Source organism: Hakea prostrata, chromosome 10 (genome assembly GCF_041222555.1).
Source record: "Hakea prostrata isolate BN-2017 chromosome 10, UWA_Hpros_2, whole genome shotgun sequence".
Taxonomy (NCBI): domain Eukaryota; kingdom Viridiplantae; phylum Streptophyta; class Magnoliopsida; order Proteales; family Proteaceae; genus Hakea; species Hakea prostrata.
Genome location: NC_142609.1, coordinates 5,883,258 through 5,954,860, shown reverse-complemented (window position 1 = coordinate 5,954,860; position 71,603 = coordinate 5,883,258). Strand labels below are relative to the sequence as shown.

The window sequence follows — 71,603 nt, the reverse complement described above, 5'->3', positions numbered from 1 at the left end:
TTAGGGCCTGGGGCAATACTATACATGAAGGCTTCACTATCAGTTGAGACTTAACGGTTATTGAATTACAAGTTCTTTTCTTCCATTTCTCAAGTCCCCTCTGTGCCATGCCTGCCATGACATCTTATTTTCTCTTCCAACACAAGAGGGGTTATCCAAAGCTAGTAGGGGTGTCAATGGGCCAGATTGGGCCGGGCTAGCCTTTAAATCCTATCTTAGATATTGAAATTGAAACCCAAACCCTACTAAATTCTGTCAGGATTTAAAAATCTCCAACCTTAACTCGACCTTGATAGGGCCCAACCCAACCCAACCTGCCCTAAATAACCCCGATAAGATTGTGTTGACACTGATTTACCCTAACCCTAGTTCATTTTTTAGTATTTACTAGTGATTCCTCTTATGAGAAAGTTGCTTCACTGGAAAAAGATAAATATGAAAAAAAGTATAGTGTGAGATTTGTGAAATGTAAGATTTGTTTTAGATATTTAGGGAAAGCATGTATGATTATTGATTTGGGAATGTGAGATTTGTAGAAATATATTTAACTAATTAGGATTAGTGGGATACTGACATTGTTACTTGCAAAAAAAAAAAAAAAAATTGATACTTGTTTTGTTTAAAGGCATTTTAAAATTTAAATATAATTTTAATTAAATTAAATTAACACAGGATCGGCTTAGTTCTGAGAGCAAAATGCAAACCTGACTGGCTGACTCTACTCTATCAGGACAGATTGATAATCCAGGCCCGTCTTTTGGGTTGAAAAAACCAGGCAGGGATCGATCGATCCAGGCTCAGGGCAAGTTTAGACATATTTGAGTCAATGGGGTTTTATTAATTTATTAACCCCTGTAAAAGTTGGGCATCGCTGACATCACCAGCCTAGCAAAATCCATGGAATTGTTTTTTTTTTGGTAAATAAATCCATGGAACCCAATGTTTTTAAACTGCGTGGGAGCTCCTTCGTTGAAATCTTGGTGCTGCCCACAGCCCTTCCTCTTCATGAGAGGACCTACACTTTTCTTCCATTTGTGGAGTCGCCTCCATGCCATGTCTCCCTTGACAAGAGTTAGAGTTCTATTTCTCTTCCAACTTAAAAGTGTCGTGAGTCATGACGTTAATTCCGTTGACAATCTACTAATGCCGGTGCCTATTTATACCATTCATTTCTTCCTTCAATTATCATTTCCGTTGTTCCTTATCAGAAACCAAAGAGAGTGTGAAAAGCCAAAAGGAAACCAAGGAATCAGAGACAATGAGTGGAGCTGGGAAGACAGTTTGTGTTACAGGTGCTTCTGGGTACATCGCCTCATGGCTGGTGAAGTTTCTGCTTGCCAAAGGATACACTGTTAAAGCTTCAGTTCGTGATCTAAGTTAGTGTTCATCTTCTTGAATCTGGGTTTCACTTTTACTGTCTTGTAGATGCTTTATTGACTTCCTCTTCTCTATTTTGAAATTTGATTCTGGGTTTCTTGCTACGGTCTTCAATCAGTTCTTTTTCGAATCTGTCTCAGGGTTTTTGTCCTTATAAACCCTTGTATTTGAGTAATGATGGGTGCCCTGCGGATGGGCATTATCTCAACTGGGTTGTCTACAAACTTAAAGGACCCTAAAGACCTTATTTCGCTCGCAATTCTCTCATTGTTGTCTTCTCATGAACCATCTTATAAATCTGATCTATAGTCTGGGTTGTATGGGAAAAATGTAATTTGTTTCTAAGGTGCATGAACGCCGACTAATCATTTCTGATTTCTGTCTTTTGGGAACTACATATGTTGAATTTTATCAACTGCTGTAAAAGCTGTATTTTTTATTTATTCACTAAATTCTGTTCATTTGTTATCACAGATGATCCAAAGAAGACTGAACATTTACTTGCTCTTGATGGAGCCAAGGAAAGACTTCATTTATTCAAGGCAAACTTATTGGAAGAAGGATCATTTGATTCTGCAATCGAAGGATGTGTAGGTGTTTTCCATACAGCATCTCCATTTTATCATGCAGTCACAGACCCGCAGGTTCGTTCCTATTACATCCCTTGAGATAGTTTCATCTGCTATTATTGATTTCATAATTTTGCTTTAGTGTAACATGTATGCATGCCTTTTGATCTCCACATGTGTGAGAATCCATGAATACGTTTACCTAGGCCTTTCACCATTCTCTGATCAAAATAAGACTGAAAAAGAAGGAAAAGCAAGAGGCACATGGAATTGTGTGAACAAGTAAACATTATTTCCTCACTTCTTGTAATAAATAAAGCAGTATAATCTGATTACTGAACCCAGGAAGCAAAACAAATGATCTGAGGCAATTCAATGATTTTGATTATGTAGTTAAATCACTCCCCTACGTATTAACCTTTTGGTTCCAACTTATATATGTTCTGTGTTTCATTCTCCATTTCAGGCTGAATTACTTGACCCTGCATTGAAGGGGACTCTTAATGTTCTAGAATCCTGTGCAAAAACTCCATCTGTTAAAAGAGTTGTCGTAACATCCTCTATGGCTGCAGTTGCATACAACAGAACACCTCGAACTCCGGATGTGGTAGTTGACGAGAATTGGTATTCAGATGCAGAGTTTTGCAGACAGAATAAGGTGTGTGTGGTTGTGCTGTTTAGTTTAACATCATTGTGCAGGTCCTAGAGGCCTTAGATTTGGTTCCATTGATATCTTTATATCTAATGAGCTACTTGTTCCCTTATAGAGTTGGTATTTACTATCAAAGACTTTGGCTGATGAGTCTTCTTGGAAATTTGCAAAAGAGAAGGGGATTGACATGGTTACGATAAATCCATCTATGGTGATTGGTCCTCTTTTGCAACCAACACTAAATACAAGTTGTGAAGCAATTTTGAACTTAGTAAATGGTAAGTCCACCTATCATCTAAATTGTTTTTTTCTCACCAACCCCAACCCCAGCCCACCCCCTTCCCCACCACCACCAAGAAAATAAAAACTTTGTTCTCTCACACCCCTCAATCTCTCCAATCGCAGCAACTGCATTCCTATTTGCCTAAATTACTTTCTTTGAATGTGTTAGGATATGAATTACTAGTAGTATTGTTTTCAGGTTGGTTAATGTCTGCTGCAGAATGGTTTTCTTCCTTTTGGGGATTGAGCCCTTTAAAGATCCATGGGGTTAGGTAGCATAATTTACCTAACTATGGATCTACAGAAGGGAAAGGTGACTAGATTGTCAGGATATGAATTATGTTGTACCAAGCTACTGTTTCTATGTGGTTAAATTTCTTAGTACAACCTTTTGTAAAATGGAGCAACCTTGTTCTAGTTCAACTTTAAGAATGGAAAAAAAAAACCAATAGGAAGCTAGAACCTTCAGAGATTCCTCCTTCTAAAAGCAGTATAATTTTCTTTTCTTATTATCAGGAAGAAGCTAAACGCTCTTATATACTGTTATTGACATTAATCTCATAACATGGTCAATCCCTGGAGCCATGGTAGAGATGGAAGATGTCAATTTGTTCATATGATAGAGTGAACCACACTCACATCTCTTTGGTCAAATATCAGCATCTCGAATGATGCAAATGTAGTAGAATTCTTGTGATTTATCACATTTAAGATACTTCCCTACTTGAATGGGTTTAAACCTAAAGCATTGATTTCAGACAGATTTTGACACACCATGACTCCTAAACAGGCAGCATATCTACTATTCTATACTGAACATAGTCCATATAGCTAACTGAATGATATAGTCAGTTTCATAGTTGTACTGGTACCAGGGTGAGCTACTTGAGTGGCTAGCTGCCTTGATGCCTAGAAAATGCAAACCCCACATAAAGGGAAATATATAACTTAAAGGAGGTAAAATTATAATCATGGATACAAAGAAAGTGTAGAAATGAGAGACAAAAGTTTATATTATGTGGATGACAAGATCTTCATATTCTTAGTTTAAATCCCTTGGCATTGAAGGAAACTGGTCAACTTAGAACAAAAGGAGATCTTTGTCGCCTTGACATCACCTAAGCAAAACCCTGACAACTATGATCAGATTCAATAATATCCAAGGGGAATATGCTTATTATTTGGCTTTCAGAAAGAAAAGAGGAACATTTACTGTCAACCTTGTGTTTTAGTTTTATTATCATTCTTAATGATAGTAAGTGGATGCAGGAGTACAAACATTTCCTAATGCAACATTTGGATGGGTTAATGTTAAAGATGTTGCAAATGCACATATTCTAGCATTTGAGGTTCCTTCAGCCAATGGAAGATATGTTTTAGTTGAGAGAGTCTATCACCATTCACAAACTGTGAAAGCTTTGAAGGAACTTTATCCAAATATGAACCTTCCAGAAAAGTAAGTTTTTAGGACTTTTCCATTTTGAACTTCAATTTCATTTATTTTAGATGATAAAGATTGATTTTTATTCTTGGCAGGTGTGCTGATGACAAGCCTTATGTGCCAACCTACCAAGTCTCCAAGAAGAAAGCACAGGAATTGGGGGTAAATTTCACCCCTATAGAGGTGAGCTTGAAGGAAACTGTTGAAAGCTTGAAGGAGAAGGGCTTTTTTTAAGTACCTGAAACTCGTTCAGAGGAAGTCATCAAATAAGACATGAGTGTGGACTTGCCAAAATCTGGCTGCTCGAAGCTTCATTTTCTCAGTGTTTACAGGATCTGAGTGGCTATATCATTTGAAAACAATGTACTAAACATATTGAAAGAATAATCTTAAGTTTTGGTAGTTAAATACAAAGTTTCAAATGTATTGATCTGGTACAAATCCTCCTTTTCTTTCTCTTCGCCATTTTTGGGGTTCTAGGGGTAAACTGCCCCTCGACTAGGTGATGTGTGTGGTGGACTTAAAAATATGAATTTTATGTGGGATATTTTTAATGCCACCCCTTGAGTTACCCTCTAGAATTAATGTCACGTCCTGAGTTATCCAATTTATTAATCAAACCCCCTATAGGTTGAAATACATCAAGAAGACAAGGGAATAAGGGTACCATTTCCAAAATTTTGCTTACATGCACAAGATATGCTTTATTTGCAAGATGGAAGACCTATTGATATGGTCTTCAACCCATAAGTAGTCCCTTCATGAATGAATGTATGATAGATATTTAAATGTTCACTCGGGCTAACAGGGGATTTGCTAGATAGATGTTATAGAATATCGCCTTTTGATGAGAGATATGAACAAGAGGTTTTGAGAGAAGAAACTATTAAACAAACAACAACACTTCTTATTGTTAAAAATCACACAGTTTAAGTGCTGACGTAAATAAGTCAAACTTTTTTAAAAGACAACAATAACCTTTAAAAAAAATATATTACACTCAATTCGTTTTTGTCTTCCTCTACCATCTATGACTTCTTCCTCTTCCAATCGTAAATCTTCATAAAGTTGGGAGATACAGCTCATAAATAGTACCTGTAAACTTAGAATATAGAGTAATATTGAAAATGGCTAAATAAATACTAAGACTATGAGTGTTTGTAGTAAAGGGTTTAACTTATAAATTGTGAAGCTCTAGCTATGACATTAATTTTATGGGTAACCTAAGATGTGGGACTGAAAAATTTTCATTGTATATTATATATGTAAAAGAAGGGAAATGAAATATTTCCCTTGGTTCCAAGCATTTGATTACATCAAAACAAAAACTGACATCAAGAGGGAAGGAGTGGAAAGTGACAATCAAGAACAAATAGAAAAGAGAATTCCATAGGATTTATTCTATTCCGAACGTGTAATGTCTACCGGATCTAATGCTTTGGAATTTGATAATAGTGTTGATATCAAGTGCATGTGAAAAACCCATAAGAATATTTAATTTCTATATCCACCAAGTTCATTTTTTTTTTTTTGCTTTCCTTTTTCTGGTAAAACCGCTAGTTCATATCAATATCCATGAAAATCAATATGAGAATGTTTATTTGATGAATTAAAAATGTAATGGACTAACAGAGGTAGGAAAATTATATTATTTCCAATGAAATTTCAAAATTGAATTGAACTTCTTTGGTTCACCGGACTAGAAGAATGAACAGTTTCTAAAGTTAAAAAACTTGTTTGCTAATGTGGTACTCTTTTTCTTCAGCTTTATGCCCAAAAAAAATATCCCATATTTATAAAGATAAAATTGTTATAAATAATATTTATTATGGATGTCCATTACCCCAAATAGATTGTACTTCTAATTGAAGATCTCAATTACCTCAGGATGCAATATTGGTGAAGATCACAACCATCTCATTACACAATATTGGCAGTCAATATTTCCATTCTATGCACCTTCTATCTTGGGCGGCAATCTATGTTTCCATATCAAGAATATCTTATTGTATGCAAGAATCATATATTGTATTTCCATATCAGAGTAGATGCTCCTTCTACTATAAATATGTAATGCACTCAACTGAATGAATTACTTCTGATTGAACTCATCTTGTCTTTCTTCTTTGTATCTAATATATTTTCTCTTTATTTTATAACACGTTATCAGCACGATTCCGCTCGAAGAACGAATCCGCTCGAAGTATTGCGTTTTGAAAAGAAAGACAATGGACTATGTATCATTATGTTTTCTATTCCAAAGTGAAAAGAATGATCGACCTCCTCGCACGTTTTGTAAACAATGGAGTTTACTTTGTCCATCTTGAAATGTAAGTGCATCATGATAAAAAGGTATGTGTTTTATTGAATCTAAGAATCAATCAAATAATAAGATTTATGTTGCTTTAACGATTGTGGTTTTATTTATTGTATATAGTGGTTGCTAGCTTTGCACCACAAATATTGTTAAATGCACCTGAGTTGCAAGATTTGAAACCGTAAATGAATACAGTTCTCGGATGCACATGAAGTTGCAAGATTTGAAGCGTAAATAAGTGCGATTCTGATGCACTTGAAGTTGCAAGATTTGAAACGTAAATAAATACGATTCACGAGATGCACATGAAGTTGCAAGATTTGAAACGTAAATAAATACGATTCGTAGTTTTTGAAATTAATTCTCTTTTGAAATTTTAAGGAGAAAATATTATTCATGAAAATATCCCACAAATTTTCAAGTTTCGATTTGTTGTTACAATAGTAATATTGTAAAAGGAGTTTTAAGAAATACTCGAATGATATCATGCCTATTTGTGGCTGAATAAAATAATGGACTATTAATGAAAAGTCATGAAGCTCGTCTTATTGGTTCTGTTCCATTCCCTGAAGTGAATGCAACAATTCATGATATGTCTGAAAGAAGGAAAAATTAAAATTATGGTCATGATGTGGAAGAGGATGAGACAAAAGACGGAATAATTACCGTCATTATTATGGAAATAAATAAGAGAATAATAAGGATTCTCAATATAACAATTCAAAGAGTGAAGATAATATTTCTTACCGATGTGGTATGAAAGCTATTAGACATGTATCCGTTATACTCCACAATATTTAATTAAGCTTTGTCAAGCCTTAATTAAAGAAATAAAAATAATGTGGAGATAAATTAGATTTTCCAAAATCATGATACTTGAACAATTTTTGCCTATAAAAGGAATGATTTTTATGGCCTCACAGATACTACATATTTAGATGCTGCAAACTTCTTTGAAGATAATAGTTGAAGATTTGATTATGTAATTATTTTCTTCAAATCTCATCTCATATGTTAGTTTATCTTAAATTTAATCTTTTTCTTCTATAATTTTTTTTATTGACTTTCTATATATCTTTTAATATATTTTGTTTCATTTTGATGAAGAATGTGAATATTCTCTTATATGCTGTAACGCATATTATCCTGAGAGAAAAATATACATATTTATCTTATTTGATGATGCAGAAGCCAATGTTCATATAAAATCGGTAGTACAACATTGATTGGAAGCTCCGGAAGAGCTAATCTATTATTATCTAGGAGATATTTTTTTTTTTTTTTTTTTTTTTTTTTTTTTTTTTTTTTTTTTTTTTTTTTTTTTTTTTTTTTTTTTTTTTTTTTTTTTTTTTTTTTTTTTTTATTTTTATTTTTTTTTTTTTTTTTTTTTTTTTTTTTTTTTTTTTTTTTTTTTTTTTTTTTCTTTTTCACATTTTTATACCAAAAAAAACAAAAAAAATTTTTTTTTCTTCCCTTCCTTTCCCAAAACCAAAGAACAACAGCGGAAATTTTTTTATATTTTTCGATTTTTTTTCCCCCCATTCCCCATTTTTCGCCATAATGTTTCGATGGGTTTTTTGGTCCAAATGAGTTGAAATTTGGTGGGTAGCCTAATTTGATGCCAATAAACACAATGGAATGGTTGGTTTTGCTTAAAAACTCACTTAAATTGGTGTTATGGATCGGCATATAATTGATTGTATATACCGGTAAAAGCGTAATTTTACAACCTTATTTTAAACAATTAAACTAACATAAATAAGCACAAAACTATTATATTAGTAAGAAAAATACAAGTATATAATAATACAAATACAACTACTCAATACCAAGTACTATGCCTTGGTGGATCCATGTCTTCCAGCTCTGTCTCCGTTGATAGTTGGGTACAAGGCCCATAGGCTACAACATTAAACTTCCGCTCCATTATTTTCTTGAAGTCATTCCAAGACATGTCATGCTGATGGTTGTTGACATACAAGGAAACCAGGCCTCTGTAGTTTTCATCATCCATGACGGTAAAACTACTCCCCTCAGGGGGGTAACGTGAACGGAGGTCTTCAATTGACATCGTAGCATCGAAAGGATATCGTATGTTGCCTCCAACATAGCGGTTCTCTGTGAGCCAAATGGAGGCATAAGCGGGACACCACGATGCTGATAACCCCAAACATCATTACCCCAACCACCATATGTCTTGCCTTCTGCGATGCCAAGCTCATGGAAGATCCATCATTATATCCATAGTGCGAACTCCTAGACGACATATCATCGTGTCCATAGCGAAGGGACACCATAGCCATAGCGGTGTGGAGCCTACGGACTCCTCCAAGGTCATGGACCCCATCACTCCCGACAACTTGTCCATCGGATCAAAATGGCCGTATGAGCCATATGATCGAGTATCATCACTATAACCATAGCCATACGACCCATACCCATGGTGGCCATGCATATCTGCTGCTCCCCCACAAAACTCCCCCTCCCTGCCGATTGTAACTCGTAGGGCGACCTCGATGAAGCTCACCACCATGATCGTCATCCGGGTGGCATGTGTGTATTGAGTCTCTCCGGTGTATCTCAGGGGGGATCTGTGCCTCGATAATGGAACATGATATCGTTCCTGTGCTCCTCCACCACCACTACCACCACCACCACCACCACCACCACCACCACGTCATCATCATCCCTCCGAGTATGATGGGGCCGGGAGCAAGGGTGTCATCTGGATCATCATCTTGCGTGCCGGGCAGCACCATCCAATCCTCATCCGCTGTGGCGGCAGCCGCTCGATGTACCTGCCCCTCTTGAGAAGCCATGTACTCATTTATATTAACTCCCGCAGCTTGAGCAATGATTGGGTCGGCCTACCTCCGGGCTGGTCTAACACTGGCTCGCCCCTATCCAACAACCAATCCGTGAGTGGATGTTGGTCATCTGCGATGAGCTCGAAGATATCATCGAGTGGATGTCCTTGTCTTGCCCATTGTTAGTATTTAAACGGGTGTTCTCTAATTTTAGCCTCATGTTGTAGTGACAAAACACAAGGTCATTCGGGCGTTGACTTCCCAGCCTATTCCTCCTCTGCGAGTGAATCATCCCAAAAGTACTCCAATTCCTCTCACACCCGAGAGGCGAGCAAGTGCGGGAGAGGATCCGCATTGCCACTCTTCGGAGGTTCTCTGCATCGCCCCCATATAGAATCCACCACTCATTGCATTATCACAAATAATGCAAGTTAATACTTTAATTCTTAACAAAAATCCTACTTGTATCACTTATATGTAAAATGTAATGTAAATGTAATCATGCATCTAACTTGGATCATAATTTTGTCGGTTTTGAATAGCGGAACTGAACCAAAGGTCCCAGTGCATCTCTAAAGTATTTTATCCGCAATAATTTGTATTGATGGTTAGCTAAATTCTTTCACAAATAAAAAGCAAGTACTAAGTTCTAAGTTTTTAAGTTCTTACCTCCATATGGCAATTTGATTGGACCGTTACGTTTGGCTCTAATTTCCCAATAACCTCCATACGGCACCGAGTAGGTCGACCGCAATCCCAAATTTTCGATGTGTCGATATTTTGGATTGAGATAATAGGCTGCATAATTCACAAACTCACGGTCAAAGAATTAATATTTACTACAAGTTACAAATTATAATAATAAGTAGTAACACGGACTAACTACTTACCCGCCCTATGCATCGGATGCATCGGATGAGCGGTCCATCTACTATCAACAATGTTCAAGTATGCGGCAAAACCTCCGGGGTTAGCTCTTTGGATTCTTGTTTTCATTCTCTCCAGGGCTGCATATATGTGCGGCATAGTGGGCCCCCCGAGGGAGGAATCAACCATACGTAAGACCTTTATTATAGGATCTAAGGTCTCCAACACAATTTTCACATTCCTCCAAAAGTCATCGAGGCGAGATTGTCGTCTGTGCGGTGCGCCCACTACTAGTCTTGAATTATCACAAACACATTAAGTTAGTAATAAATAATTAAATACTACATACTAGATATTCATATTTCATAGTATAAATGTATAAGAAGTTAACAACTTGTTAAATCAAATAGTAGAGACTATAGATAAAAAATAAATAAAAATACTTACTTTGATCCAACCCATGAGAACCACTCCTCGGTGAAAACATGGATCTCAAGCCCGACTTCCGTTCTCGAATACTGTTGAGGGCGATGAAATTCGTGGCAAATCTCGTAGGACCGGGTCGCACTAGCTCACCATGGCATGCCCTCATCATATTGAGCAACGGTATGATTGTAGATGAAATTTGTTACACCTTGGCCCTCTCCACTTGTGCTCTGGATAATATTGATCTTGCCGATGTCCTTTAACATGAGGTCGATACAATGAGCTGCGCAAGGTGTCCAATATAGGTTATATCCAGCTGTATTCATCAGTACCTCACCGGCTTTCTTGAAGTTGGCGCCATTGTCGGTGACAATCTGCACCACATTCTCCTTCCCAACTTCATCAATCACATCTGCAAAAGTCCAAGAATATACTGTGGTCTTTTGTGCGCGATAGCATCCACATTTTAGAAAGCAGTCTTTCGATCACAATACACCATAAAGTTGATGATGGATTTTCTTGTCGGACCGGTCCAGCCATCACACATAATGGTGCATCCATATGTCTCCCAAAATATTCTCAAATTACTGATGTACTCTTGCAGCTCCTCCTTCTCCTCGATCGGGAAAGTGGTCAACACCTCCTTAGGGGTAGGACCGGGATGTCCAGGACACTGCCTTAGCAATAGTGTCAACCATATTACTATAGTAAGGACCCTGTGCTGTATGTGCCGGAACCGCATTGTAGTACATCCACTTCGACACTACTTTCTTCACTTTCTTCGCCATCCCTTTCCATGCACCTGTGATCTTGGGCTGCTTAGCCCCCTTATTTCTGAAAATATCAGGATCTTGCTCTAGGATAGGATCCGACCTCTGTGGATAGTCACGTGGACGTGATCCCCGTACATCAGCCGTAGAAGGGACCCTCGACTCGTGATCTGCTGAACATACCACGTATACCACCCCTGTCCCTAGATCCAGATGCTCCAGCCCCTGATCCAGATGCTCCAGCCCCTGATCCAGATGCTCCAGCCCCTACAGGCCTAGAGGTACCAGCTCCTGTAAATCTAGCTCTGGCCCTCTCCTCCTCCTGGTACTGCATCGCCCTACTCTCAGCCATCGCCCGTCTAACATCCCTCTCCTCCCGCTCTCTCAAATCAACGGGATCAACCTCCTGATCAGAATCTGAATCAACTCTATAAGATGATGGTGCCCGCACCGCCTCATCCAATGCTTCATTTACCCTTCTCCTCTCTTGTTTCTTCTTCCCCTTGTCTTTCTCCATCTCCCTAACTGCCTTTCTGATATCCGCATTCACCTCAGTGCAGGTAGCCACATCTTTTGAACTACCAGTAATGTGAGCCTTAAACCTACTTATGCCACCGAAATTCAACTCCTTACCACGAAGTTGCATCTTGTTTTACTTTTATTTCCATCGATTGCAACACGGGATTGCCATGCGGGATCGGCCCTCCCCTTCCCTGCGGACGCCGCTCCACAGTGTGCATCCTTGTCCCCGGCCCACCGTGAACCTGCTCCTCTCCCACTACTAGACATGATAACGGTTGGTCCGTTGCAACAAAAATGATTTCACAAACAATTAAACAATACCAATATAATATTTTAAACAATATATAAATTTTTTCCGACAAAAGAAAATGCTACCATATCAAAACTGACAATGAAACCATACAAGAAGCACTTAAAAATAATTATATAGGTATTCTATAATTTTCTATAATTTTCAAAATCATTTTCCTTATTTATTCCTAATTGTTTCTCTTTTTTCATAATTATTTATATTTTATATTCATATTTTAATAAATTTCAAAAAATCAAAAAATTATTTATTGGGTCGAAAATTATTCCGACTCCGTGAGTTTGTAGATTGACCCATGGGGATCCACATATATTTTTTCAATCACAATGCAACACATATATCATGCAAAAAGCAAGCATTTAAAATGTATAAAAATACAATTTTTGAGCCCGAAAATAAATAAATAAATTACTTAGTGAAAAAAAAATTCGACTCCGTGAGTTTGTAGATCAGCCTATTGTATTCAACATATATTAATTTCATACCCATCCAACAATATTATGGCATGCATTTTCAAAAAAAATAGTTTAGTGAAGAACAGTTTACCTCTCGGATGAAAAACACCCGTTTGTGTGAAATCTCGCTTGATCGTCGCGAATAAGGCTATATCCGTCAAGAATGAAGTGAGTACTGCGATTTTATGTCGAAGATCGGACGAAAATATGGCCAAAACACCTAGAACTAGGAGAGAAAGCTCGGATGGTGTGGGTGAGGAGAGAGAAAATCAAACGAAATTCAAAAGATAAATAATGAAAAAATCCCAGCGAACCCGCATTTATCGCGAATTTCGCGAGAAATCGGCGAAATCTCGGTATTTATCGCCGATATGGCGATATCTCGCACACAAAAAAAAAAAAAAAAAAACAACAAAAAAAAACAAAAAAAATACATCCCCATACCCCCCCCCCCCCAAAAATCAAAAAAAAAAAACAAAAAAAAAAAAACACACAAACACCTCTCCCAAAGTAAAAAAAAAACTTTGAAAAAAAAAAAAAAAAACCACCACAAATATTTTTTTTATTACAAAAACCAGGGGACCCAACCCGAACAAATATGATGCGAAAATTTATTGAAAATTCAATTGTCATCCATTGAAGAACCAGAAGATTCTTCAATTAAGTGAATTTTCTTGTATTGTTTGTTCTCAAGAAATATTTATTATTAAATATTCACCAGCTAAAGTTGAGATTGAACATTCTACGTTTTTGAAACGTATAGAGGGTGAAATGTATGGGCCCATTCACCCATCATGTGGACCATTCATATAATATATGATTTTAATAGATGCATCTATAAAGTGGTCACATGTATGTTCATTATGAACTCGCAATTTGGTGTTTGCGAGATTGTTTGCTCAAATAATGAGATTAAGAGCATAATTTATGAATTATAAGATAAAGACAGTTTGTCTTGATAATGCTGGTGAATTTACATCTCAGGCTTTATAATTATTATATAACAACTGAGATCACAGTTGAATAGCATGTTACTCATGTTTATATCCAAAATGGTTTGGTAAAATTATTTATTAATTGTTTCCAATTAATTGCTAAACCATTGTTTATGAGAACATCATTTGTATGCATCAGGCCAAAAGGTTGTCATAAATTCTCCCTATTACAATTGGCTTATGGTTAGAAGCCAAATATTTCTCATCTTAAAATTTTTGGATGTACGGCTTACGTTCCAATACAAAGATGAGTCCCAAAATAAAGTTGGGAATATATGTTGGATATAAATCTCCTTATATAATTCAATATATTGCTAAGGATAGGAGATTTATATAATGCAATACTTGCTAAGTATTATTTTGATGAATTAGTTTTTCCAACATGAGGGGGAGAGAATAAACAGTTGGAAAAAGAGATTGATTGTATGCATTATCATTATCTCATTAGATCCTCGCACTGAGCACCTGTGAACTTGAAGTTCAAAGGATAATGCAATAAATATTATAAATCAACTGCCCGTTGCTTGACTCGCTAAGAGTTACTAAATCTCATATTCCAATTGTAAATGCTCCAATTAGAATTAATGTCCCAGCAGGACAATCTATCAGTGCAAATGAAATTAAACCACGTTTAAAACGTGGAAGATCAATCGGTTCCAAGGATAAAATCCTAGAAAATGAAAGGAGCAAATGATCAAGATGGTCATAATATGGAGACAATTGATTATGAAGATCCTGAAAACATAACTTTCTATAAAACCCCAGAAGAGGTTCAGGTACCTGAAAATAATGAAGAGATCTCGATTAGTTATGTCATTGCAGGAAAAATATGGAACCGAAAAGATAAAGTTGTCGACAACATTTTTGCATATTATGTTATTGTTGAAATAATACATCAAGACAAGGATCTTGAATATAAATTTGTTGATGAATATAAATCAAGAAATGATTGGCCAAAATGTAGAGACGCAATTCAAGCAGAATTGAATTCGCTTAAAAATTAAAGTTTTTGGACCTGTAGTCCAACATTTGAAGGTATAAAGCCAGTGGGGTACAATTGAGTTTTCTGCGAAAAATGAAATGAGAAAAAATAATAAAATCGTGATATATAAAGCATGAATTATGGCACAAGAATTTTCACAGATGCTTGGCATTGATTACATGGAAACATGTTCTCTTGTGGTGGATGCAATCACCTTCAGATATCTTATTAATCTGGTAGTATATGAAAATTTTGACATGCGTCTAATGGATATTATTACAGCCTATTTATATGGCTCACTCGAGTGTGAAATATATATGAAAATCCCTGAAGGATTCAAAATGACTGAAGCATATAAAAATTCCTAGGAAGTTTGTTCAATAAGGCTTCAAAGATTATCAAGGCATATATGGTAATCTCCTTAGTGGATATTTACTAAATGAAAAGCATAAAATGATCCAATTTATTACTGTGCATTTATTAAAGGATATGGATCTAATTTTAGTAAGTATATATGATGATGATTTAAATATCACCGAAACTCCTGAAGAGTTTCCAAAATCAGTAGATTATTTTAAGAAAGTTGAAATGAAAATCTTGAAAAGACAATGTTTTGTCTTGATTTGTAAATTGAGCATTTGACGAATGAAATATTCGTTCATCAATCAACTTATATAGAGAATATTTTGAAGAGATTTTATCTAAATAAAATACATCCATTGAGTACCCCAATGGTTGTGAGATCGCTCAATATAAAGAAATATTCATTTCGACCCCAAGAAAACAGTGGAGAATTTCTTGGTCCTGAAGTACCATATCTTAGTGCAATTGGGGCATTAATGTATTTTGCTGATAATGCACAATCGGATGTAGCATTTTCTATAAGTGTATTAACAAGATTTATTTATTCTCCAATACGAAGACACTGAAATGTTATAAAACATATATTTCAGTATATTTGAGAAATTATTGACATGATATTATTTTATGAATGTGGATATCAACTTACTAGTTTTGCAGATGCAGGATATTTATCTGATCTACATAAAACTAGATCTCAAACATGCTATTTATTTTCAAGTGAATGTTAGTTATTTTATATTTGGTTAAGATCAATGATACAACACATTCATGAAGCATGCAATCTTCTACTAGAAGAAGGGAACTTCAACAATATTATATGAAGATTATGCTGCATGCAAAGCTCAATTGAAGGGATGATACATCAAAGAAGATAGAACGAAGCATATTTTACCGAAATTCTTCTTCACTCTTGATCTTCAATGAAATGGTGAAATATATGTTCATTGAATTCGTTCAAGTGATAACTTGACGAGTTTATTTATTGAAGCGTTGCCTACTTCGGATGTTGAGAAGTTGGTATATGATAATGGAATGTACGTATTCAAAGATACTCAATGATGTTATCATCGGGGGAGTAAAATACGTCTTTGCACTCTTTTCCCTTAACCAAGGTTTTGTCCCACCTGGTTTTCCCGGTAAGGTTTTTAATGAGGCGGCTACCAATACGTATTATTTAGATATGTATACTCTTTTTCCTTCACTAAGATTTTTTTCCCACAGGGTTTTTCTTAGTAAGGTTTTAACGAGGTACATTATCTATTGATGGACATCCAAGGGGGAGTGTTATAAATAATATTTATTATGGATGTCCATTACCCCAAATAGATTGTACTTCTAATTGAAGATCTCAATTACCTCAGGATGCAATATTGGTGAAGATCACAACCATCTCATTACACAATATTGGCAGTCAATATTTCCATTCTATGCACCTTCTATCTTGGGCGGCAATCTATGTTTCCATATCAAGAATATCTTATTGTATGCAAGAATCATATATTGTATTTTCATATCAGAGTAGATGCTCCTTCTACTATAAATATGTAATGTACTCAACTGAATGAATTACTTCTGATTGAACTCATCTTGTCTTTCTTCTTTGTATCTAATATATTTTCTCTTTATTTTATAACAAAAATATATTTGTAGAGCCCACAATTCTATTTTTCTCTCACTATTCCTTCTTTTTTTTTCTATCGTTGCAATCACTTGACATGGGTTCCACATTTTTATTTGTCCAACATCTTTTCGATCTCTATCTTTAGAGATAGAAATTTACACATCTTATAATTATTCCTTTTTTTCTTCTTTTTGGTATAAATAGGTCTATATCATGGAACGATGCTTCGAAGGTTTCGCTCGCCGCCCGGCGAACCGAGCCGAATGGCGAATAATCGCCGAGATCTCGGCGGCGATAAACTTGTTTTCTTTCCCTTTCTCTCTTTCTTCTTCTTCTTCTCCGGGCAAAAGGGCTGCTACCCACCTCAGACTCAAGGAGCAGATGTCTCTTTCTCTCTCTCTCTCTCTCTCTCTTTCTTCTTCTTCTTCTTCTCCGGCAGAAATAGCAGCGGCTGTTAGCCTGCTACCCATCTCAGACTCAAAGAGCAGTAGAAAAAAAAAAAAGTTTTGAAGTTTGGCCGGAAAATAGACGATTTTCCGGCGAAAAGTTGAAATGTCGGTTTCGCTCCCATTTTTATTTCGCCCTCTGGCGAAATGGGCGAATTTTCCCGAAACTGAGTTCCATGGTCTATATATTAACGCGCGACCCACGCAAGGCATCAAGATTACATAAATTTAAATACCCCGGATCCAAACAAGGCCAAAGAGTCCGGCACGTAACGGACACAGCCTTATCGACAAGGAAGTCAGCTACAGCATTGCATTCCCTTTTAACATGAACAAAAGAAATATTCTAAAGCCGAGATGCAAGAATCACCACATCCTATAATCATTCCCATGGTCTCTATCTTTAGAGTCTCAACCATAGTTATTTATTTCGGATTTGGAAATTATTCAAAATAATTCGATCAATCAATTTTTTTGGTTTGGTCAAAAAAGCACATAAATTAAAGAAATTCAAAATAAGAGTAAAATCATAGAGATAAGAGAGAACCCAATATACTTGGGATATTGTGTGTGGTTAAAAAAACTAAGTTTAAGAGAAATTAATTATAGAAATAATTAAAATACTATTGTTTATTAAACAAACACAGTCAATACTCAATAGTTTATCAAAATCTAAAACTAACATTGACATCCAACAGAGAAGTTAATTATACAAAAGAAAAAAATACTGTAGTGTTAGATTTTATAGGTTCAAAAGGTGGTGAATGGACAGAGAACTCAACCTCTAGGCTTCATCTATGGTTCTTAAGTTAAGAATATCAATCAATTATAAAGGAATGTGCAAAAATTGTTTGTAGAAGGAAGAATCGTAGAGAAGCCCATGAATGTGTAGAAATTGTTTGCTAAAAAAGTAGAAGAAAGATTAACACTAAACGTGTTGACACTGAAAAATCGATGAGTTTTCATCTTTTTCCATGCCGCTATTAATCAGAATTATTCGCATATAATTCAGTTCGACCAAAATTAATTGTGAATTTTAATCATATGGGTAAAAGTCAATAATTTTATTGAATCAATGGGAAAAACATGGATTTAAGAGAATATATCGTATTATTCAGATTCGGAGAATTATTCGCAGAATTAAATAACTATGGTCTAGATCACTTCCTTGTCTAGGGAATAGTATTGCTTTCCTTGCATTTCTTCACCACACAATAAGGGTGAGATTACATTTGTATTATCCCTAGATTTTTACTAAGAGTATTTTTGTCATTTACTCTATATTATAGCTCTAATTATATTATATAGTAATATTCTAAGTTCCATATAATATAATATGATTTAAATTATTATTGTTAATTTCTAAGAAAATTTATGAATTAAATTAAAAAGAAGAAGAATTAAAAAAATTAAATAAAGTAATTTACCATTATACTTACAATTAATTAAATATATTAAATTAATAATTATGAAATCTATTAAGTAATTATAAAATATTAGTATAATTAATTTAAAACCATTAGTAAATTATATTGATTTTCTTAATTGAAACAAAACTTTTTCTAATAAGAGAAAGAGGAAAAGAGAGCAAATAAAAAACAAAATTTAATCCTTTATTATTAAAATAATAAATCATAAGAAGGTTAACTAAATACTTATTATAATATTAACATCATTAGCCTTCTTTAATATATATATTAGTATTACTAAAACTAATACTTATTATAATATTTTTGGTGATAAAGTGGCAGGCTAATTTCTATATTTTAATTACAAATCCATTAAAAAGACAAGTGATAATCCTTCATATTATTTACAGTGTGAAATATTATATTTTATCTTGATTTTGTATTATAAGTGAGAATCTTGGATGTATATCTACGAGTTTGAACTATTGTGTATTTGATTTTTATGTTACAAGTGAGAATCCTTCAAATATATCTACTAATTTGAACTAGGGGTGTCAATTTTCAACCCGAACCGTTAAAACCGGACCGAACATGCCTGTTATAGCCCGAACCAGCCCGAACCGTTTCTTAATGGGCCGTAATTGGGTTGGGCCGGGCCAGCCCGTGTGCGGCCCCGTCAGCCTGTTAGCCTTTAAATAAATTAAATTAAAATATTTAATGTAATTAATGACCCATTGAATTTCAGTCGGTGTTTAAGACTTTGAGACTTAAGTAGTTGAGTGTTTAACACATTTAAGTTTTAACTTTTGAGTTTCAAATTTCATTTAGTTTTATTATTTTAAAAAATATAATCTTAACTCTTAACTGTTAACACCTTAATGGGGTGTTTTAGTTTCATTATTCCACTTTTGTGAAATCAGAGTTTTATTATTTTAAAATTTAAAGTCTTTAACTCTTAACTGTTAATGCCTTAATAGGGTGTTTTAGTTTCATTATTTCACTTTTATGAAATCAGTTTCAAAATTCACTGTTTCACTTTCACTGGGGCTAGCATTTCACTTTCCCTGTTTTTACTTCTCTCCTGTTCATCTTCTCAGCCACGACAACTCCAATAGTAGCAAGTAAGCAATGGAAAATCCACATGAAAATTGTGAGGTTGGTCTACAATTGATAGAAGAATATAAATTCTTTATTTTTTGAGGGTGGATGGTGGTTTAGATCAAGCTAATGCCATCACATCACTGGATCTACTTAGAATCTCCATCTTCTCTCTTTTGTAGTTTTGTGTGTGAGAAATTAGGATTTGGAGTTGAGGAAAAATAAAAATAAATTTCAATATTGATTTTAATTTAGTCCAAACCGTTAGCCAAACCGAATCCAAACCATTAGTCCAAACTGTTAGTCGACCCGAACCCAAACCGCACCAAACCGAAACCGCACCGAAACCATTATCTTTTAAATGGGTTGGTTTGGACTGAGGGTTTTTCAGCCCGAAACTGCTTCAAACCGCACCGTTGATACCCCTAATTTGAACCATTGTATCATTTGATCCATATTGCAAATCCCGCACTATATTTACATGTTTGATTTGTTGTCTTTTATTTTATCTAAATTGCAAGTGATAATCTCACACTATATTTACATGTTTGAGTTGTTGTCTTTAATTTAATCTATATTGTTAGTGAGGACCCTATTACGTCTACAAGTTTAAAACCCTATGTTTTATCTTAATTTGAATTGCAATTGAATATCTTGTTTATAGTTTGAAACATGGTATATCATCTTAACCTTGATTGCCAAATTTGAATAATTGTGTTCTTAGCACAAGTTGAATTTTATCTCTTCTCATATATTATAATTTGCTATGATTATTGAATGTCTATAAATTTCTATGAATATCAAAATTTAACATTGCATTGTATATTGCATTATAAAAAGTAGAAGACATAAACTGTTCCATTTATCATGGTTCGATAAAGAATTGGATGGGTTGATAGGGCTATGTAACACACGCTGGCCACGCAACGGCGTGGATCAACCTTCATCCCTTCATATTGAGAAAACTCATGATAACACTGGAGGGATCAACACACATATTACGGTTGTATAATGTGTGTAGGTCATGTAACGGCATGGGGTATGATGTGTTGAATCCCACAATACGCATGTCAAGATTGTATAATGCGTGCAAGCCATGTAACGGTGTGGGGCATTGTTTTGTTTCCAAACAAAATAAATAATAATTTTGTGCATCAACATTATTGCATCTGATTATATTTCTTGTATTATTCCGATATGTTATTTCAAACATGTTAATATTTTGTTGGTTTTGATCTGCTAAGTTTTTTGGAACTTACCTAATATTTTTCTTCAAATGGTGAATGTGCAGGGCATGACCTTAAGAAATTGGGTCATGAGACAGAGGGAACTCATCTTGTTGATAAACATTACTCATATATTATTTGTTAATGACATAAAATATGTTTTTATTTATCTATAAATAATTATGTATTTGGTGATGAAATGTTTTATTTGATAAATGTAATAGTCAAACTCTTTATTTTAAAATAATTAGAATAATGAAAATATTTCAATTTATTACAATTTAAAAATAGACTTCTACTGATTAAATATTCTGAATTATTTGAACTTTAATGTTATAAAATTACTGGTCTATTCTATCATGACTGGTTCGCTACCTTAGGAAAATTGATTATTGGGCTAATTATCGACCTTATTTTCCATATTAAAAATCGCCTCAGCAACAACATCAACAAGCAAACCAAGTACTCCTTTGCTTAGTGGGGACGAAGACGATGGAAAGCTTCAATGATTACAAACGCTGTTTAGTGAACAAATCCAGTACGAGACAGATGGAGATCTAACCGGACTATGGGGGAATCGTCGGTGAAGGTAGTGGGGAAATATTGCTTGGTTTGGGGTTTAGTTAATGCTTCCCCTTGTTGGAGCTTTCATCATCAACGATTTTCAACCAAGGTTCGAAAAATCGTTCCATGTCGCTGTGTCAGTGGCTGGCAACACCACCGACACGGTGACATGGAACGATATGTTGAACGACATTTGGAGGAGTGTCGATGAAAATCGACCCCGTTTCGAGGGGTATTTGAGATTATTTTTGTCTAAATTTTGTTGTGTAATCTAACTTGAGGCCAATTAACACATTGTGAGCATTATTTTGACCTAAAACATCACTTAAACTAATGTTCCTGATCGACACATGATTGGCTGTATGCGGGCAAACTAGAAGTCTGGAAAACTCACATATTCGTATGAAATCCTGCTTGATCGATACAAACAATATAATAGTCGGTGATGACAAAGCAAGAATGTACTCGTAAATGTCGAAGATCATAATAAAATATGGTTAAAATGCAAGAAACAGGAGAGAGAAGTGACATTGGCAATATTAGCGACATAGTTATATGGTAAATATCATATCGTTTGAGGGAGTCATGTTGCCTGAATGATTTTTCGAGTGTGTCGACGATATAGACAGTTTATTCAGGGCTCTCATCTAGCTCAGCGACTCATTCCTTTACTAATTCCCATATCTATGGAGACATAATCTTTTGTGTTTTTGGACAGCTGACAGGTTACATATTTTTATCCTTTTTTTTTTGATCTATTTTCATATTTTGTGTTTTTTGACAACTGACAGGTTACACATTTCTATCCTTTTTTCTTTTGGGTAAAAGACAAAGACATGCCACGCAGATCTGTTCTAGTGGTTGAAACCAACACTAGTGAAGAGGGCGTGGGTTCGAATCTCGCTGAGGCATATTAACATCCCCATCCCCCCCCCGGCTTAATAAAGCCCTTTTTTGTACCAAAAAACAAAAAAAAAAAAAAAAAGACAAAGACATATTTGATTTAACAAGAATACAAGAGAAGGTGTACCATATATTTTATCTATTTTGACAACGATTGCGAGAATTATATTCCATTTACATCCATTCAACTATATATTTAAGAATGAAATATACCTCTGTTTTTTTGGACCACTACAAGAGATGATAAGTACCTATTATATATATAAAATGAAGGGATGTTAAGGGTAGAGACAATACCTACCCTTTTGGTGTGGAGTCATTCCAATTACTTCTTTTCTAATACGGCCAAACACAAAAACATAAGGAAGACAGAGTGGCACAGGAATATTTGTGTTCGGTTACTCTTAAATCAAGTAGGTCTGAATTAAGTGGCAGCAGCCAGCACTATAAAAGTTCAAAAATAAAAGTTTGAATTTCTCTTATATGTAAACTCTCTCTCTCTAAATTCCTGAGAAAAAGTAGATGCTCCTGAATTCTAAGCATTCAAAGCATGTTCTATTTTTTTTGGTAAATTAAATCCATGCTCCCAAGTCCCAAGTATAGACAAGTATTTTTTTTTTTTGGGTCAACAGGACAAATGTTTTTCAATGACAGGCGATTCCACCCGTTCCAAATGTTCATAAAAATTTACGCATCTGAATCTGAATCTGAATCTGTGAGGGTGAGCCGATTCAATCGGGGGATCCGGAGTGATTCACTTTTCTTTCTCTTTCTAGTATAAGCATGATGGAATGAGTGACGTTAATTTCGCCCACAGGCACGAACGGAGCTGCCTATATATACCATTCACTAGTTGTACCTTCCTTAACCATTTTCTTTTGTTCGAGCAACGATGAGCGGTGCTGGGAAGGTTGTCTGCGTTACAGGCGCTTCTGGGTACATCGCTTCATGGCTGGTGAAGCTTCTTCTCGCAAAAGGATACACGGTTAAAGCATCTGTTCGTGATCCAAGTGAGTATAGTTTTTCTTAATTTCTTATCCAGTTCGCAATGCTTGATATTTTACCATCACTTGATGCTCTGTAATTCTTCAATTAATTTTCTGTCGAGTCTAGTTGGAATAATATAGATCACCTCTTACTGGGTATTTCATTTATCATCCCGTATCTCCTCCTCTCATTTGAATTTTGAGGTTATGTTCCTCGAGATTTGATAATAGTAAGCCTTGCTGATGGAGTGATGGGTGTCCTTGATATGATTGTTGAGATGAATTGTTACGCTTGCAAATGGGTATCATATAGGTTTTGTTAGAAAAGAAACATAAAAGCAGACACACAAGATGAGATTTACCTAATTCACGCCAAGGCTACGCTCACGGGCCAGCAGAGATGGTGTTTTACTATGAGAATTCTCAATAAGAACAGAATACAACCTAGCCATTTTTTCTACCCTTCTCGATCCATTTGAGAAACTATAAGTACAAAACAGGAGAAAACCTAATGCCCCTATATCCAAAAGATGCCCAACAGCATGACAGGACCTTGAAATAGTTTGAGGCCCACAACCAGCATTTCCAAGAACTCGAAATTCTGAACAAGACGCATTGCTTATCACTTCCAAAGATCTAGTGGCCATGTAATCTGGGTTATCAACACATCACATGCTGTGAAGGGAAGAATGCAATTTTCTTCCAGAAGTGCATGATCACTCACTTGTGAATATTTTCTGAATTCTCTTATTCTACCATGGCTGTTGAATTCTATTAATGCTATAATAGCTATAGTTATGCAGAAAGTCTTTCCATGTTGCAAGTGCAGATTGTCAATTGTCAAAGTGTCATGGACAAAACCTCCTTTTTTTTTTCTTTTCTCGGAAAATGAAATTTGATCGACTAGTAACATTTTATGTCCCCTAAGTTCATAAATTATAATGTAGTGAAAGGTTAGCTCGGTTGAAATGGCAAATGCCATCAATTGCGAAGGTTTGCTGATGCCTCTCTTGCTCTCTAACATTTAATGTTGCAACTTGTAACTTTATAGTTGGTTGACAAGTATGCTGCTTTTGTGTTTCGACTCCATATTGGTCTTTTCCCCCTACTTTACTCTGCTTTCAGTCTCTTTACTCATTCCAGAGTTAAGGTAGACTTAAGGGGCTCACCCTGCAAATGATGTTATGTTCAGTCTTACACGCTAAGCATACACATCATACTCAGTCCGTGAAGCTCCAGCTTTTGTAGGGTCTGGGAAGGTCGTAATGTACCGAGGCTTGCAGCTTTTCAGAGAGGGTGCTTCTATACTTGAATGTGTGACCACTAGGTTGCAATGGAAAAGATTCTTTCACCTGTTCTTATTTATTTTATATGCACACAACACATGGTATTCTCAATCTGAGTTCTTCAAAGGCATTATTTCCTGTTAAGTTTGATTCAATGTGATATCAACTTCTGCTATTAGTTTTCTTTTCTTCATTTGGTAGTAGGAAATCATGTTAGCACTCCCAGATAAATGGTTGAACCCCAAATAAAAGGTCACTCAGTTAGTGTCATGCTTTTCCATCATGACTCTTTCGAAAAAACACTTACCTTTGCAGCCAAAGATGCCTGTCTTCTTCTTCTTTTTCATTAAACTCGGTTCATATGATGTCACAGATGATCCAAAGAGGACTGAACATTTACTTGCTCTTGATGGGGCCAAGGAAAGGCTTCAGTTATTCAAAGCAAACTTATTGGAAGAAGGATCATTTGATGCTCCAGTGGATGGATGTGAAGGTGTTTTCCATACGGCATCTCCATTTTATCATGCAGTCACGGACCCGCAGGTTCATTCCTATCACATCCCTTAAGATAGTTTCAACTGCTATTTTTCTTTCCAAAATTTTGCTTAGCTACAAAACTGTTGAGGCATTCTTGCTTGTTTTCTTAATAACTTACCTTACTGTATGTTTCTGTCTCCAGCTCTATAAATATCTTGTCCTACAGAACTGGCCTGAACTTCCTTCTCAATCCCGTCCTCACTTGTCTTTGTTCTGCATGATTATATGCTTTTATATTGCTTAGCTTTGTGCCTGTGTTTCCACTGTCTTGTTCATTTGTGGGTATGTTTGCTTAAGTTTATCACTGTCAACAAGTTACCTTGGATTTATATTTTATTGGGGAAGTTGTGAAAGTTGCAACCTGGGTCTGACTTTTGACTCTACCTTAACTTGGGCCTAACTTTGTCTCTAGGATGATTTGGGAAGTTTTTCTAGACCTCAGTTTTTTGTTTCACTGAAGAAGTCCATCAGACTTTCAGAACTGGGGCCTGACCAGTTGCAGTTGTAATGCTTCTTTTGTCAACATCATGAATTGGTTGGATAAGTATGACCTGCAGATTGATAAGATTTTAGTTCGAGTCTATTAAACTTAACGTAATGTATATGTGGCCTTTAACCTCTATGTGTTTGTGCTTAGCATACCAAAAACATCTATCATGATATTCCATGTCATGTGTTTTTCTCTGATGATATTATTTTGGTCGACTAAACTAAATCAGGGATTAACTCCAAGTTGGAGCTATGGAGATCAAGCTTTCGAATGACTAATTTGATTGTGACTGAATGATCTAAAAGTGCCCAGGACAGGCCTTAATTAACCCTATGAAAGCTGGTTGGACAGCAAAGATCCATGTAGACTACCACATTTAGTTGTGATAAAGCTATATTGTTGTTGAATCAATGAGTATAATGGGTGTGGTTCGACATCATCATCATCATCATTATTATTATTATTATTATTATATCCCAATAGCAGTGTAGTCACTTAAGCATGGCCTTAAAATCATACTGGACTCCCTGAACTTCCACTTTCAAGTTCTACTGATGGTGCAGCTCAAATAGTGACTGGTTGTAGACTATGGTAAAAACCTTTGATGTAAGAACTTCTTTATTTTGCTTCTAGCTCCAAGGGTTGAAACTTATAACTTTGATTCAAATAACATTTAGATACTAAAAAGGTATGGCCAATTGATCTAAACCCCTAACAAAACATATGAGCCCTGAACCCATATTGTGAGTGATAAGAAAGGAAGAACTATTTAGATTGTCCATGAACTTTTGCATGGGCTAATTTGGATGTTTAATGCTGCTTGGAGTCCCTACTTACCTTCCTCTGCTCCATAATGGTTGCTGCTCCAGATATAAATGTTGACTAGCATCTGCTTAGCTGTTGGAATGTTTTTAATTGATCTAATTGGGATCTTAGGTTTTTTATCATCTACACAAAATCATTTTCTTATTTATTAACCTTTTATGTTACAATTGTAAATGTCCGTTTTCATATTCAAACATTTGCAGCTGTTCTGATTTAGGTTCATTCCATTTTGCCTGTCATTTCAGGCTGAATTAATCGATCCTGCAGTAAAGGGGACTCTCAATGTTCTTGGGTCCTGTGCAAAAACTCCATCTGTTAAAAGAGTGGTTGTAACATCCTCTGTAGCTGCAGTTGCATACAATGGAAAACCTCGAACTCCAGATGTGGTAGTTGATGAGACTTGGTTTTCGAAACCAGAGTTTTGCAAAGAGATGAAGGTTTGTGTGGTCATGCAATGTTGGTCATTGGGGTCCTGGACTTGGTTCCAGGAATGAGTTATACCTTGCTACTTTTGAATTATTTTTTCTATGGAATTTCAAGGGATAATGTGTTTTAAGCTAATTGTCCCCCCCCCCCCCCCAAAAAAAAAAAAAAAAATGCTGTACTGTTGATTTACTATTTTACTGGTCTGTTGTATCTAATGGTTTTTTTTCCCTTATAGATGTGGTATGTAGTTTCAAAGACCTTGGCTGAGGAGGCTGCCTGGAAATTTGCAAAAGAGAAGGGACTAGACATTGTTACAATAAACCCGGCCATGGTGATTGGTCCTCTTTTACAGCCTACACTAAATACAAGTGCTGAAGCAGTTCTGAACTTAATAAAAGGTATGCTAACTAATATTTAAGTGCCCCCGACACCACCCATCCCTCAACCAAATCAAAAACAAATCAAAGGTGGGCGGGGCCATTCTTCTCTTGCACACCACCTGATGTAACCAGCCAGGGACAGCCCAAGAAGGGCTGAAAGAGGGCCCAGGCCCACTAGCAGTTTGTGGCAAACCCCCCGGGGGGGGGGGGGAGATCAATACAGGAGTATTTTGGTCATTATCCACCCCTGGTTCGAGTCCTATTTAGCTGGAAGAAGTTCAGCTTGTTTTATGGAGTCCTTTTCTACTTTTCTTTGGTTAGTTAGAGTCCTAGTTTGTGAGTTATTTAAGAGCTTCATTTTGATTGGAAATTGTTTGCTTGAGTGCTAAGTTATCTTAATTAGCATGTGCTTTTAAGTTATCTTAAAGTTTAATTACACGTGTGCTTTAGTATATTCCAAGTCTAGGGTTGTGGTCTTTTAGTAATTAGATTCCATTTTGAGTGTTTTGGTCAAGAGGTAGGATCCTTGTCAATTAAGGATTCACATCCCAAGTTAAAGTCTTTTGTTATAAGCAGTTAAATAGTCTATGTAATTTTCAATTTTTGATGAATTAAATTTTGAGTTGAATAAAGAATTGAGAGAAGTTGTGGGTTTCCCAAAGTAGGGGTGGCCTGTGGAGGGATTGTGCCATTGTTTTCTGCAATTTCAGAACTTCTTCTCCTTCTTCAAGCTTCAGCAGCAACCTAACTCAAGTAACTATAGCAACTCAAGTCTCCCTCCAAGTAAGTACAGCCCCCTTCCTTCCATCTCAACCCATTGCAGCTCCTTCCCCTCTCTTGCCTATGCCTAGAATCCCATCCCAACCTCACTGCCAATACTCCCTTCCCCTTCCCCTTCCCGTTTAATTACAGCCAGCCCCTCCCCCCCCCCCTCCCCCCCCCCTTTCCCCCCTTCCGGTGATAGCAGCAACCACCCATCCCCTGTTAATCCCCTAATTCCCTTCCCCTTCAGTCTCCTTTTCCTCTTCCCTTAGGCCGCCCCATCCTAGTGAAATTATTCTCTAAGTTAGGATCTGTTTCTCAGTTTTTGAAACTTATGCACTTATCTTCTTCACCTGAAGTTCTGCAGAAATTTAAAACCTCTGAAAACCCTAGTTTTGTTCATTCAGATCAATCTTAAACCTTGAAATTACTGAAACCTAGTTCTGGACTGCAGAGCAGCAAACCACTCTCCTTCCCTAACCCTGACCTAAACCTGTCCTAACCCTAATTTGACTCTTAGTTCAAATTTTCAGATCTGGAGTTTAAATTACAGTAAAATTCAGATCTGGTTCACAGTTACAGCTGGGTTATCTGAAGCTCTAGAAGATCCTAAGACCCTTGAAGCACCTATCCCTCTTGCTGGAATTCCTGGGCAGCCCTAAAATCTAGGGAAATTTCCAAAATACCCCTAGCCCTAAATTTGGGTTTGCATCACCACCGGCACAACTGAATGATGTATGCTACATGAATCCTTGCTTTCCCCTGACCCCTATTTGAAGTCAAATATGATAGATATCATATGCTGTGCTTATCTTCTCACGACTTTTTCCCGATGTTTAATTTAGGCCTGCCCCTGACTCTTCTAGTTGCTACAGTCCTAACCAGAGTTTTCCACCATAATGGGGCATCCTTGAGCCTTCCATTGCATCACTTATCCTACATATAGGCTACTATCTTATTTGTTGACGTATACATCAATGCTGTTGTTCCCTATCAATTTGAGCTTTTAACTGAAAATGATGACACATTTGTTATCAAAGCCAGGAGGTCTTAGTATTTGGCTCTTGGAAAGTGCATTGGAAGAATTTTCCCAGCATTTCTTCTCCCTCAGTGCCACTGAGCACCATTTGCGAGTACCTTAGATGGTTGGATGTTTGCCTATATGTGGGGGAGACTGTTTTTGTATATACTAATGCTGCCTTTCATAATAGTTTGAGCTTTTAGGTGAGACTAGTGGGGAAATCATCTATAGTATGAAGAAGGGAAAAAAGAAGAAAGTTATTACATAATCTTGTATTTCATTTTTATATGTTATTCTTATGATAGTAAAGATGGGGGTTTTAACTCATGCAGGAGCACAGACATTTCCCAATGCTACATTTGGATGGGTTAATGTTAAAGATGTTGCAAATGCACATATTCAGGCATTTGAGGTTCCTTCAGCCAGTGGAAGATATGTTTTAGTTGAGAGAGTTGCTCATTATTCACAAGTTGTGAAAGTTTTGCGTGAACTTTATCCAGCTTTGCATCTTCCAGAAAAGTAAGTTTCCCATACCAGATGAGGCAATTATTGAAGTATTTGCTGAAATCAATAAGTTGTCACTAATTTATAATTAGTTACTTCTTATGATATATTGGATCCCTTTTATCAGTTCATTATTTTCTGTGGAATTTTACCCGTTGGATTTTTATACATTAACCCATATGATATTTCAACTTCCTTTAGTCCAAGCTGTATTCATACTTCTTTATACATTGACCTATATGATATTTCAACTTCCTTTAGTCCAAGCTGAATTCAAACTTCAATATGATTTGTACATTGCATTTCTCTTGCATAGAGAAGTTCAGCATCTCTCTTTTTAGAGTTCTATGCTCTAACATGGCTTTACTATTCCTCTTTAATGGGATTAAATGATTCCTTCTAGTACATAACTTCTTTTAGGTGTTTCCTTGAGTTGGCATGTTTTATTAATGTGCCTAAGTGTATTTACACATGTATGCGTTACCCTTTAGTTTGCTTTGAGTTGACTTGCTTCTTGATCTGTATTACATGATATCTCTAAACTAAATCTGGAAGAGCACCAAACGTAGTAAGCCTGACATTCCCAAAAATGAACAACTTCGTTCTTCCCCAGTGAATATGTACTTGAAATTCTTGGACCATGGGTTCTAGTTTCTGGATTTTGGGATGTTTGCTCGCCACACATGTTTAGAACACAACTTTATCCTCGATTGATCATAAATGCCTTAGTTGGCTAGTATTTCAGGAGAAAAATCAGTTCCGGAAATGCAACTCTGTACATGTTGAAACCAGTCCTAGAAATGAATCTCAGTGTGTCCAAATACAAGGTCCTCAATAGACAATATATGATGTATTTGAAGTTGAAGATGCATCTTAGCCTTGGTTTACACAAAAGCATTCTTTTGAACTTATTATCTAGAGATTGGGTAGATCTGCCCCAATTGTCAACTGCTCTTGAACATTTTTTTATTATGTGAATTTTCTTGAATACTTTGTCACTGAAGAAACCAGTTTTCTGATTCAATATCTTCCAAATGTAATGGTCTCTTCAGAAGATAAACATTAATTTTTATTCTCTGCAGGTGTGCTGATGACAATCCTTATGTGCCAACCTATCAAGTTTCCAAGGAGAAGACAAAAAGTCTGGGAATAGATTACATTCCTCTGGAGGTGAGTCTGAAGGAAACTGTAGAAAGCTTGAAGCAGAAAGGTTTTTTTAGTTCCTGAAGCTTGCTCAATAGAAGTCACGCAAATAAGAAAGAAGATGGTGGACAAAATCTGGTTTCTTTGAACTTCATCTTCTTAGTGTCTACGGTATCTTAGTCCTCTTATCATTTCGAATACTATAATAAAAAAATTTAGAGATCATTGTGTGTTCAGTACTGAGTTCAATATTAAGTTTCAGAATGTGTTGGATATGATAATCCATTGTATGTTTTCTTAGAGGGACACTGCCATGCCCGAATGGTTTGTTAGGCTCTGTATTGCAGTGTTGAAATGGGTAAAAGTTGAACTCCATGAAAAGCTTTAAAATTGGATTTCTTGGAGGAACATCTTTATCATGTCTAAGGAACTCATGGTGTTGGAAGTTACTTTTGTTTTATCATGTCTAAGGAACTCATGGTGTTGCAAGTTACTTTTGCTACCACCTGATCTGTATTACAACCTTCAATCCCCTTGACCCTCTGTTCTTGAATGTCTCTATTATCCAACTTTGGGATCCATATTGCCTCCCCTGATGTTATTGCCCAACTGAGTGCTGGGGAAGGACATCGTATCGTATTCGCATCAGTTTGAAGAGGCATTGCCAAATTGCTTTTACTCTTGTGGCAAGAGGTTAAGGGAGATCATCTGAGCTCTGCAATTGCACCCATCAACCGTCAAGTTCGTGCCCACAAACTTCATGTTTTGATGTGGGAAATCCTAAGTTGACTAATATTATGATTTGTATGTACCCGCCAAGGTGTACCTTTGTAACTTTTACTTTGTTCCTCGGGATCTCTTTTTGCCATCGCCTGGGAGATGTTTGTGCACTTTCAAAAGGCAATACGATCTCGAGGCTGTATCACCTCCTTGTCAGGGGAGATGTACGTGTTTCTTTCATGTTTTTCTACTACACAATAAGGGTGTAGTACTCATGTGGGATTCACTGGGTTCTATCTCTAATTCAGTTTGTTAGTATTCAAATGTAGAATTCATCCTTATTATATGGTAGAGAAGCATGAGGGTACATACTTCTAGCTGTTATAATTGAGGATCCAAACTCATGATCTTCTCCACTCTTATAATCAAGTTGAATCTTAATGGATTCACATGTACTAGTGGAGTTACATGCACTGTTTGTTTGTTTGTTTTTTTTTTGGGGCAGAATGCATGGTTCAGTTGATAAGTAAAGATGCAATGAGATTTCAAGATGGAGCAAGGACGTATAATAAAGCTTAAATAAAAATAGCGAAAACCCAAGACAGTTGAGAAAGGGAAAGAATCAGTTTATCCCAAGAGAAGACAGAAATGTGATCACAATGAGAAAGAGTGGATATTGGAGCATTCTCCTTTAAGAGCTTTTATTGCTTGGACCCTTTAAGTGCTTCAATTGCTTGACTCATCCATTTGTTAAACTGAATGTAGATACTTCTTGGAAGGAAAAGGTAAGGGAGGGCCAGTTTCATTGTTAGAAGCTATGATGGGAAGCCACTGCTTGCAGGGTTAGTCCCAACCCAGTCTCTTAGTCTTAGGTGTTGGAAGGTGAGGCATTAGCACTCAAGGAGGGGTTGTTTACACATTGGTAGATTGCTTTGATTTTGTACATGTTGAAACCGATAACCAACTGTTCAAGATCATAGCTTAGCCAACATCGGTGAAGCTCTTAGTCGTAGACATTCTCACTTTGGCTGGAAATTTTATGGATTTTAAAATCTCATAGGTACCTAGGAATGGTAATGCAATAGCCAAGGTCCTAGCTAAGAAGGTCCTTCCGGTTAAGAGCCCAAAAGATTGGTCAATGTTCAATTGAGTGGTTGTCAGAGCTTTGCTCGGCCACATCTTTTGCTTGATTTGAAGGAAATGATGGGTTACCCAAAAAAAATAAAAAGAGAATGAGAAGGGATACCAAATAAGCCTTTAATGTGGTTTGAAGTGGGCGGGGCCAAAGGGGCAACAATAATTTCCTGAACTATAAGGTTCGACATGTAACTTTGCAAACAAGAAGCACCAGTAATTATCGATGGTGTACATTTGAAGTAAAGTGCTTAAACAAGGTTTAGAGTATCGCATGATACAATACAATATTAATTGATACATATTCATATTGAATACAACCGATACGATACATATTGGTATGAAAAACATTGAGCAAGACGACAATATTCAATACAGAATGATACCGGTCTTGATACAATACTTAAAATCACCTCACTGATACGAAACGCGATATCGATACTTAAAAACGGAATTTCACACCACGACTTGGTCTGTGACAGTTCGTTGTCCTCTTCTTCTTCGTTCTACGCATTACCAGGCTCTCTGCCCTGAGCAACTCCGCCTCAACCCACCACCTCCTGTTCTCCTTCTTTTTCTTAGAACCAGGAACCTGCCCACTGTACGTTTTCGTTTCTTTTTCATTCATTTCTCATCAATCAGATATATATTATAGATCAAATTTGTTTCCAATTGTTAGAATTTCTCTCTTTAAATACTGTTCCTTGTGTTTATAGACGTAAAGATGGCTTGGAGGGGACACATATCACGGAATTTGAAGGAGATCCGTTTCCTGTTTTGCCAAACTTCCCCTGCAAGTTCTCAAACGAGGTTTTATTCTTGGATCTCCACAGCGTTATGTTATTATTAGAGTCTTCTCGGTTGAATAACCGATTTCCTTCTTCTTCTTCTTCTTCTTCTTCTTCCCCCCCCCCCCCATCATGTAGGGAATTCGTCCAAAGGAATTACACGGATTTGAAGACTCTGAACCCCAAGTTCCCAATCTTAATCCGTGAATGCAGTGGAGTTCAACCTCAGTTATGGGCTAGATATGGTATATTATATTCATAATTTTTTTTAGCTTTTTCCGCAGCTTCAAGCTACGTTAGTTTTTGTTGATCATGGTAGTTGGTTGTGCTTTGTTTACAAATCATTAGGGTTAGATTGATAGTCATTTTGCATGAAACCGTCTCACTGATTTTTGTCTGTCATTTTGGGATTAGTGTTATATAGGTGAAGGGAGACCATGGTAATCAACTTGGAAAGCAGCTTTTGTGTGATGCCCTAGAATACACAATTTGAATACTTTAAAAATGAGTGTATACCAGGGATGAGCAGTCTGATTCACATTCTTGTAGCAGTAAATCCACCAAGTTGCAATAGGAATCACTTTTTTCAGTTAGCATTACAAGTTGTTGACCAGATTTTTGATACACTTGATTCTAAATCTTGATTACTTGGCGTTCTTTGATTGTAGATAGTCCATCCTCTTATCATTTTTTTGGTGGGTAAATTTTCCTCCATCTTTCATGCCAAAGCCCTTATGCATTCTCCGTTGGTCATCTAACCGTTTGAGATTCAATATGCCTGTTTCACAAAGAAAAAGCAATTATTTGTTTTCTGTTGAAATATAATGGAGGCATGTAAAGGGTCCGTATGTGTCAGTAGGAGGACCCATTGTTGTTGTGATTCTTGGGTGGAGTTACTCATGTTGTAACTCCCAAAAACCTTAAACTATTGGTTTTGCATTTCAGATGGGTTATATATCTAAATAAATCTTGAATGGAATTTTTTTCACCTTGAACTTGAGGTTATGTCCTTCTGATCTTTGGGGTGTAAACTGAAATGAGAGATAAGGATGCTTAAGGAGAAGAAACCACTTGGAAGTTCAACAGCAAAAAGTAACAAAAGTATAACCTTGTTGCTTACAGCTTTAAACTGTTCTTTGCGGGTGATGCTATTAATGAAGTTATAACTCTTGTTTTGCATTTTGCTAGGCCAGATTTGCATACTTATACTTACTGTAAAGTTGAAAACAGCTTCCAACTGCCAGAATCTTCGATTGGATATGGATGATGAAATGTTTCTCTATCAAAATGTATAATACTGTTGTACCTAGGGGGCTCAGACAAGAATAAGTTAAAGCTGGGGGCTAACTTAGGATACTATCAACTTATTAAGTAGAAAATTTTAGTACAATAGGAAAATAATCTTGTATTTTAGGATGAGGGAAGTTCTTGAGAATCACTGTACAGCATTTTTATGTGTTCTGTTTAGGACTGAAAGAGGAAAGATGCCAGATTATGCTTGAGAAGAGGAGGAAATTGGAAGAAAATGGAAACCACAGAAAATTATCATCAACGTTAATTCCTACTTATCATGATGAACATGTTTAACAAAAACCCTTCTTGTATTGTAACGTTTTGGATGGAAGCTTTGTTATGTAATACAAGTTGAATGTTGTAGTAGCAATTATTTAGGTTATGAGTGGCTTTGGTTTTCAAATATCCAATTAGCTTTTTACTTGCTTTGAGATGCCATTGCTTAGCCTCATGGATTTGTGCATGGTTGTTGGGCTCACTTACTAATCAGGTGCTCATGGGCCGACTAGAACCACAGAGGAGAAGAAAGAGAGTGGGTAGGGGAGGGGAGAAAGAACCTCAATTTCTATTGGAGGTGGTGTCTACTTGTTTGGAAAGTCTCCTGAATTGTGTAGTTCCTTCTTTCTTTGTTGATATTTTTGTGGGTGGTTCACTTTATATTAAGGGTTAATTGCTTTAAGCACTAGTACCAGGGTTCGGCTGCCAGAGTGAATACCCAGGTTCAACTCTTGAGGGCAACCACCTCGTGCTAAAAAGCCAAAGATTATGATTGACTCCAAACTCACCCCTCCCATGACTTCTCGTTATGCATTGGGTAATGGCTTTTTCTTTTTCTTTCTTAAGGCAACTCCACCAGTTTTTCTGGGAGGCATGGTTATCAAAGCATCCGCCTAGGCGTGCCTAAGCGGCCACCTAGGCGGCAAAGCGGTTTTTGAACCGCTTAAATTGTTGCCGCTAAATTAACGGGTTGATTTCTTGCCGCTTTTTTGCTTAGGCACTACCGCTTTGCCGCCTTTTGCGTCATATTGCCGCCTAGATGCTAAAGCAACCGTTTTTTTTACATTTTGTAATTTGTGCATATTATTTTTTATTTTTAATCATAATTTATTCTACAATGCCATATATAAATTTTAAATATGTGAGCCATTTCGGAATTGAGGCCCAATTTGCAAATAAACTCCGAGGCCCAAAGTGCCTGTCGGCAACAAGATGTGAAGCATGAGCCATATTCAACATTGATAATTAATGGATCATTAAATAAACAATGACTTGGAAATCAGAATAATTAGATCTATTAATTTATCATGTCGGCACTATTTGGTTATAAAAAGGGAAAAATGGATACATCAATTTTGATTACTGATCTATGCACAAGAGTACAAGACACTAATTTGGCGTCACACTATCATAGAGGTAAGTAAGAATGTAAAATTACTACTTTCATTTTCATTTTTCACATTGATTACTATTATAGTACATACTACATAATTATTGTTATGAATCTTATGATGCTTGATGAGATGAAGTTATGTTTTTATTCATTTTTTGGATAATTTTCCATAATTGTGATTCTTGAATGTTTTTTTATTTTTTATTTTTATGAATGTGATTGTTGAATGTTTGTTTAGTACTTTAGTTTATTATAAAAAGTATTTGTATTAAAAAATAGTTATATTAAAAATATTGACTAAACCGCTTTGGTCGCTTTATTGTCGCCTAAGCGCCGCTTAGTCGCCTAATCGCCAAGACAGAGCCCCAATTGCTTTGGTCGCTTTGCCCCTTTAATAACCATGCTGGGAGGACAATGATCCCAGGGGTTGGAAACCCTATCAGTTCACTTATGACCCATTCAGGCAATGGACAAATCAAATCAACACCAGTAACAGAACAGTTTGAATGAGAGTTTATGATTAAGTCGCAAGGCTGTACATTAGAATAATGTTAAAGGGTAAGTTGGTAGCTTGAATGAGTATTGGATATGGAGAAAGACAGTATTCCTTGTAAGGGCACAAACTGGGAACAAAGATAAATAGACTGTATAAAGTAAAAAAGGAGGAAAGAAGGGGTATTTTGGAAACTAAGTAATTATGAAGGGAAAAAAACCAAGTGGTGTCCTCTTCAACCTTCGAGCATCACCAGTTACAGTAGCACCAGAATAGGGAGTGCTTCAACCTGAAACAACTCAGCCAATAAAGCTTCAATTAACTTGCAATTTCAGGATAAGGTAGGAATTCTCAACCAACAAATAACACTCGAGAAATCTGGATAATGTATTTCAGGTAGACCTCTAAAGTAGACTGGCAGTAGACTGAGAACCATATCTGATTTCTGATTGTTAATAGGGAAGTTGACTGGAGGTAAGCTTAGGATTTCAAGTCGCCCAATGGTGGTTGATCCATTCTCTTTTCCCTTTCCTTTAATATAGAGATGAGTGAATCTTAATCCTAAGTGAGGCTACAACACAACTTGTAGAATCCTACTCAGTGATGCTTCTAGGTTTTAATGGCTGTTTTTCCTTACCCCCCCCCCCCCCCCAAAAAAAAAAAAAAAAAAAAGATGTTGCAATTTAAGTGATATACACTGTTTGCTTATTACAGTACCCTACAAAATGTGTAATGGCAGGTCACTGTCATTGCTCAAGTGTTACTCTATCCTTATTTGGACGAAACAAAGCTGTTTTTTTTTAAGCTCCCCTACAATTTCATCATCCGAATCATAAGCAAAGTTATCTTGGGCTATTTCATTTTTGGTCCCTACTGTGTCAGGTTGGGCTACTCGTGGGTTGTGGCTAAAGAATCTCCCATAGAGTATTGACCTCTTAATCTCTCCACTTTGTTGTGGTGTCATGTTGTGTTCATTTTCTTTTGCTTTTATTATTACTTGGTCTTTCCAAGGATCCATGTAGCTGACTCATTTAGTTGGGAACCGGGATAGGCCTGGGTATTTTCTCTTCGTGTATTCTCCACCTTGCATTATCATCTGATATGGATAAGTGCCCTTGACCACATTAGAGGTTTCTGATGTCAAAAGCCTAGAATGATGGCAAATAAAATCTGAAATATTTAATAGGATCTGTTCAAGGATAATAGATATATGGGCATGGTCTGCATGGAATACTAATATTGTCTATAGCTCTATTTTGTGCGAAACATACAATGAAGAAATCTTGACCGTGAATTAGATATATTATATTTATAAAATATTTTTGCATATAACTTCCTGAATCATAATAATTATTTTAACCATTTGTAAACTTTCACAAAATTGCCACCAAACCCAGGTCAAAAATTAAATGAGGCAAAGATTGTTCTGCTTTCTCCATGAATTTTGTATTTGCAGAGAATTGTTTGTTCTAAATTAAGTAAAATATATTGAACTTTGTCATTGTAGAAATTCCTTGTAAGAGCTTGTAGTTTCTTGTCTCTGACACTTAAATCTTCTGGAACCATTGTTGGTATGCTGTCAAAGGTTGTACTCCCCCCAACCTAGGTTCCTACGAGCCTAAGAAGTTGGTTCTAGAAACTTGGGCAAAACAAGAATTGCAATGACTGATAAAAATGACCAAATAAAGGATGAGCAGTAAAAGAAAACTAAGATTATCATTGCCTACCATTATTATTTAATAGGATGTTTAATTCCATGAAGAAAATAGAGTACTTGCATTTGGAACCAATAACCAATCCTTGTGTTTATTCTTTTTTATTATAAAATTTCAATGATGTCTAATGTAAGTTGTGTTCTGTTTTTTCTGATAGATATGGGCGTTGAAAGAGGAATCCCTTTGGAAGGCTTGACTAAGGCACAAATTAGTAAGGCACTGCAGGATCTTGTCAAATTGGGAGCATCCCTTAAGGCCTGAGTATTGCCATTATGGTGGATATGGTGCTAATTTGGAACAGAAATAAGCTGAGAACGGATGGAACTTTCTCAGTAGTACATTATTATCTGATTTTTGATCAAGTGGAGTGGTTTTTCTTCAAGTCACTATCTGAAACGTTCATGCGTCTAATTGTTTTGTTGTATGCCTAATGTGACATTCTATTGAACAGAGATTATAGCTGAAAGGCATATGTACCTGGGGTTTTCTTTTCTCAGAAATTTTCAGAAACAAATAAGGGGAAGGATGTGTGAGTTGCTACAGTTAACTCCCAAGGGCTATGTATCTTCAGTCAGTGAAACCTTGGATGTTTAAATTATTTACAGTAAACCAATATCGATCTAGCTGCAACAACTGCTATTTGAAGCATAGAAATGAGTGTCACATGAAATGAGAGAACCTGCTTGCTGCACTTGTGTTGTGTGAGAATGGTTGTTGCCCTTGTAATGGTTCTTCAGTTGGACTCTAGTAACTCAGTTGAACTTGATTTTAGTCCTTAATTGGACGAACCTCCCCTTCACCTCTGAAACAAAAGATGGTCTGCCATTGTTTAATTGCTTGATATTCTTTCATCCATGATTTTTAGGTTGAATGGCATAATTTTAGTTCTTAAGAGTGAGTTATGATATCATCTTTGTTCATTTTTGGTTATTGTTATGGAATATGAAGTATGTGTAGATGAATAGGGATCCAAGATAACTCTCTGCTCCCTCTATTATCATGCATTCAGGAGAGGGGTCTATCTTTAAACATAAATAAGGTGGATCCCCTGAATGTATGGTGACAGAGGGTCGGTAGAGTTATCGGAATCGGACTCTGCAGATGTGATGTGGAAGGTATGTGAATCCAAATTTAGGGATGGTGCTACTTGTGGCTGATGGTGTGCCTAATTCAAATCACTAGTCTGGTTCAGTTTGGTCTTTATTGAGGTTACTTGCTAGGTTTTTGTCTACTGTTTGACTGGAATGCTTGTATGAGTTTCAGTGCCCTTATGCGTTCCTTAATTACTGTAACGTATATGCTGAGCCCAGATCACATATCTTATGTAGTCTAGATTTATTTTGGTTCTAAAAATCGATATCAAATCAATTCATATCTATCAATGTTGACCATGAGCTTTAAGCATCGGTATTGTATCATTTAGCATGTATCAGTTTTGCACCTTGGCTTTGTCATTACCAAAGATGTTATCACATCGATTGCATAAGGATATCAAAAAGTTGGGTTTGAATTGAACGATTCCTATTGTTAGGAATGAAGATGCAACAAATGAAAGAGTTTTATCCCATTATGAGAAGATTTTAACAGGGTTTTAGTTTTAGGATGTCAAATTCTGAACGATTTCACTTAAACCAAAGTTTACAACTTTTACTTTGAGGGATATACGTGTCAAAAGTGTTTTTCGAAGCATAAATTTTAATAAATTGCATTTTATGTTATAAAGGTCACAAAAAGCAAAGCAATCTTATCAAACGGTTTTAAGCCAATTTTTGTTTTTCAAAGCAGGACACTATTTCTCGGTGAGTTATCAAACGGGTCCGAAATTTGATATACATCACAACATGATTGTATGGTTGAGAGGTTCCGTTGATCAGTTCTACACTACTGCATTTATAAAGGGATAAAATAGCTTAACAGCGAAATACTGAATCCAGTGGATTCACTTGAAATTGTATCTCAGGGAGACAAGGAGTCTCTTTTTGGCCACACGAGAATGTCATGAATCATGGCATTAATTTCGTCGGCAATGTCGGCTTGCTATGCCATTCATTTCTTGATTCTCTCACCACTTCTGTTGTTCAAAAGTCAGAAACCAAAGAGAATAATAAGACTACAAGGAAACTCCAAGCAACCAGAGAACTATGGCTATGGCTGGTGCTGGGAAAACTGTATGTGTCACAGGTGCTTCTGGTTTCATAGCCTCATGGCTTGTCAAGCTTTTGCTTGCCAAAGGATACACTGTTAAAGCTTCTGTTCGCAACACGAGTCAGTATATATGTTATTAAGCTTCATGTTTACTCTCTCATAGAAGCTCTGTTTTCTCTGCATTTTGAGATTTAGAGTTTGCTACTTTCTTCAATTAGTTCTGATTCCAGTGTAATTGAATTATAGCAAAAATACCCATTTAAGAGTTTTGCTTTATGATCTTGAACTCTTCCTTATACTCAATTCTTTCATTCTGAATTGTCATCATCACATCTCATGCTGTAAAAGAAGAGTGCAATTTTAGTTTATGAGATGGGTGGCTACCCATATGATGAACCACTTTCTCTGTTAATGATCTTGAAGTCTTTTGAGTCTTTTCAACACAGCAAAATTTTTGAATTTTATTGTCTGCTATCAGAGCAATTGTTTTACCAGAAGGTCTTGCCATGTTTTGGTAGTACAGAAAAGAATACCTTTCTTCTTGTTGTTTTAATCATTAAATCCAGTTTAAATTCTGTCACAGATGATCCAAAGAAGACTGAACATTTACTTGCTCTTGATGGTGCAAGGGAAAGACTTCATTTATTCAAAGCAGACTTATTGGAAGAAGGATCATTTGATTCTTTAGTGGATGGATGTGAATGTGTTTTTCATACAGCATCTCCATTTTATCATGCAGTCAAGGATCCACAGGTTCACTCGTACAGCATCTCCATTTTGATATTAACCCTTTATTACTGTTCTGATAAAATGTTCATTTCCTCTGTTTCATTCTGCATTTCAGGCTGAATTAATTGATCCTGCATTAAAGGGGACTCTTAATGTTCTTAGATCCTGTGAAAAAACTCCATCTGTTAAAAGGGTTGTTCTAACATCCTCCATAGTTTCAGTTGCATTCAATAGGAGACCTAAAACTCTAGATGTGGTAGTTGATGAGACTTGGTTTTCAGATCCAGAGTTCTGCAAAGAAACAAAGGTTTGTGTGGTTACAGTGTTGTTAAGCTCTTACTGTCCAAGCCCTTAAATGTCTTGGATTTGGTTCTCTTCCATTCTACAAGCTTTCAGTGTTTCTGAGATCTTCTTTTACATATTTTTCATGCAGTTCAAACTGAAAAGATTACTGAACTGGTCTAGTTTAATCTAATAAGCTTCTTGTTCTGTTACAGAATTGGTATGTACTTTCAAAGACATTAGCTGAAGAAGCTGCCTGGAAATTTGTAAGAGAGAAACAAATGGACATGGTAACAATAAATCCAGCTTTGGTGATAGGTCCTCTTTTACAGCCAACATTAAATACAAGTGCTGAAGCAATTCTGAATTTGAATGGTATTTTTACCTATGATTCAAGCTATTACACCTTTTTCTTTTTTGATTTATATAGTTAGATGATCAACCACTACCTAAAACAATAATTTCTAAAAATGAAATCATGATCTTTTTACTTTATCCTTCCAACTAAAATACTTCTGGAGATATTGGTGGAGTGATCTCAATTCAAATTTTACAATGTTTTTTGTCTTGACTTAAAAGGTCACACCATGATCACATTAAAAAATTATTTAAGGCTGTTAAAATGTGATATTGAAATACACGTTTCCAATTCAGATTTTACAATGTTGTTTGTCTTGATTTAAAAGGTCACACCATGATCATGTTTCCCACTAAAATCATTTCAATAAAATGGAAAATAAAGGCATTTTTGGCCTCCTTGGGAAGGAAGGAGGGGGCAGCTATAGAGGGACAGAGAAGCCAAGGCCTCCTTGGATTTGCTGCTTATAAGGAGTTGCTGCTTATACCTATGAGGTTGTCACCATTGTGCTAGAAGCACATCCATAATCTAGAATTAAGGCAGTTTGGTCCGGTTAGATTAAAATATTCGAGAGTCATTCATTGTCACTTCTTAACTTGTCCTATTAAGGTTGCAACATGGTCAGGTTGATTGAGTTTCTAAAATTTTGATCCGAACCCCAAATATTGTCTAGCCCTGACTTTGACTTTCGCCTTACAGGGCAAGTTGGATGGGCGAAGTTGAGCATTTATCCCTAACTGTAGCTCTGAGCCTTACTTTAACCTTGACCATGAAATAATAAAGCAAAAATCATTTTATGTTACTAATCTAATTTTACTAAAAATAACCTACAGGGTGGTAGAGTTGGGCTGAGTCTGACTGTTGATACGGAATCTCGCTCGTCCTTCCCTGTCACGAACCTCGAGCTCGCCTGGGGGTCGAGGTACGTCTCCGACGAACAAGTCAGTACCAATAATATGATCTCAACTACTCAATGGAGAACTCAAGTAATTGATCACACAAAGTATGAATACCTACCTCATAGTGTTTACCTGAGGTCTTTTTATAATGTAAGTTAGTAGAGTTATATTCGGAATATGACTCTAATGGGTTGCCGGGAGGTAACTCTTTGGGAGGTTCTTTACCTAACTGGAACTCCTCTGCGGTTGTGGGTTGGTAGGACTCTACCCTTGTGAGGTTTCTTATCCTGTTAGATGGGTGCTGATTATCACTCTGGTCGGTCCTACCATGAACCACCTGGTCGAACTTCTACTAAGTATCGCCCGGTCGGATCGTGCTTCGGTGGGGTATAGAATGACCATTTTGTCATTACTGCCCCCAGTCCCTTGTGGTCGAGAACTTTGAAAATCAACCTTGATCCTAATTAGGGCCACCAAATCTACACTTCAGAGTAGAATTTTGAGCCTAAACCTTATTTAGATTTAGACATTAGAGTAAATTTAGACCATCAAAACCAAACTTGCACACCTAGGTCTTATTCCATTTGTTCTCTAAGAACCACAAACACCTTGTGTTCCTTGGAAGTTTAAGGCGTGTAATCTGCTAATTGATTTTTGATAAGTCATTCCTTCGAATTTTTTCAGAGTGACCAGGTTTACTTGTTGCAGGAGCACAAACATTTCCCAATGCAACATTTGGATTGGTTGATGTTAAAGATGTTGCAAATGCACATATTCAAGCATTTGAAATTCCTTCAGCCAATGGAAGATATGTTTTAGTTGAAAGAGTCGTCCATTATTCAGAGATTGTGAAAGCATTGCATGAACTCTGTCCAACTTTAAACCTCCCAGAAAAGTGAGTTATGCAAACCAGAAAACTGAGTTTTTTGGCTTTTTTTTCTTTCTTCTGTTGCTTAAGAAACCTAGTTTGGATTTAATGTCTTCAAAATGTATTATTTTCTCTATTGAGAAGATGGATGAATACTGATTTTCATTGTTGGCAGGTGTCTTGATGACAAGCCTTACATGTACACCTACCAAGTTTGTCAAAATAAAGCAAAAAGGCTGGGCATTACTTTCACTCCCATGGAGCTAAGCTTGAAGGAAACCATTGAAAGTTTGAAGGAGAAAGGTTTTCTTTAGTTGCTGAAGCTTGTCCAATAAAATTCATGTAATTACAAAAGAAAAATATAGTGGGGATGACTAGAGAATCTAGTAGTTCTAAATTTCTTTCAGGTATTGGTATTGTATGGACCTTGCTTCAGTCCTGCACATTAACTATCATGTGATACATTTTGGTCCATCGGATCGACATTGAGAATTAACGGTCTTGATTGAAATCTCGACCGAAATTTCAGATCCGACGGTCCAAAATTTCGATTGAGTCTCATGCGCATTTGACTGAAGCAATTTCGTTATTGTATGATCCGTATCAGTTTTACAGCTTGATGACATTGGTCGTATTGATTATATAGCACACAAGGGTTGGAACTTGGAATAGAGTTTAGTGGAACTCACTGCTTCTTTTCTTTTTAAATTGTATGATATCCACAACAAGACGTTTATCCCCTGTGTTTTTTGAATAAATCATTTCTTTTTTGAAAAAAAAATTTCTTATACAAGTGAGAAGGAAATGAAAAGAAAAGAAAGAATTTTGTGGAAAATTGATACTGGTGGGTCTTACTTTTTACTTTTCCAAACTTTTCCACAAAGTCCCATATATTTTGTGGGGTTTTGAAAAGGCTTAGGGTGGGAAAGTTGGGTTGCTACCTCACAAGACAAACTTGTCTCTCACTTTCCCACCCCAAGCAGCCAAACATTTCACACTTTTAGAATTTAAAGGAAAAATAAGAAAAATTTGTTTTTTTCAAGAATTTTCCCACCCCACCTTTATTCCAGCAAACAAACGCAACCAGAAATTGTAATAACATTTTAGATGTTTTTCAAAAATCTCTTGTAGTCTTTTTCTTCCCCCACCTCCTCTTTTTTTTTCACGCCAATACTTGTGTTGCCTCCATTAAGTGGTTTAAGTTACGTCTAACTTACAACTTAGCAGTCTCAATTAGCGTCCAATTAACTCTTAATATGAAATGAACAAAATACCCTTCTAACATTAGATTACTAAACTAACCTTGTAGTCTCATCTCATACCCAATTCTTAGGTGTGACCGATTTTCTTCCTACTCTTTGCCAAAACTTATCCAAAAACCTAAAATGGAACTAAAGAACCATAGAGTGCTTGTTGCTTTAAGGGTTCAAGACTTTAGAACATTGTTTGTATTCAATTTTCATCGCCTTGTATCTTCTCTATGAATCGGCATCTAGTTATGCCCTTTTTCTAGGTCATGGCATCAATGAAATTGGGTCAAGTTTTGAAGTTGGTTGGAACTCCGTTATTGATCTTAATCGCTCGCTTTTCACTTTGGCAAAGTTGTAAGCTCAAAACTTTTAACCCATTCCACTATGTTGTCAACACTCTCAACCAGGTCATTGCTATTTTGAAGGCAAGGTTGTTGGCCATTTTTGTCCAAGGCCGATTTAGTTATTAAACATTGGAAATTTTGAAGCAAGAGAGTATTTACATATAGGGGATGGAGGTATTACATATGTAATCTGCAAGGGTTGAACCGATAACTTCTTCACTAAAAAATTTGAGTCTTTACCACTCTACCAACCCCACATTGGATTGGAAAGATATTTTGGTCATTTCATATTAAAAGTTTACTAGGCACTAAGGTTTTTTTGGTATCAATTCTCATTCTCAATTATGAGAATTTTTCATTATTTTAAATTGTTTGGCATCTATTCTCCGTTTTATTTTTATTTAAAATAATAGAAAAACCTCCAAAATTCATAATGAATTTTTTGTCCATTATGGATTATGATGAGAATTTCATCATCTTCATTTATGTGTAAGTTTACTTAAAGTTTTATAGTTAAGATGAGGGTAAAATAGTCAATACACATTCTTTTATAATAATTATACTTATCTCCTCTTTTCTCACTTGTTCATTATCATTTTTTAACAATTTTTTATTTTGACGCCAAACTTATTTTTCATTTTATAATTTATTTTCGACAAGATTCACCAAACCATTTTTCATTCTTGACCAATAATGAATTTTTGTACTTATTTCTTTTAAACAAGCATAATAGAGAATGAGAATTGATACAAAAAAGAGCCTAACTTGTGTGTCTTCTTTTCTTTGTATCATACATTGATATGCCACTTCCTAGTGTTGCACTGTTGTGTAACTCTAATCCCTTACTTCTAGATTTCAGTGTTTCGCTCCTAAGGAGGGATCCCCAACCAATCTCTAAATATTTGACCAATTTCCTTCTGCAACAGAACTGCAACAGAACTACCTAGATGTAAATATTTACAAGGATCGATCATTCAGTTATGTTTTTTGGGATTCTCTCCCTGATTTTCCATTACAAAAGATTGAAATTGAAATTGAAATACAAACAACCATGATGGATGTTGGGTGAATGGGATAAATCAAAAGATTCATGACATTTGAGTGTCACGGTTTTGTTAAGATTATTATAAATATTTATATCCATGGGAAATATTCTTGACATGGAGAGATTGGAAAACCTAAATGCAAGAATTGCATATTAGATTAGAAAAATAGTGAATGGGCTTCAATGGAATGACTCTGTTGAGAGGAGAAAAGCACAGACTTTGGCTGGAATTTTGGGGACTCACCGAACCGAAGTAGGAAAATTCTAGTGTTCCTATCTGACTGATCCAAGTCTAGTGTTCATATCTAACCGATCGAAGATGATAATCGTCAACTCGAATTGGGGTTTAGGTCCATGTTTCTAGGGTGTCTTTGATTTGTTTGTTAAAGTAAGTTTTGCTGAACATTTTTTAGGGTAAAATATCGATGGAGACCTAAATTGGGGAAACCAGAGATTATACAAATGCTGTTCGGTTTCTGGATGTGAAGAGTGAGTTTGCTGCCAATGTGACTACCTCAGACCGATCTTGGAGGCCTCCTTCCACAAGGGTTCTCAAATTGAGCTTGGATGCTACCCTCAAGAATTAGATGAGAGGTTTGGGTTTTGTCTTGAGAGATCATAGGGGAGTTCCTTCTAGTTGCGTTCTCTGTTCCTTCTCACTTCTCTTCACCTGTCAAGGATGAAGCCTTGGCAATTCGAGAGGGTCTTTTTGCTGCAATTGTGGAAGGATTTGATTATCCCATGGTGGAAAGTGATTGTCATAGTTGATCAGGATTCTTGACTCTCAATTGGATAGCCCTTTAAGCCTTTTGAATATTGTTGACGATATCACACACCTCTCTTCATATTTTTTGTCTTGTAGTTTTCATGTTGTTCCTAGGGAATGCAATTCAGTTGTTTATTTTCTTGCTAGAAATGCAGTTACCTTGATAGGGAGGGACTAACTGGCCAAATTCCACTAATTGATTGTTGGATTTATATAATTCTGACATCTTGTTTTGTTCCTGTTCTTTGGGATGAATATTGGTTTATCCAAAAAAAAAAAAAAAAAAAAAAAAAACTACAAGTGAACAAAACCCAAAAAAAGGGTTGTCCCTCTACTAGTCATCTTCTCACTTGTCTCTTCCTGCTAAATCAGCTGCTTTGCAACTCTTTTTTTTCTATTTTCTTTTATGTTGGAAAATGAAAAACCCATTTCTAATAACACAAATCTAGGCAACGAGGGAGGTAAATAACCCTCCATTGGAGTTGGTAGAGTCATGGGTTTCGTTTTGCAAATTTGTATATCATTAGAACATTGAATGTAAAAAAAAAAAAAAAAAAAATGTATTTACAATGAAATCTCTGCTAATTGATTTCATGCGGCCTGATTATTTTCTGTATCCATGGAAAAATCTTGACAATTGACTACACATTGCAGCTGCAGCAAATAAAAATCCACATACTAGTGGGTGATCACTAGTTTCACCCTAACAATAATAGATAATATTACCCAGTTCATTTATTATGAATGTATCACATGTGTTCTTATATCACATCTAAGGGTTGAGGTTAGATTTATAACACATTTTTTTTTTTTCATTTTAATTTAATCACGATCCTTTGATGTGACTTGTGAATAGGTGTCACAAAATGCAGGTCCATTTCCTTGTCAGAAATGGATTAAAAAAAATTTCCAAAATAGTAGGGACAGAGCTTCAGTGCTGCACAATTAATGTGCGACACTAGTGGTCGAGATAGAATGAGTGTTTGAGGTCGGAATCTCGACCACTCGTTTCATAAATTTTAGCTCAGTTACTGCGCACCACTGAAGCACTATCCAATAGTAGTGGCTGCTGTGTAAAAGACTCTTTTCTTTTCTTTTGTATAAAAACTATGTCTTTGACTCGTAGTCTTCTTTCATTTGCAACTAAACTTCTTCAACGTCATACATTTTTGATATATACAACTAATACAATCAGCAAAGCTGGCAGGTGGCAACCAGATTACAGAGTAACCCAAGATCCCAGACATCAGCAAGAAACAATGGGTAGTGCTGGGAAGATAGTGTTCGTCACAGGTGCTTCTGGGTTCATAGCCTCATGGCTTGTGAAGGTTCTGCTTGCCAAAGGATACATTGTCAAAGCCTCTGTTCGTGACCCAGGTTAGTATTTCTCTTCTTCTAAAGCTCTCTCCATTCTTGTTTCAGTTACCAAGCTTCATATGTATTGTATAGTGTAGATGTTCTGTTATCTCTACTCCATTTTTGAGATTTATTTGGTTACTTGCTACATATTTCAATCAGTTCTGTTTTGAATTTATAGCATCACCAAATTCGAGGTTTTGCCTCAAATGTTATCTATGACTGTTCCTTCTTGACATTTAATGTTGTAACAACTAAATTGATAGTTTCGTTGATGAATGCTGAAGCCCTTTATGTTCCTCCTTCATCGAGGGCATTTTTCTTTGTTCACTCTGTTTTCACTCTCATGGGGTCCTGCCTACAAATGGGTTTGGTCAACCATAACTTTGTTTTTACACATGGATTTATATAATAGCACAGTTTCCAGCTTTGTCACCCTAGAAATTTCAAAATCTAGATATCTTGGAGATTGTTTCCCCTGTTACTTTCTATTGTTGATGAACATAAAGCATATAGTTCTCATCTGAGTACATCAAAGGCATCATATTTCCTCCCAAAGCAGATTCAAGATGATAGTCAACTTCTTTCGTTGGTTCCTTTTTCTACATTTGATGATAGAAAATCCTCACAAATTTCAAACTTTCAGGTCATGTTTAAGGATGAATTACAAATTAAATGTCACCTAGTCATATTCTTGCTATTCCATCGTGACCATTTGGCATCATACTCATGACATTTCACGTTTAAGTTTAATGTGTAGGCCAAGGAAGCCTGTGTTCTTGTTGTTTTAATTCATTAACTTAAGTTCATATGCCATTGTAGATGATCCAAAGAAGACTGAACATTTGTTTGCTCTTGATGGGGCAAAGGAAAGACTTCATTTATTCAAAGCAAACCTATTGGAAGAAGGCTCATTTGATTCTTTAGTGGATGGTTGTGAAGGTGGTTTCCACACAGCATCTCCTGTTTATTTTGCAGAAAATCCACAGGTTCATTTCAATTAAATCACTCATATAGTTTCAACTGCTAGTTAGCATTTTGTGACTTGTCCTTGCTACAAATTGTGTATCACATCCCAGATCCGATCAAATAGGATGAATTGAAGTGCTAATTTGTACAAAATTATCTTCAATAAATCAACCATTCCTGTATTTTCTGATTTCCTAGATCTTACACCACAGAGCTGGACTTCCTTCCTACCCAACTTCCTTTGTTGGCTTTGCCCTGCATGATTATAAGATTTTTCTCATTTTTAACGGTCTGGGTTTAAGGCTGTGACCCTCCCCTGATCCCACAGTGGTGAAAGCTGCATGCACTGGGTACACCTTTTGTACTGACCCTACTGAGCTTGGGTATAACCTTATGCCCTTCAAACTTTGGGAACCAAAGATAATTGCCTTTGTTATGAACTAAATTAATTTTGGCACAAGTATGTTTTAAAAATTGATGAGATTTTAATTTAACGCCCTTCTGATCTCACATAATGTACTTTTTTTTCTTTCTCTAAAACATTGCATTTGCTTGGTTCCTGTATTGCCTTCATTCATCTTCATGCCCATCAAGCAGACATGCATGTTTGTGCATGTGCTTCACCGTGCGTCCGCAAGAGAGAGAGAGAGAGATGATTGGCAAAACTGATTTCTGACCATAATAGATAATGAATATGAATTTTTTCTGAGAGTATGCCTAAGCCAGCACTCCCATGAGTCTAGATCTCTCCTTCTTATATAAGAAGATACCTATGCTCCCTTGTTTCCCTGGACATAGAACTATCTTTGAACAAATTTAATGGGTCTTGGCCATATTATGATTTTTCTAATATTCTGACATTTTAAATAGAAATAAAGTCCACTAATGATACCAAACATCTGCAGAATGAAAGAAATGAAAATAAAAGAAAGCTAACATGACAAAAATGGAATTTAAGGTTGTACTGAGAACAAATCTTCTCTGCATTTTTCTGGGGAAGCTTCAGTATAGAAAATCAATGGAGCGGAATAGAGAGAAACAGAAGTATAGTTGAAATAAATTAGTGCGAATCTCGAGCTATAATCCCCAGAATGCCCAGTATTAGAGGCCATGAAAGTGATAATGCTCCAATCAATTCAATTGTGAGTATGATGGGAGTGATGGTACATGGTTTATCCTTGTAACTCTGAAGTTCTATTGGCATTACAGCTCAAATAGTTACTATGTGTGATTCTAAGAAAAGCTTTCAATGTTAAGACTGCTTAATGACAACTAGTGTCAGAGGTGGATACTTATCAAAACTTGCCTCTGTTTTGCTACTACGGGTACTAATTTGAGGTACATGTACTTGATTTAAGTACAATTCAGTTCCTAAGAAATAGGGCAATTTGAGCTTATTGATTGGATCAAAGGATTCATGGATGAACTTCCTGTACCTAAACCCATATTGTGAGTGACAGGAAGGTAATAGCTCTTTGAATTGTCCATGAACTTCTCACATGGGCTATTTATGCCTGTCGAATCTCTTATGTTTTGCTTGGCTCCATAATTGGTTGTTGATTCTTCTGACATTTTATTTTTCTCTTGTGGTTTCAGGATTTTCCATCAGTATGGTTAAATCATTCCCTTTGGAATATTCTTTTTTGTTGTTCACAAGTATGAGTTCTATTTTCATATAACCATTAGTGAGTCTTCTCATAAATGTTCATGTGTGTCTGTGCATTTCAGGAAATAATTGATCCTGCAGTAAATGGGACTCTTAATGTTCTTAGATCCTGTACAAAGGCTCCATCTGTTAAAAGAGTTGTTGTCACATCGTCTGTTGCTGCAGTTGAATTCAATGGAAAACCTCGATCGCCAGATCTTGTTATTGATGAAACTTGGTTCTCAGATCCAGAGTTTTGCAAAGAGACTAAGGTGTCTTTATGTATGGTTTATGCAGTGTTGTTGAGTTCTTATTGTCTGAGCCCTTTTGGAATTGAACAGTGCTCTATGAATGTCTTACTTTGACCTTACTAAGTTGTGGATTCACTAATTTACTGTCCAGTACATCTAATGAACTTCTTCTGTTTTAGATTTGGTACTTACTTTCGAAGACCTTGGCTGAGGAGGCTGCCTGGAAATTTGCAAAGGAGAAAGGCATTGACATGGTCACAATAAATCCATGCATGGTGATTGGTTCTCTGTTACAGCCAACAGTAAACACAAGTACTGGGTTCATTCTGAACTTAGTAAATGGTATGCTTACCTATTATTCAAGTTCCCCCCCCCCCCCCTGCTCCAATCCCTCTTGAATAAATCTCTTGAAGCAATTCTGAACACCCATTTCTCTGGTCAAACATTATCATGAATCAAAAAATCAAAAAAATTAATTCAAGGTTCCACACATTTATAAACCATTTCTGAATTCAACGTGTAAATCATATGATCTACATTCATGAAAAAGGGCTATGCCCAGTGCAGAGGGCTGCTGCATTGAACAGATTCTGGGGTGGAGAGGACTGAAATTTATAGCACCATGGATAGCAAGGTTGCTAGGCTTTTAACTGATTCCTTGGCATAGAGTTACTGGTTATCTTGGACCTAAGATGTACCTTTTTGTCTTCGCATCACCTTGGTAACTCCTTGAAAAATATGATCAGGGTTAATAGTTATTTAGAGAATATGTTTCTTTTGTGTTTTTATAAAGAAAAAGGAAGCCTATTTTTCAACCTTGTATTTTATTTTTCTATGTCATTCTTGTGATATATGTCACAGTATTTGAACTGCTGCAGGAGCACAAACATTTTCCAATGAAACATGGGGATGGGTTAATGTTAAAGATGTTGCAAATGCACATATTCAGGCACTCGAGATTCCTTCAGCCAGTGGAAGATATCTAGTAGCCTCAAATGTTTCTCATTATTCACAAATTGTGAAAATTTTGCATGAACTTTATCCAACTCTGCAGCTTCCTGAAAAGTAAGTTTTGCAATCCAGATAAGATATGATGCAGTTTGTGGTTACCTCTGATGATACATAAGATCCCATTTTGCTTACACCTTTATTAAGTAAACTAGGGTTTGTGTAGTTTTAAAATTTGAACTGGATATATGGACTAAGATTTGATATTCAACTTCTTTTAGTCACAAACCATATTGATATTTCAATATAATTTATAGGACTAGGTCTCCCTGTAGGTTCTTTCATGACCATCTTTTTCTGTCAGAAACTAAGAATTGTACTATTTCATCTATTTCATCTATTGATACAATATTTATTTCTTGACTATCGGCAGGTGTGCTGATGACAAGCCTTATGCACCAACCTTCCAATATTCCCAGGAGAAAGCAAAAACCTTGGGGATAAACTTCACCCCTTTGGAGGTAAGCCTGAAGGAAACCATTGAAAGCTTGAAGGAGAAAGGCTTTTTAAGTTCTTGAAGCTCTTTCAATAGATGTGATGTAATAAGAAACAAGACATGTGGATTCATAGTCTGTTGCTCTAAACTTCATCATCATGAGTCATTATAAGATGTGAGTCACTATATTACATGAAAAATCTGTAAAGAGAGATGTTTTCGGCTCATTTCTTTATGGATATTATAAATTTTAAGAAGTTAATTGGATGTTGTATAACTCTTTGTGTCATAAGCCTTCTCTTTATGGGGTTCTAACAAAGTGGGTTTTGTTTCCTTGAGAAGCCTCAGCATTGTGCAGATATGTGTTGTTTCTGGAATAGAAAATTAGATGTGCATTGTAAATATACTACCCATAGGCTATTTGTCTCTATCTCTAGTTGTTGCTCGACAATTTTAACAGTGGAAGAGCAAAGGGTAATGGTTCTTGCTTCTGGGAGTAGTTGACTAGATATGTGACATTAGCAGAGGTCTTGGGCAGCCATTAACCTGTATTGTACAAGGCATCCTTGATAAATCAATCCAATTACCCGTTTGGGAAATTATTTATATACTTCATTGTTCCCTTGTAAGCACAATGAGATTTGTGGTTTTGGACTTGGGGTTTTGGGTTAGAACTTGTAACACCTTTTTTGGGTGTTTTTAGATAATATATGGTGAAAACTCCTTCATGACTTTCGTATTGGTATGTGAACCATGTCAAATTTAGCGTCCTTCATTGATTTGTTTTCATTTTTATTCGTTGATCTTAGGTGTTCATTTTAACATACCATAAATAGCATAATGAGAAACACAAATCCAAAAGAAACACTTGACTTGTAATAGCCAAACCCCGCTCCCCCCTAGTGACCAAACAATCTTCATGGTAGTTTTTTTCACTCACAAAACTACGCCCCATCAAAGACTAAGCAATCTTCGGGGTAGTTTTTAATCCTTATTCCCAAGTACCAAACACATCAGTATGGCAGCTACACTAGTTAATGGTAACTATTGGTGCTCCTCCTTGCAAATTGTAGCAATGATGGTCATGAGATCCTGGGGGTGCACATCTACCATCAACAAGGTTAACCATGACTTTTGCTCCATATAGTGCCTTGGTGCTAAAGTCAACCAGTGCCTAAGCAACACTATAGTGGTAATGGACTTCATTTGTAAATAAACCTTGTCCTTCCCTATATAGATTTAAGGTCCTGCATTGAATGATACAAACTTGAACTGGTCATGTGCTATGTAAATCTTGTCGACTGGTAACAACCACATCTCCGGCCGGAATTCCATGCAATCTTCCCCCTAAGTCTGCTCCATCCTCCCCATAGAGTATGCTCAAAAAAATATCTTTGAATTTCCAAGTAAGAATATGCCGTCTAGTAGCACGTTGTTAGTAACCACATACTTTACATTATGTGGCATCAGCGGGTACAACCAAAGTGTTTATGACAATGCTACTTTCAAATAGACTAGCCGCTCTAACTCATCGAACAGTAACAACTCCTTCAAACCATTTTGAGGTGTCATCATCATGTGTCTCCATTAGAACTATGCAAATATCATGCAAGATCTTCTCTTCCACTTTTGGGTAAAACATTAGCAACCAGAAGAACCATGTCAATGCTAGTGATGATGTGTCTCATCTAGCTAGGATGAAGTTGACCATCATGTGTTGGAGGGAAGTGTCTGAGTAGGCTTTGGTTTCTTTTTTATCCATGAACCTCAACAATAGGTCTTCTTATAGGTTCCCCTAAAGTACTCCAACCCTAAGATTCTGCTGCAGCTCTAACTTACATATCTGGGTGACATCTAATAGGCACTTCTTTAAAAGGTTGTAGTTCTCGATCACCCCCGGGTACAACCCATGAAGGGCCACACTCTTGGCCCTGCAATGGACGCAGGATTATGGGAAACCACCATAAATAACGAGCAACAATGACAACTAAGAACCATGGAACTTATTTTCGCCGAATTTCGGTGATTTCGCCTCCCAGGCGAATTGAAATCAGTGGGCGAAATGATATCTGCTGATTTCTCGCCGAAATGGCGATATCCGGTGATATCTCACCGGAAAATCAACAATGTTCGCCTCTTTCAGTCTTTCTCTTCTTTCTCTCTGTCAATCCAAGGGAGCTCTAGGTCTTCATCAGGTGCTACCTTTGGTGTTGGTGGTGGTAGTATGTTGCCCAAATCTACTTATCCATATAGGATTAGTGTTGAAGCTTTTATAGAAACCACCATCGCCTGCAGCAGCAGTAGCAATAGCAATAGCAGCGGGAGGAGCAGAAATGGAGGCGATGAAACCAATGGCCGGGAGCTCTAGGTCTTCATCAGCAACCTTTACAAAGTCTTGTAAGTCAAGCAAACGCCTCGCCAGTTGGGATCAAGAATGCCTACCTAAGCCTTGCCAAGCTTTATCATCAAGACGTGGTGACTTCCGGCGACTCTGCTGGCGAGAGTTCTCCCGGCCGTCCAACTTTATGGTGAAGATGAAGATGAAGTTCAATTTTATCCCAAAAACCAATTGTGCACGCAACCGTCATTAATATGATTTGAGTTATCTTTTTGGCATTCGAGCCACATGTCCACACTTGGCTCTTAAATTAATCATGAAATTGTTTAAAAAAACATAAAAAACAAAATTCCAAAACTTAAATATAAGTATGATATGACTAATCGACTTTTCACATATTATTTTATATATTTTTTAAATATGAAGTATTACGTTTTGCAGAGAAAGGGTCAAAATTTTCTTTCTACCTGTCATTTATTAAAAGTTTAAAACTAATACTCATATGTTTTATTAGCAATTTGGGGCGAAATATCGTCCAAATTCTCGGCCGAAACTCAGCTCCATCATGCTCATAAGGAGTGGATCCCAAACCCCAAAACTCAGCTTCGACTGTTGGGCCTAACAAATATAACTTAAGATCTTTAAATTTGAGAATAAAGCATCTTCTTCAGCTAAGATTCTTCTTAAGTTGACGCATTAATTAAGCCACTTTTCCAACAAAAATGGCTTCTTCTGGGTTCACTGAAAACTACACTGGCTGACTAACGCGTATACTATTACGTTCTATTCTAAAACACTGAGAGGGATTTGAGATTTTCCACTTAAGATTTTGAAAGGTTGTAACAACATTTTTATAAACACGACATCTCTTCTTGTCCTCACCTTCTTCTTCTTCTTCCTTTCTTTCTCTTGTTCATAGAAGTCTTTTTGTCCTCCTCCATTTAAAATTGAAGTTCTTTAACTTGTTCTCTCTCTCTCTTTTCTTTTTTTCCTGTAGAAAAAGGAATAAATTGGCAACGAGAGGAAAGGAAGTCAAAGAAAAGTTTGATAGGATGAAATATTCAACCACACCAACATCGATGATTAGGGTAGTCTCTTCTTTCTCTCTTTCCCCAAAACAAAGGATGGTCAGTCATGTAAAAGGCCCACTGGTGGAGAAATTTTTTTTTTTAATTTCTCTAAAAAAATATTTTTCACCGTGAACCACACTGATATTTTTGTGCTCCCCGTCGGGGGCGCTGATCCGGACTCCTCTCTGTCAACTTGTTCAGATGTTGGTTCGCTTAAGGATGCGTCACTGCGTACGTATACTACTGAACTTCTCCTTCTCTCACCATTTATTTTGTTCAATGTAAGCAACAAAGCTCGCAACAAGATTACAAAGTAGAGCTAACCCAAGGTCTCAGAAACAATGAGCGCTGGTGGGAAGACCGTGTTCGTCACAGGTGCTTCTGGGTACATCGCCTCATGGCTGGTGAAGCTTCTGCTTGCCAAAGGATACATTGTTAAAGCCTCTGTTCGTGACCTAAGTTAGTATTTCTCTTCTTCCATGTGTGATCTGGCTCTCTCTATTCTTTTTTCAGTTACCAAGATTCATCATATTTATAGTATCGTGGAGATGCTCTGCTGTCTCTACTCCAATTTTGAGATTTATTAGGTTACTTGCTACATACTTCGATCAGTTCTATTTCGATTCTGTTTTTGATTCTTTTGAATTATAGCATAAAACATTTCGATGTTTTGCCTTAAATGTCATCTGTGACTATTCCTCCTTAGACATTTTATGTTGTGACTTCTAGATTGATAGTTTTGTTGATGAATGCGGAAGCCCTTTATGTTTTTCCGTCGTGGACTCTTTTTCTTTGTTCTCTAAGTTTTCACTCTCTTGACTCAATCCTGAATCATTGTCGTCTGGGTCCTGCCCACAATTGGGTTTGGTTAACTTTGTTTTTATCACATGGGTCTGTTCCAGCTTTCTAATTTCAGTATCTATATATCTTTGAAATTGTTTCCTCTGTTACTTTGTCTTGTTGATGAACATAAATCATATTATTCTCATCCAAGTGCATCAAAGGCATCATATTTCCTCTCAGATCAGTTTCAAGATGATAGTCAACTTCTTTCATTGGGTCTTATTTCTGCATTTGGTGATAGAAAATCCTCATAAAGTTCGTACTTATGAATTGGACGTATAACTTTTGTGTAGGCCAAGGAAGCCTGTGTTCTTGTTGTTTTAATTCATTAACTTCAGTTCATATGCTATTGCAGATGATCCAAAGAAAACTGAACATTTGTTTGCTCTTGATGGGGCTAAGGAAAGACTTCATTTATTCAAAGCAGACATATTGGAAGAAGGATCATTTGATTCTTTAGTGGATGGTTGTGAAGGTGTTTTCCACACAGCATCTCCTGTTGACGTTACAACCAAGAATCCACAGGTTCATTTCAATTATGTGATTCATATAGTTTCAACTGTTACTTAGCATTTTGTAACTTTGGCCTTGCTATAAATTATACATCACATCCCAGATTTGATGAAATAGGTGAATTGAAATGGTAATTTGTACAAAAATTATCTTCAACCATTCCTGTACTTTCTGATTGCCTAGATCTTATGCTACTGAGCTGGACTTCCTTCCCACCCCCTTCCTCTGTTGCCTTAGCTCCTCATGATTGTAAGATTCTTCTCATTTTTAATGGTCTGAGGTTGGTGTATATACTGCTTTTAATTGGTCTTCATATATCTTAGAATTAATAAATCTGGAAGTCGAGACATTGCACTATAATTTGGCCCAAGCAACATTTGGGAAGAAAAGCGAAGCATGGGATCTGGAATCATGTGTGAGTAAACAACATCCATATTTGCCGCAATCCTGAAGATGGAAACACTTCATAATTTAATTACTAAAGTAGGAACCATGCAAATGTATTGAAAATTTGATGCTCTTACAATATTGTCCTGTTAGTTTGAATGAGTGACACTGCATAGAGGGAGTAATCATTTCTGTTGTATGATTTTTATTGGAACTAATGAACTGGAGGACATTCAATTACTGCTAATCCACACATACAGTTTCCTTTTATAGATAAACATGATGCCATTTGAAAATTGTGCTTTCAATTCGTGCTACTTATAGTAGTGCTTATGCATTACCTTACACAGCAAATGATAACTGAAAAAGTCACTGTTTTACCATTTGGATAGATGTATATGGTTGAAACCTGCCTTATAGGAGGAAAGGATAACAAATTTTGAGCCAGAAACTCAGATGCTGTGTGTCCAGTGCTAGCATTAAAAAAAAATCGTCAATGAGATAGGCCAATTTGAGCTTATTGATTGGATCAAAGTATTCCTGGTTGAACTTCCTGTACCTAAACCCATAATGTGAATGACAAGATGGGAATAGATGTTTGAATTGTCCATGAACTTTTTGCATGGGCTATTTATGCCTTTTCAATGCTTCTTGGCATGTCTATGCTTTTCTTCACTCCATAATTGGTTGTTGATTCTTCTGACATTTATGTTTGACTTTTTTAGTCTCAGGATTTTACATCGTATATAGTTAAATCATTCCCTCAGGAATAATTTCTTCTGTTGTTCACAAGTATAAATTCTATTTTCATATAAACCATTTGTGACTTTTCTCACACATGTTCATTCTATGTTCATTCTATGTCTCTCTATGAATTTCAGGAATTAATTGATCCCACAGTAAATGGGACTCTTAATATTCTTAGATCCTGTGTAAAGGCTTCGTCTGTTAAAAGAGTTGTTGTCAAAACTGATTTCTGACCATAATAAGTAATGAATATGAATTTTTCTGAGAGTATGCCTAAGCCAGCACTCCCATGAGTCTAAATCTCTCCTTCTTATATAAGAAGATACCTATCCTCCCTTGTTTCCCCGGACATAAAACTATCTTTGAACAAATTAATGGGTCTTGGCCATATTATGATTTTTTCTAATATTCTGGCATTTTAAATAAAAATAAAGTCCACTAATGATACCAAACATCTGCAGAATGAAAGAAATGAAAATAAAAGAAAGCTAACATAACAAAATGGAATTTAAGATTTTACTGAGAACAAATCTTCTCTGCATTTTTCTGGGGAAGCTTCAGTATAGAAAATCAATGGAGCGGAATAGAGAGAAATAGAAGTATAGTTGAAATAAATTAGTGCGAATCTCAGCTATAATCTCCAGAATGCCCAGTATTAGGGGCCATGAAAGTGATAAATACTCCAATCAATTCAATTGTGAATATGATGGGAGTGATGCTATATGGTTTATCCTTGTAACTCTGAAGTTCTATTGGCATTAAAGCTCAAATAGTCACTAGCTGTGATTCTAGGAAAAGCTTTCAATGTTAAGACTGCTTAATGACAACTGCTGTCAGAGGTGGATACTTATCAGAACTTGCCTCTGTTTTGCTAATATGGATACTAATTTGAGGTACATGTACTTGATTTAAGTACAATTCAGTTCCTAAGAAATAGGGCAATTTGAGCTTATTGATTGGATCAAAGTATTCATGGCTGAACTTCCTGTACCTAAACCCATATTGTGAGTGACAGGAAGGTAATAGCTGTTTGAATTGTCCATGAACTTCTCACATGGGCTATTTATGCCTGTCGAATGTCTTATGTTTTGCTTGGCTCCATAATTGGTTGTTGATTCTTCTGACATTTTATGTTTCTTTTGTGGTCTCAGGATTTTCCATCATTATGGTTAAATCATTCCCTTTGGAATACTCTTTTTTGTTGTTCAAAGTATAAGTTCTATTTTCATATAAACATTAGTGAGTCTTCTCATAAATGTTCATGTGTGTCTCTGTGCATTTCAGGAATTAATTGATCCTGCAGTAAAGGGGACTCTTAATGTTCTTAGATCCTGTACAAAGGCTCCATCTGTTAAAAGAGTTGTTGTCACATCATCTGTTGGTGCAGTTGCATACAATGGAAAACCTCGATTGCCAGATGTTGTTATTGATGAAACTTGGTTCTCAGATCCAGAGTTTTGCAAAGAGACTAAGGTGTCTTTATGTATGGTTTATGCAGTGTTGTTGAGTTCGTATTGTCTGAGCCCATTAGGAATTGAACTGTGCTCTATGAGTGTTTTACTTTGACCTTACTAAGTTGTGGAGTCACTAATTTACTGTCCAGTACATCTAACGAACTTCTTCTGTTATAGAATTGGTATGTACTTTCGAAGACCTTGGCTGAGGAGGCTGCCTGAAAATTTGCAAAGGAGAAAGGGATTGACATGGTTACAATAAATCCATGCATGGTGATTGGTTCTCTGTTACAGCCAACAGTAAACACAACTACTGGGTTCATTCTGAACTTAGTAAATGGTATGCTTACCTATTATTCAAGTTCCCCCCCATCCACCCCTGCTCCAATCCCTCTTGAATAAAACTCTTGAAGCAATTCTGAACACCCATTTCTCTGGTCAAACATTAGCATGAATCAATAAATCAAAAAAATTAATTCAAGGTTCCACACATTTATAAACCATTTCTGAATTCAACGTGTAAATCATATGATCTACATTCATAAAAAAGGGCTATGCCCAGTGCAGAGGGCTGCTGCATTGAACAGATTCTGGGGTGGAGAGGACTGAAATTTATAGCACCATGGATAGCAAGGTTGCTAGGCTTTTAACTGATTCCTTGGCATAGAGTTACCGGTCATCTTGGACCTTAAGGTGTACCTTTTTGTCTTCGCATCACCTTGGTAACTCCTTGAAAAATATGATCAGGGTTAACAGTTATTTAGAGAATATGTTTCTTTTGTGTTTTTATAAAGAAAAAGAAAGCCTATTTTTCAACCTTGTATTTTATTTTTCTATGTCATTCTTGTGATATATGTCACAGTATTTGAACTGCTGCAGGAGCACAAACATTTCCCAATGGAACATATGGATGGGTTGATGTTAAAGATGTTGCAAATGCACATATTCAGGCACTCGAGATTCCTTCAGCCAGTGGAAGATATCTAGTAGCCTCAAATGTTTCTCATTATTCACAAATTGTGAAAATTTTGCATGAACTTTATCCAACTCTGCAGCTTCCTGAAAAGTAAGTTTTGCAATCCAGATAAGATAAGATAAGATGCAGTTTGTGGTTACCTCTGATCATGGAACGATGCTTCGATGGTTTCACTCGGTTCGCCTCCCGGCAAACCGAGCGAAATGGCTAATAATCGCCAAGATCTCGCGGCGGCGAGAAACTTGTTTTCTTTCCCTTTCTCTCTTTCTTCTTCTTCTTCTCCGGCAAAAACGGCTGCTACCCACCTCAGACTCAAGGAGCAGATGTCTCTTTCTCTCTCTCTCTTTCTTCTTCTTCTTCTTCTCCGGCAGAAATAGCAGCGGCTGTTAGCCTGCTACCCATCTCAAACTCAAAGAGCAGTAGAAAAAAAAAAGTTTTGAAGTTTGGCCGGAAAATCGTCGATTTTCCGGCGAAAGGTTGAAATGTCGGTTTCGCTCCATTTTTTATTTCGCCCTCTGGCGAAATGGGTGAATTTCGCCGAAACTACGTTCCATGCCTCTGATGATGCATAAGATCCCATTTTGCTTACACCTTTATCAAGTAAATTAGGGTTTTGTGTAATTTTAATTTTTGAACCTGGATATATGAACTAGGATTTGATATTCTACTTCTTTTAGTCACAAACTATATTGATATTTCAAAATAATTTATAGGACAGGTCTCCCTGTAGGTTCTTTCATGACCTTCTTCAGAAACTAAGAATTGTACCATTTCATCTATTGATACAATATTTATTTCTTTACTATCGGCAGGTGTGCTGATGACAAGCCTTATGCACCAATCTTCCAATTTTCCCAGGAGAAAGCAAAAACCTTGGGGATAAACTTCACCCCTTTGGAGGTAAGCCTGAAGGAAACCATTGAAAGCTTGAAGGAGAAAGGCTTTTTAAGTTCTTGAAGCTCTTTCAGTACATGTGATGTAATAAGAAACAAGACATGTGGATTCATAGTCTGTTGCTCTAAACTTCATCGTCGTAAGTCATTATAAGATGTGAGCCACTGTATCATATGAAAATCTGTAATGAGAGATGTTCTCTACTCATTTCTTTATGGATATTATAAAGTTTAAGAAGTATGGAACTATGGATGTTGTATAACTCTGTGTCACAAGACTTCTCTTTAGGAGGTTCTAACAAAGTGGGTTTTGTTTCCTTAAGAAGCCCCAGCACTGTGAAGGTAAGTGCTGTTTCTGGAATAGAAAATTTAGATGTGCATTGTAAATATACTGCCCAAAGGCTATTTGTCTCTATCTCTGGTTATTGCTCGACAATTCTAGTAGTGGAAGAGCAAATGATAATGGTTCTTGCTTCTGGGAGTAGTTGACTAGATATGTGACAGTAGCAGAGGTCTTGGGCCGCCATTAACCTGTATTGTACAAGGCACCCTGATAAATCAACCCAATTATCTGTTTGGGAAATTACATATATACTTCATTGTTCCCTTGTAAGCACAATGAGATTTGTAGTTTTGGACTCAGGGTTTTGGGTTAGAACTTCTTCACAACTTCCGTATTGGTGTTCATTTTAACATAATCCAAAGCTTAATCCATATATAGGATAATAAGAAACACAAATCCAAAAGAAACACTTGACCTGTCATAGCCAAACCCCACCAGTGACCAAACAATCTTCATGGTAGTCTTTATTTTCACAAACCTAGGCCCTACTGAAGAACAAAAACTCCATAAAAACTCTTCATGGTAGTTTTTATTTTCACAAAACTAGACCCCATCAAAGACCAAACAATCTTTGTGGTTGTCTTTAATCCTTATTCCTAAGTACCAAACACATCAGTATATATGGCAGTTACACTAGTAAATGGTAACTATTGGTGCTCCTCGTTGCAAATTGCAGCAATGATGATCATGAGATTCTGGGGGTGCACATCTTCCATCAACAAGCTTAACCATGACTTTTGCTCCATACGGTGCCTTGGTGCTAAAGTCAGCCAGTGCCTAAGCAACACTACAGTGGCGTTGGGCTTCATTTGTAAATAAGCCATGTCCTTCCCTATACAGATTCAGGGTCCTGCATTGAATGACACGAAATTGAACTGGTCGTGTGCTCTGTAACTCTTGTTGACCGGTAACGACCACACCTCTAGCTAGAATTTCATGCAATCTTCACCTTAAGTCTGCTCCATCATTCCACTGAGTGCTCAAAAAAATATCTTTGAATGTCCAAGTAAGAATATGCTGTCTAGTAGCACCTCTAGCACGTTGTTAGTAACCACGTACTTTATGTTATGTGGCACCAACGGGTACAACCAAAGTGTTTCTGACAATGCTACTTTCAAATAGACTAGCCGCTCTTAACTCTTCGAACAGTAACAACTCCTTCAACCATTTTGAGGTGTCATCATCACGTGTCTCCATTAGAACTATGCAAATATCATGCAAGATCTTCTGTTCCACTTTTGAGTAAAACTTAGCTTGCAGAGCAACATTGAGCGATCGCTGAAAAGGAGTCCGTTCGAGCCGATCTGGATGAAAGGGGCGGGTTGGGGCAAGACCAAAGTCGAGGGAACAGCCCGACGCGCACAGCAACACGGGGAAGGAGGATCGGCGTGACGGGGGGGCTTGGAGCAGCCACGTCCTTCCGATTTGACACTGAGGTCAGCCGGCCCCAGCCTTGGCGTTGGCTCCTCTCGAACGGGCGTTGGTCGTGGATCGCCCGGGCTGGGCTGTGTGTTGCTCGTGCTGCTTACAACACAACCAAAAAGCAACCAGAAAAACCATGTCAATGGTAATGATGAAACTTGGCTGCAGAATTGGTATGTACTTTCAAAGACATTAGCTGAAGAGCTGCTTGGAAATTTGCAAGAGAGAAACAAATGGACATGGTAACTATAAATCCAGCTCTGGTGATTGGTCCTCTTTTACAGCCAACATTAAATACAAGTGCTGAAGCAATTCTGAATTTAAATGGTATGTTTACTTATGATTCAAGCTATTGTACCTTTTCTTTATTGATTTAAAAAGTTAGATGATCAACCACTACCTAAAAACTATAATTTATAAAATTTAAATCATGATCTTTTTAGTTTATCCTTTCAACTAAAATACTTATGGAGATATTGGTGGAGTGATCTCAATTCAGATTTTACAATGTTGTTTGTCTTGATTTTAAAGGTCACACCATGATCCCATTAAAAAAATTATTTAAAGATGTTAAAATGTGATGTTGAAAGACATGTGTTCCACTAAAATCATTTCAATAAAATGGAAAATAAAGTCATTTTTGACCTTTTTGGCTTTTTTTTTTTTTTTTCTTCTTCTTCTGGTCTTTTGCTGACTAGTCACAAGTACTAGGGCCCATAGGTATGGGAGATGGGAAGGAGGGAGAGAGAATTCAAGACCTCCTTGGACTTGCTGGCTATACCTATGAGGTTGTCAGGTTGTCACTTGTGCTGGAAGCACATCCACAGTCTAGAATTAAGGCATTTTGGTCAGGTTAGATTAAAATATTTGGGGTCATTCAGTGTCACTTTTAAACTTGTCAAACTTGTCTTGATTAAGGTTGCAGCATAGTCAGGTTGGGTTTGGGTTTCTAAAATCTTGATCTTAACCCCAAATATTGTCTAGCCTTGACTTTGACTTTAGCCTTACAGGGCAAGTTGGATGGGCGAAATTAAGCATTTATCCCTAACTGTAGCTTTGACCCTTACTTTAACCTTGACCACAAAATAATAAAACAATAATCATTTTATGTTACTAATCTAATTTTACTAAAAATAACCTACAAGGTGGTAGAGTTAGGCTGAGTCCAACCTTGTTGAAAATCAACCTTGATCCTAATCAGGGCCACCAAATCTACACTCCAGAGTAGAATTTTGAGCCTAAACCCTATTTAGATTCAGACCGTTTGAGTAAATTTAGACCATCAAAACCAAACTTGCACACCTAGGTCTTATTCCATTTGTTCTCTAAGAACCACAAACACCTTGTGTTCCTTGGAAGTTTAAGGCGTGTAATCTGCTAATTGATTTTTGATAAGTCATTCCTTTGAATTTTTTCAGAGTGACCAGGTTTACTTGTTGCAGGAGCACAAACATTTCCCAATGCAACATTTGGATTGGTTGATGTTAAAGATGTTGCAAATGCACATATTCAAGCATTTGAAATTCCTTCAGCCAATGGAAGATATGTTTTAGTTGAAAGAGTCGTCCATTATTCAGAGATTGTGAAAGCATTGCAAGAACTCTGTCCAACTTTAAACCTCCCAGAAAAGGCATTTTTTTCTTCTGCTGCTTAAGAAACCTAGTTTGGGATTTAATGTCTTCAAAATGTATTGTTTTCTCTATTGAGAAGATGGATGAATACTGATTTTTATTGTTGGCAGGTGTGTTGATGACAAGCCTTATATGTCCACCTACCAAGTTTCTCAAAATAAAGCAAAAAGCCTGGGCATTACTTTCACTCCCATGGAGCTAAGCTTGAAGGAAACCATTGAAAGTTTGAAGGGTTTTCTCTAGTTGCTGCTGAAGCTTGCTGAGTAAAATTCATGTAATTACAAAAGAAAAATATAGTGGGTATGACTAGAGAGAATCTGTTTGTTCTAAACTTCTTCTAGGCATTGGTATTGTATCATCCGTATGGGTTTTACAGTTTGATGACATCGTTCCTATTGATTACACAGTACACAAGGGTAATTAAATCTAAAAATCCTTTTTTATTGATGCATTTGTTGATAACTTAAGATATTCGTTTCCGAAGATTTGAGATGGGAACAGAAATCAATGGACTAACTTGTATACCAAAAAAAAAAAACTTGAATACCCATACAACCTATTCTAAACATATAAAGAGATTTGGAGATTCTCAACTTTGGATTTAAATATGAGATTGTAATAACATTTTAGATGTTTTTCAGATATGTCTTGAAGTAACTTTTTTTCCTACTTTTTTTTTGCACCGAAACTCGTGTTGCGTCCATTAAGTGGCATAAATTACGTCTAACTTACAACTAACAGTCTCAAGAAGTTTCCAATTAACTCCTAATATGAAATGACCAAAATATCTTCTTAATGTTAAATTACTAAACTGACATTATGTCTCATCTCATACCCAACTCTTAGGTGTGATTGATTTTCTTCCTACTCTTTGCTCCAAAAACGTAAAACGGAACTGAGAGCCATAGAGTGCTTATTGCTTTAAGGGTTCAAGACCTTATAACATTGTATGTATTCAATTTTCATGGCCTTGTATCTTCTCTACAAAGCAGCATCTGGTTATGCTCTTTTTCTAGGTCATGGGGATTGATGAAATTGGGTCGAGTTATGAAGTTGTTCAGAACTCCGTTATTGTCTTAATCGTTTTGGCAAAGTTGTAAGCTCGTAGCTTTTAACCCATTTGACTTTGCCCTCGATGCTCTCAATCAGGTCAGTGCTCTTTTGAAGGTAACGTTGTTGGCTATTTATGTCATTTTCTAGTTTACGGTCATGGTGGGTGATTTCTGGTAGGGGAAAGGTGGGGGCAATTGGGGGTTGGTAGGGGGAGGGTGGCACGGTGTATGTAGGAGGAAGATTAGTGAAGGGATAGTCAAGGCCAATTTAGTTATTTAAAATTGAAAATTTTTGAAGCATGAGAGTGTTTATATATAGGGGATGGAGGTAGTACATATGGGGCTTGCAAAAGTCGAACCCATAACATTGCATTATGTTGGAAAGATATTTTGATCATTTTATATTGAAAGTTGCATTAGGTTGGAAAGATATTTTGATAATTTTATATTAAACGTTAACTAGGCACTAAGTTGTGTCTCTTTTTTCATTTGTAACTGAAGTTCTTCAACATCAGACATTGAAATGCCACTTCCTAGTGTTGTGTGACTATAATCCTTTACTTCTTGATTTCAGTGTTCAGCTGCTAAGGATTTCCAACTAGTCTCTAGATTTTGTGACCAATTTCCTTCTGCGACAGAACTACCTAGACATAAATCTTTATAAGGATGATCATCCATTTAGGGTTTTTTTTTCGATTCTCTTCCTGATTTTCCATTAGGAACGATTGAAATTGAAATACAAACAACCATTATGGATGATGGGTGAATGAGATAAATCAAAAGATTCATGACATTTGAATGAAACTGGTTCTGTTAAGATTATTATAAAGATTTATATCCATGAGAAATATTCTTGACATGGAGATTAGATTAGAAAAATAGTGAATGGGCTCCATTGGAATGGGTCCGTTGAAAGGAGAAAAGCATAGACTCTGGCTGGATTTTTGGGGACACACCGAAGTGGAGTAGGAGAAGTCTAGCGTTCATATCTGACTGGTCCAAGATGATAATCTTCAACTAGAATTGGGGTTTAGGTCCATGTTTCTAGGGTTTCTTTGATTTGTTTGTTAAAATAAGTTTTGCAGAACTTTTTTGAGTAAAATATCGATGGAGACCAAAATTTGGGCTTTGTGCTAGAGGAGAAGGATTTGATGGGGGAAGTATCACCGTTTCCTCCAGCCACAAAATGGAGATTGCTTTGCAACCATTCTTTTAGAATGGGGAATAACTAACTACTACAAGAGAACGGATAATTCAGCAAGCCTTAAAGGAAGCCAGAGATTATACAAATGCTGTTCGGTTTCTGGATGTGAAGAGTGAGTTTCCTAACCATGCGACTACCTCAAACCCGACAGGGGTTCTCAAATTGAGCTCGGATGCTGTCCTTAAGAATTAGAAGGCAGGTCTTGGTTTTGTCTTGAGAGATCATAGGGGAGCTCCTTCAGTTGTGGTCTAGGTTCTTTCTCACTTCTCTTCACCTATCGAGGGTGAAGCCTTGGCAATTTGAGATGGTCTTCTTATTGCATCGGTGGAAGGGATTGATTATCTCATGTTGGAAAGTGATTGTCGCCGTTGATCCAGAATTCTTGAATCTCAATTGCATACCCCTCTAAGCCTTTTGAATATTGTTGATGATATTACACACATCTCTTCATATTTTTTGTCTTGTAATTTTTATTTTGTTTATAGGGAATGCAATTCAGTTGTTCATTCTTTAACTGGAAAGCAGTTATCTTGGCAGGGAGGACTAACTGGCCAAATTTCACTACTTGGTTGTATCTATGTAATTCTTGACACCTTTGTTTTGTTCATGTTATTTGAAATGAATGTTAGTTTATGAAAAAAAAAATAAAAAAATAAAAGCTACCACAAGAGAACAAAACCCAAAAAAAGGGTTGTCCCTCTACTAATCATCGAAAAAAAGAAGAAAAATAATGCAAAATGAATGTCGAGATTTCACTCATTCGTTCATGGCTACCGGCAGCTCTATCCAATAAGTAGTGGCCGCTGTGTAAAAGACGCTTTTCTTTTGTATATATATATATATATATATATATATATATATATATATATATATATATATATATATATATATATATAATATATATATATATATATATATATATATATATATATATATACTACTACCAAACTTACACACGTGCAAATGCACGTGACCATGTATGAAGGATTAAGAGAGTGAGATATTGAAAATTATTTTGTAAGATATCTTAATATGCAATAAAATAAAATAAAAGCAACCACAAGTGGAGAAACGATAATTTTCTAAGGAAAATGGCATGCATCATAATTAAAGAAAAGACAGAGTCGTGCCTTCTATAATCTCTAACACTTCATTCTAATTGAATATTGGGAATACCATTTTTAAATTCAATATCCTAGCTAAAAATGTAGGAACAATATTGTGACATGTTTTTTTTCTATCTCTAAATAATTAACAAAGTGAATAAAAGCAAAGAATAATCCACCAACAGAAACATAAATCACAAAACCTAGACGCATAATGCAATAGATGGAGAAGCAAAGAACATGCATGAGCGTCATCAGATTCATCAGAGCAACCGGTATCCATATCAACCGATGCCCAACTCTCATCATCGTCATCACTCAGGCCAAGAGTAAATGTAGTCTTAGTTGTTAACAATCCAAAATGGAACTTTAGTCAATGCAGAATTTGTGAAGAGAGATAACTCTTATTGTGTGAAAAGGAAATTGTGGGGCTTTACCAAAAGTAAATTTCTTCGCTAGGGAGACTGAAGCTGCTTGTCTTCATCGGATCTCTGCAAGATTCAACAAGTATTACATCAAAGCACCAATAAAGTTTCAGATTAATAAAAAATAATGCTCCTTAAAAACTACATGAAATGAACCTTGGATAGATGATAAATACCAAGAATCATAAGCAAAATACTATATAAAGTTCTCCCTTTTTTCTCTTCCAATAAATAATCTTCATTTTTGGAAAGAATGCAAACAACCAAGATTTACATTAAATATTAGAGATCTCAAATGTAACATAATAGATCAAAGCCCATATAAGAATTACAGAGATGATTAGAAGAAAAGGCTTTTGCAAATTAAAAATTCATAAAATGCTATTGAAGCATCAACATATTGGATGCCTTCTTGATCCATTGAATAGCACTTTCATCCGGGCCTTTTGAGAACATTCTATTAAGCTTGAGAGGGAGATATATATATAAATAAATAAATAAATAAAATAAAATAAAAAAAGAAGAAAAGAAGCCAAGAAACTGCATTTGATATAACCCAACAATGAACTCATGGTGGTCCTTTTTTCATCCTTAGCACCACGTATGAATGATCCAAGAGAAGAGGGCTTAGACTCAATACCCCATGCAACTCAGAAAAAATGGCTTTTACTTAGTAAAAACCTGCTTTTTGAGTGTGTTTCAGTATATCTAAGAAAATATCAATATAGCAAGGATGAATTTTACAAATCAAAATATTTGTTTTTCCCCCCATATTAGCTAATTTTCTCAAATAAATACATGCTACTTGTAATGATCTCAGACCAATATAACATATAAAAGTGTAAATTATGTATTTCTAAATGAATACGCTCTTTGAGTGTGTGTTCTGAAATTGACTTAGTGTTATATGACACAAATTAACTAATAGTCTTGCATTTTCTCCCAAGACAGGCTAACACATTCTCTCCTGCATTTGTACTTGTACATTCCTGTGTATAATAAAAAATTGTGAGTCCTTGATCTTGAGAACAGAGAAAACAAAAGAAATATCCTTAGGTTTATTAGTGGACCAGGGGCGGGGAGGGCAACCTGCAGTCCAGCATCCTGCAATAAGCGAATCCATCTTGCTGCTTCTTCTGGGCTAGTTGCTCCCAACTAAGAATCAGTGAAATCAAAAATTAGATATTGATTATTCATAGATGATGAAAGAATTTTATTCTATAAAGAAAAAATTAACCACACCTTAAGCTAATCATTGGATTGGAAGTGTTATAAAGGGTAAAAGCAAAAACCACCTGCAAGTGGCAACAAACTATAATTGCAGAGCCATAACAAAAGGAAAATATCACTGCTGCAACATAATGTGGCAAAATAACCTGGCCAACACACATACCTTCCTATTAATCTTCTCTCTCCCATTTTCCGTAACACGAAGGCAGGGATCAATTGTTGGCCTTTTTACAGAAACTTGGAAAAAAGAAGAAGGTGCTTTTTTAGTTCCCCTGCATGGACTTGGTAGCATAGAACAAACAAGCAGCTGCATAATTTATTTCACATAATTGAAGCTGTCATTGACATGAAAAGAAAAGAAGATAATATTAACAGAAGCAACAACACTAATAAGTTCATACAAGGTATAGAAAGTACATAAATTGTTCATAAAAATGGCTCAACCACAAAAGAAAGTTCCATAATTTGAAGATTGTTCCTTTCTACTATAACACGAAAGAAAAAAAATAATGAAGACACCCAACAAAAGATGGGTTTCTGGAAAAGGTAAAAATAGCTATCAACTCGAAAATCTTGGGAATGATATAATAACAAGAGCTTACTAACTCTAGCAACAACTCTACCCATATAACATAACCCAAATTCACACTAAAAAATGAGAAGCGAAAAGAAAAACTTGAAAGTTTTTTTATGTTCTAGATAGAACTATAACAGACCTCTAATCTATCTAGAAACTGCTTCTCGTTGGTCTTCAACATCACTGGAAGAGGAAAGAATACCCCTCTCTCCACACACAAACTGCGCCTAGGTTTTATCCTTTTCTCCAAACCATACGAGAAATAGTGCTGAAAATCCTTCAATTAATTCAAATCTCTTCCCATCTCAACCATTAAGTAATTAAATTTTGACTCGAAATTGCCTCTTCGGTTTATGACTCTTCGAAGATCAGAACCCTTCACATTGGCTTTTTTGAGGAGGAATGTGAAGACAGGGATGATATCTGAAACCTTGGAATTCAATATCTTTGGGCACATCACACAAATTCAACTAAACTCTACAGTAGTGAAACCCATTGAGCTCATGAAATCGACTGTGGATTTGATGTCGTCAAGAGACGAAGAAACGATTGGTGGATAGTCGTCGACAAGGGAGAAGAGGTCGATGCCCATGGACTCCAAGTAGAGAAGTTTATCTCGGAACTAAGAGTTGGATTCGGTGTTGGATTGGATTTCAGGGGATAAAGAAGGGAATTGGGAATTTAGAGAGAGTGCTGATTTAGAGAGAGATTCAGAAAGAGTTGGAGAGGGTGAGGGATCTAGAGAG

General features: G+C 36.3%; 5 protein-coding genes and 1 pseudogene across 6 annotated transcripts; all 6 read left to right on the top strand.

The window, feature by feature from the left end:
* Positions 1-1,026: 1,026 nt before the first annotated feature.
* LOC149001702 (phenylacetaldehyde reductase-like) lies at positions 1,027-4,774 on the top strand. Its single transcript, XM_089136233.1, has 6 exons — positions 1,027-1,376; positions 1,852-2,021; positions 2,413-2,604; positions 2,714-2,876; positions 4,150-4,336; positions 4,417-4,774. The coding sequence occupies exons 1-6, from the start codon at positions 1,259-1,261 to the stop codon at positions 4,553-4,555; spliced, it is 969 nt and encodes a 322-aa protein (XP_088992359.1). The 5' UTR covers positions 1,027-1,258; the 3' UTR covers positions 4,556-4,774.
* Positions 4,775-22,911: 18,137 nt separating this feature from the next.
* Positions 22,912-31,064, top strand: LOC149001701 (phenylacetaldehyde reductase-like). The gene is made up of 6 exons (XM_089136905.1): positions 22,912-23,412; positions 25,048-25,217; positions 26,772-26,963; positions 27,188-27,350; positions 29,448-29,634; positions 30,702-31,064. Exons 1-6 carry the CDS (start codon positions 23,295-23,297, stop codon positions 30,844-30,846), a joined length of 975 nt encoding a protein of 324 aa, XP_088993031.1. The 5' UTR covers positions 22,912-23,294; the 3' UTR covers positions 30,847-31,064.
* Positions 31,065-33,058: 1,994 nt separating this feature from the next.
* LOC149001700 (NADH dehydrogenase [ubiquinone] 1 alpha subcomplex subunit 2-like) lies at positions 33,059-38,835 on the top strand. Its single transcript, XM_089136881.1, has 4 exons — positions 33,059-33,217; positions 33,333-33,426; positions 33,543-33,649; positions 38,453-38,835. Exons 2-4 carry the CDS (start codon positions 33,341-33,343, stop codon positions 38,554-38,556), a joined length of 297 nt encoding a protein of 98 aa, XP_088993007.1. The 5' UTR covers positions 33,059-33,217; positions 33,333-33,340; the 3' UTR covers positions 38,557-38,835.
* A 100-nt stretch (positions 38,836-38,935) lies between these two features.
* Positions 38,936-44,180, top strand: LOC149001699 (phenylacetaldehyde reductase-like). The gene is made up of 6 exons (XM_089136882.1): positions 38,936-40,560; positions 41,024-41,193; positions 41,285-41,476; positions 41,667-41,826; positions 43,417-43,603; positions 43,752-44,180. Exons 1-6 carry the CDS (start codon positions 40,437-40,439, stop codon positions 43,888-43,890), a joined length of 972 nt encoding a protein of 323 aa, XP_088993008.1. The 5' UTR covers positions 38,936-40,436; the 3' UTR covers positions 43,891-44,180.
* A 3,931-nt stretch (positions 44,181-48,111) lies between these two features.
* Positions 48,112-53,065, top strand: LOC149001698 (phenylacetaldehyde reductase-like). The gene is made up of 6 exons (XM_089136232.1): positions 48,112-48,358; positions 49,160-49,326; positions 51,035-51,223; positions 51,382-51,544; positions 52,081-52,267; positions 52,584-53,065. The coding sequence occupies exons 1-6, from the start codon at positions 48,241-48,243 to the stop codon at positions 52,726-52,728; spliced, it is 969 nt and encodes a 322-aa protein (XP_088992358.1). The 5' UTR covers positions 48,112-48,240; the 3' UTR covers positions 52,729-53,065.
* A 2,666-nt stretch (positions 53,066-55,731) lies between these two features.
* On the top strand, positions 55,732-62,251 carry LOC149001697 (phenylacetaldehyde reductase-like; annotated as a pseudogene). The gene is made up of 7 exons (XR_016170118.1): positions 55,732-55,820; positions 55,982-56,513; positions 57,253-57,422; positions 59,829-60,017; positions 60,176-60,338; positions 60,878-61,064; positions 61,787-62,251. The product of XR_016170118.1 is annotated as a phenylacetaldehyde reductase-like (transcript).
* Positions 62,252-71,603: the final 9,352 nt, after the last annotated feature.

Bases quoted from the DNA above. Each gene is read 5' to 3' on its own strand.
- LOC149001702 (XM_089136233.1), top strand. From the start codon at position 1,259: ATGAGTGGAGCTGGGAAGACAGTTTGTGTTACAGGTGCTTCTGGGTAC. The intron at 2,877-4,149 runs GTAAGTCCACCT...AAGTGGATGCAG, and splicing joins AATTTTGAACTTAGTAAATG to GAGTACAAACATTTCCTAAT. The intron at 4,337-4,416 runs GTAAGTTTTTAG...TATTCTTGGCAG, and splicing joins AATATGAACCTTCCAGAAAA to GTGTGCTGATGACAAGCCTT.
- LOC149001701 (XM_089136905.1), top strand. From the start codon at position 23,295: ATGAGCGGTGCTGGGAAGGTTGTCTGCGTTACAGGCGCTTCTGGGTAC. The intron at 27,351-29,447 runs GTATGCTAACTA...TAACTCATGCAG, and splicing joins AGTTCTGAACTTAATAAAAG to GAGCACAGACATTTCCCAAT. The intron at 29,635-30,701 runs GTAAGTTTCCCA...TATTCTCTGCAG, and splicing joins GCTTTGCATCTTCCAGAAAA to GTGTGCTGATGACAATCCTT.
- LOC149001700 (XM_089136881.1), top strand. From the start codon at position 33,341: ATGGCTTGGAGGGGACACATATCACGGAATTTGAAGGAGATCCGTTTC. The intron at 33,427-33,542 runs GTTTTATTCTTG...CCCATCATGTAG, and splicing joins CCTGCAAGTTCTCAAACGAG to GGAATTCGTCCAAAGGAATT. The intron at 33,650-38,452 runs GTATATTATATT...TTTTTCTGATAG, and splicing joins TCAGTTATGGGCTAGATATG to ATATGGGCGTTGAAAGAGGA.
- LOC149001699 (XM_089136882.1), top strand. From the start codon at position 40,437: ATGGCTATGGCTGGTGCTGGGAAAACTGTATGTGTCACAGGTGCTTCT. The intron at 41,194-41,284 runs GTTCACTCGTAC...TCTGCATTTCAG, and splicing joins ATGCAGTCAAGGATCCACAG to GCTGAATTAATTGATCCTGC. The intron at 43,604-43,751 runs GTGAGTTATGCA...CATTGTTGGCAG, and splicing joins ACTTTAAACCTCCCAGAAAA to GTGTCTTGATGACAAGCCTT.
- LOC149001698 (XM_089136232.1), top strand. From the start codon at position 48,241: ATGGGTAGTGCTGGGAAGATAGTGTTCGTCACAGGTGCTTCTGGGTTC. The intron at 51,224-51,381 runs GTGTCTTTATGT...CTTCTGTTTTAG, and splicing joins AGTTTTGCAAAGAGACTAAG to ATTTGGTACTTACTTTCGAA. The intron at 52,268-52,583 runs GTAAGTTTTGCA...GACTATCGGCAG, and splicing joins ACTCTGCAGCTTCCTGAAAA to GTGTGCTGATGACAAGCCTT.